Here is a 58,520-nt window from a genome sequence, read left to right as displayed (position 1 = left end):
GCAGTAAAATTTAACTTACACCTCAGCAGCCAAAAATAAATAGAATTTAATAAAACACACTTTCTATATGCCATTCACACACCACACGAAAGAAACAAAACAAGGAAAAGCAAAATCTGATAACTTATTCTTGAAAACTTTCCACAAGTTCGAGAATCCAAAGTCATTCTTTGTAACACATTTTCCGATTTAGTTAGTTTAGTTGGCTTTGTCAGTAGCTAGCCACAGTTTAGTGAGGCTAGCTTTAGCTTGACTCGACTCCGCAACTTTCAGTTTTCTGGCCTTTTTAGTAAATAAATCAAATAAAAACTGATATTTTATAAAATTAGAAAAATATTGCAAAATTTTAAGAAAACTTCCAGATTTCGCCATGAAAATGTTAAAAAATATTTTTTTCTCTCTGCATTCATGTCAAGTAACTCATCTGCATGACTTGAAAAGCTTCGTTGGACAGTAATGATCGTAAAAAGACAAAAATATTTAAAAAAAACTTTGAAAATCGAAAAACTAACAAAATCTTGCAGAAATTTAATATATTAAGATCTTCAAAACCATTTCATTGTCTCAAGAGACTATCCAGAATCCCTATTTCAGGCTTTAAATAGTTTCACCGGCTCAAAAAGATCCAGAAAATTGGAACATGGTAATTTTCCGAAAGTTTGACAAAAAAAATTAAATTTTATCAAAAAATTGCTAAATTTAAAATTTTGATAACCATTTCATTGAATCTAGAAACTATGCGACAATTTATCATCAAACCTTGCAGGAGGTCCCTAGCACCATGGTGCAGGAAAAAAAATGAAAAATTCAAAAAGATTTAAAAAACTGCAAAAAATAGCAAATAATTTTAATAACTGTTGATATTAAAATATTGAGAAAAGTTCAATTACATCTAGAAGCTATGCAGTACCTTATAACCAAACGCTCAAGGAGGTTCGCTGCCCCTTGAGGTTGGAGAAACCAAAAAATGACAAAAAGTTTCAAAAAAAGTCTGAAAAAAATAGCAAATTTATAAAAAAAATACTGCAAGAAATGTGATGTTAAAATGATGAAAACCCTCCTATTACCACTAGAAGCAATGCAGTAACTTTTCATCAAACACTGGAGGAGATTCGTTGGCCCTTGAGTTTGGAGAAACCTGAAAATGACAAAAAAGTTTCAAAAAACTTGAAATTGCAAATTCATCAAAATATTGTTAAATTTCGTAATGTTAAGATGTTGAAAAAATTTCTATTACCACTAGAAGCAATACAGTAGCTTATTGCGAAACCCATTAAGAGGTTCGTTGGCCCTTGAGGTTAGAGAAACCTAAAAAATGACTAAAAATTGGTGATAATAAAAAAATGAAAACCATTCCATGACCAATAAAAAATTTTTAGCACCCTTTTATCAAACGCTATAGAAGACTTCCTGGCTCCTGGGGATCGGAAAACTTAGATAATGACAACAAATTTTATGAATTTAAAAAATGCAAGTTTTAAAAAAATTGCAAAAATTCGTGATCTTAAAATGTTGAAAACCCTTCAATTACCGCTTGAAGCAATGCAGCAACTTATAATCAAAATCTCGCGGAGTTTCGCTGGCCCTTGAGGTTAGAGAAACATAAAAAATGACAAAATTTCAAAAAAAAATGAAAAAATTGCAGGTTTTGTAAAATTCGTGATGCTAAAACGTTGAAAAACCATTCCATTACAACTAGAAACTATGCAGTAACTTATTATCAAACCCTGGAGGAGTTTCGTTGTCTCTTGAGGCTGGTGAAACCTCAAAAAAGACAAAAAACAAAAAATGTCAAAAAACTTGAAAAAAATGCATGTTTTGTCAAAAAAATATGCTTAAATTTGTCATATTAAAAAATTGAAAGCTATTACATGGCAAGTTAAATTTTTTCAACAAATTAATATCAATCCTTTAAGGAAATTTTCTGGTTACTGCGTCCTGAAAGACGCGAATAAAGAAAATTGAATGCGGAAAAAATGTGTTCGGCAGCAGTGGCGTTGGGGGCAACAGCGGCGGTAGGGGCGTTGGGGGCAAAACTGACGGGGATCAACAGTGAGGGGTGGGGTGTCTTCAACGTCTAAAAACCACCCTTCACATCATACGTATAAGTCTCCAAAACATTTTAAGAAAGGCAGTCTGAAAGGCTCTAAGAGAATTTTATGCCCGCTGGGAGCTACCAGTTTATCCCATTTTTGAGGACAAAAAATCAAAAACGTCAGACAAAAAATCGGTCAAGCGAAAAATCACATAAAAAAGACCGAGAGTACTAATATAATTGCTACAAACTTCGTTGGAGAGCAATTTATAGCACTCCAAAAATCTCAAACTCTCAATAATTTTTCTCAACAACCCTTTGAAAAAATAAGTTTTGTTGAATCATTAAGTGGTCATATGACAAAAAAGAGCACTGCAAAAAAATTAAACCAACAAAAACTACAAAAAGCAGAATTGATTGATTTGAATAATAAAAGTTTGGCTTACCAAAATTGATACATTTTTTACTAAGTAACAATACATACCCCCAATGACAACTTAGGAGGACAATTTATTAAAAAGAAATTCTGAAAGTCAGAAATACGCTATATCTATGCAAAAGGATTTCAAAAACAGAAAAAGTAGACTGACATATGTGAAAAAAAAAATTAGAAGGGTTTTCGCATGAAATTTTTTTCAAGTTCGACTATTTTGATGTCATTTTGTATTTGGACATTCTCATGTTTCCAAATCAGAGGGTAAAATTACTAGTTCTAATGCCAATAAGTATAAGAAACGGTAATTAACACCTATTAGAACAAGATTCAAGTAGCGGGTTTCTCTCATTGGGCTTTATGGTTATATCCCGTTTCCAATTTTGGTTTTTTTTTCGATATTGACACTGATTTTAGGTTTTTTTCGCTGAATGACAGCTGGCTCAAAGGCACTTTGATCAGAATGAGCAAAGACAGTCAAAAAGATTTTACGAAAAATGTTGAACAAGCCATGAACTATGGTAAGGGGAATCAAGTTTTCATTCGACGAAATAAAGAACAGAGCAGGTCAGGTCCTTAAATACAATCGAAAAAATTGAGAGAAAACTTAGCGCAACAGTATCTGACCAGCTGATCAACTAAACAATGCCCGCCAAGAAGATTCCTCTGCTGCAACTTCTGTTTAAAAATACTTTCAGCAGCATGAGAAATAGCCTAGAGAAGTACAAATGCAGAATGCTGAACAATGTAAAAATGTAAATTTTTGCTCTTCGAAGTACCGAAAAATAGCAAAAAAAATCCTGAAAATTAACTCAAAAAATTGAAGACGGCATTTTTAGTCTTCTTAAAAGAACAAAATCTCATTGTGAGCAAATCATTAACCAAGATGTTCACAAAATAAACGAAACACTTTAAAAGTTTCAAAAAATATTTTATTTGTATTTGTAAAATGTTATCGACGTTACTATCTCCAACAACGTCGACTTCAAAAGGTCAAACATAGCTAGCAGATTGCTAGAAAACAGCCGCAATAGCTTCCTAGATCTGCAGTCTAAAAACAGTAAAAAACAGACTAAAAGTTATTCTTTTCATTAAAGCAAGATTTGATATTTATGAATCTGTACAAGTTATTGCTGCCTTCATTAGCTGCTCAAAAATAACTTTCATTCAGAGTGACACACATGTTCACTTGAAATGAAGTAAAAAAAAGCAATTTCAAAGAGAGGAAGTCATTTTTGAGAGTGAATTAAGTCACGTGTGGCCAAAACTGAATCACTATAATGAACAAAAAAATTGCTCGACTAAGAGTGAGCTCATGACGTCACGCACGCACTTCATTTGAAATTGCATGAACAAGTTACCAAAAAGATTTGAAGTGTTGTGACGTCATACGCTCGTAACAAAAATCTTGACGAAATAAAAAACAAGAGAAGTCTAATAATATCTCCAGCATTTGCTGTGCGGCTACTATTAAGCAATTGAAGTTAGGACAGCAAACACGTACACACCAACTTTGTAGAAAACCACAGTGACAAAATAACACGAAAAACAAACTTCAATTATTAAAAACTGATATTTGCGAATGTCCTTCAAATGAAGTGGCATCAAGTTCATTGGAAGACACAAGTATAAGTCGAATTTTTAAACATAACTTGCACGATTCATCATTAGAAAGCAAATCAAATTTATTGAAACCATTTCCGAATCCACCTAACAAGTAACAATAAATGCAGTCAACAAATCACAAAACTGACTGTCACAAAAATACTGCCAAGGCCAATAAAATCAAGTGCAAAAAAATCCATTTCTAAATAGACGAGGTTAATGTTAGTTCGAAAAAACTATCTCTTGCATTATTGAGACTAGCGATATGACAAAATTTCCTAAATGAGCGAATTGTGAAAAATCTGTTTTTTAAAGAGTTTTTCATATTTCAATAATCGTTGGCTTTAAGCAGAGAAACTAAATAGATTCAAACATTGTACAGTCAATGACACCTGTTGTTAAACAAAAACCACTACAAAAACTTGCAGTATCCAAAAATTCTAATAATTTTTGAATACAAGTGGTGTTAAAATGTTCAGTTTTGAATTGAGAATATGAACCGACTAAAGTCGGATGAATTACTCTTGAATGACAAATGGGGGTATTTCATTTAGAGGGAGTACTTGAGAACAGGTGTTCAAACACCAACTTGCTGAATGGCTGGCATCTTCACGACTAAGCTATAACAGCTTACACATTAACTCGCTCACAATTTTTTTTTATATTAACAAATTTTATCTGTGAATGAAAACAATTGAAATCACGCAAAACTTAAGAAGTCGAACGTTGAAGAGAAACTGGAAAGCGAAGAGTGTTCTCGAACCAAAAAGACAAATCTGAAAAAAGGGGCAAATTCCAAAAACTAACATAAATTTTTCGAAGTTCTGCCAAAAGCATGAAACCGTTAGATATGAATAAAACATTCAGCGCTAAATTAATGAAGCTTGTTAAAATTCATTCCGCGAAGTCTTTTTATTAGGGACCATTGTTACACATTCAAGTTCCTTCGACTTATAACTAATTCAAACGAAACTTAAAGGTCATTTTAAAAATTATTAAAAATGAAACCAAAATTCTCACTTTTGATTTGACTGTAAAAAGCCGTGAATACGTTTTTAAATCGTCTTAAACAAAACCAAAGCTTTCAAGAATTTATTCCCGTAACTACAGAAAATAATGTTCCTATCTAACTCTACATACGAAAACAACAGCAACTTCAATACCATCATAATTCCTTCGAATTCTCATCGCCGTGGATAGCATTCTGATCGCAACAAAAAATTGACAAATGTTGAAAACCTATAAGTTATGGTTATATTTAAAAGTTTTTATGTAATTAGAAGCTGCTTCCCCTCTTCTTTACAATTTGTTTCTGTCATTATGAGCTTATAAATATATACTGAGAAACGACTTCTTCCAGTTACTCATCCAGCAGTGCGTTATGCATCCCAGAAATAACATACGCATTATCGAAAGCGCATAAAGCAACACGCTTATGAAAGCAGGTAGAAACTTTGAGTACGGAGGGAGGGGGAGGGGAAGGAGCAACCTCTAATAGAAGTTAGCCCAGTCTTTTCTATGATTCTAAGCGACATTGGATGCCGCATTCTTATTGGCTGACGATTCGGGACAACTAATCGTGACGTCATAGGTGTACTCTGGCTCAGCTCTATTGTTAACGACATCTCCCGTGATCTTGACTCGTTTAATGTTTGAGCTCGGGACATCGAACATAGGATCCAAGAGCAGCTGTTCCACAATCGCTCTCAGACCTCTAGCACCAGTCTTCCGTTCTAGGGCTGACCGGGCTATTGCTTTTAAAGCTTCGTCAGTCACGGCCAGTTCACACTGAAAAAAAACATGTCAGAGATCTTCGGTTCCTTTTGACGCACTATCATTTTTGCTATCCAACATATACGATATGAAACTTGGTTTATGGTTTGCTACAGTTTCTTTTCAGCTTTAAGGCTTAGAATTGATACGGCACAACTTATCTTTAGGTCACTTATCTGAGGTGTCACTTATCTTTACGCGTTGAGGTCTATGCGACAAGTAACTACCTATCATGCTGAGTAGTTTTCATCCTGGTCCGTCTCAGCACGGACTAGGAGGAAAACTACTCAGCATGATAAGTAGTTACTTGTCGCATAGACTTCAACGCGTAAAGATAAGTGACACCTCATCTCCATACATTCCTGTCACCAGTGGTGTTCCACAAGGGTCTATACTGGGTCCCTGTTCTTTATCGCTTATGTGAACGACCTGTGCAATGTAGTTACCCTCACCATTCCTTATGCATATGCACACGACCTAAAATTAATTTCAAAATTAGCAGCACACATACAACCTGACATTAATCAAATCAGCAAATGGAGTATAGAAAATGACATGAATCTCAATGCCAAAAAATGTGCAAGCCTGAGCCTCTGAGGAAGTTTTGAAGGTAGTCGCAATGGAACAGCTCTTGCCTCAGCTAAAAACCAACGGGACCTTGGTGTTCTGATGAACAATATCTGTCGTGGAGCTCGAATTGTAACACTCGACTCAACAAAGCTTGGCGAGCATTCCATTTCTTAAAAAGTAATATCTCAAAAATCACAAGATGGAAAACTAAACTGAACACATATACTGGCTATGTTGTACCTGTCGTAGCCTACGCATCCAAGTTTGGTACGCCAGTAAGGGAGATATGAAAGCGCTAGAAAGGCTACAAAGAAAAGCAACATTGTGGATCATGAACTATACGTCAAATAAAACATACAAAGAGAGTCGTGAACGCCTCAAGCTACTACCGCTCTCCTTCTACTTTGAGTTACATGACCTTCTCTTCCTCCTGGATATACTCGCGAACCAATACGACGACGACTTTTCTGAACAAATACGAGGGATTGTAACAATGACTAGACAAGGCACAAAAAACGAGTTCGTAGTGAAAAAAAGAAGACTAGAGAAAGCAGATGCCAACTTCTTCGATCGCAGACTACAAATGTTTAACATCTGGTGGCGTTCTTTACTATCCAACAACAAGATCAACAGGAAAACTCTCACCGACATATATTGACGAATGTTTCTACAGTGTAATGAAAATCATTCCTGCTCATGGCGCATTTTATGTCTCTGTGGAACCTGCAGCCCAATGTCTAAACTCAAACTCTCATCAGCAGAACTCATGCTTAATTTAAACTTGTAGGGCGAATAACCCGTGGAATTGTACCCAGAATCCTGATCTACTACACAAAAAAAATACATGTCAGAGATCTTTGGTTCCTTCTGACGCACTATCATTTTTGCTATCCAACATATATGATACGAAACTTAGTTTATGGTTTGCTACAGTTTGTTTTCAGCTTCAAGGCTTAGAATTGATACGGCACAACGCTACTTTAAGAAAATAGGCTTGGAACTGTGCTTTTTACTTGATTAGATCAGAAAAGACGACAATTGTGTACAGCAGCAGAACCGTTTTCATTTTTATTATATCACTAAAATGAAAAGCCGTCAAAATCTACGGGCACATACATTTGCAAGATTAACCAAAAGGCAAATTTGAAATTGCAGAGAAAATTTGACTAAATGCGTAGTTTTTTAAACCTATTATTTTAACCTCAATAATTTAACCCCTATTAAAGCACTGCATTGCCTCGCACCTCTTTATTTCAACCTTTACATTATTTGACACCAATTTCAAATGTGCATCTTTTATCTTGATAGGGGATAAGTGCGTCTCAACTAAAAAAAAACATCTCAGCCATTTCAACAAGGTTTTAATGTCCAACCTAGTGATTCTTAATGTTTGATTTGTACGAAATTAAGATAAACCTTGTCAATTTGGAACAAGTGTTGATACTGTGGAATGAGGGCATTCTGGGGCTGGGTGAGAATCTGGACCAGAGCATCCTCGTCCAGACTGGCCAGAGACACTATGACAGGTAGCCGACCACAAAACTCCGGAATCATCCCGAACTCGATCAAATCTCTAAACCAAGAGAACACATACTTACATACATTAAAACAAAAATAGCCGGCAGATTGCCGGAATAGCTGCGAAAGAATAGACCTGCGTGCCATATAATAGAGATAGAAACAGATACAGATCTAAATTGAAAAAAAAAATCGACGCCGCTCAAATAACTAGGCTAAAAAACATTCAGCGATTAATTAATAAAGCTTGTTAAAATTCATTCCCTCTTATTAGGCCTCTTATTAGGGACCTTTATTGCACATATGAGTTCCTTTGACTTTAAATAAATTCAAATTAAACTTAAGTTTTTAAAGTACAAAAGTCATTTTATTGAGTGAGGTAAGTCACGTATGATCAAAATCTAATCACGCAAATAACCTAAAAACTTTTTCTAAAGCGAGTGAGAAATGACGTCACGCGCGCAAATTCCGTTAGTGAGAGGAAGAAGTAATTCAGAAAATTTGACTTTTTCAGCTTTGCTGTGTGAAAAAAATGTAAAACGAAAAAAGAGCGTCAGACGACGAAACAAAAAAACATAGCAGGACAAGTCCTGACGTACAATTCAAAGCATTTTCATTGACTAAACAAAAAACTAGACCCAGAACGGACTATGAATGGATTGGGAAAACAGTTTAGAAAAAAAATCCGATCCAAAAAATCGAAAAACAGTAAAAATCAAAGTGAAATTGCCGCATGTGAAAAAACCACTAGCGAGAAAGCGAATTTTTGTTCAAACACCGTTTTCTCACTCTACTTTAAAATTAGAGCGAAAAAATTTCACGCCGCAAAACCACTCGCTTTTTCGCTCCACTTCCTGTTTCGGCGTGACCAAAATCACTACTCCAGTTTGACTTCAAAAATCATGAAAATGTGTGAACAGATCTTAAAAACATAGCCGGAAGAATTCAGGAAACGACTCGAAGTTAAAATCCATTTAAACGCCAACAAACTACTCATCAAACAAAACCTGCTTTCACTAATTTATGACTATCTTGAAACAGTCATGAAACAAAAAGTAAAACAATAAAATCAAATCTTAAAATATGATAAAAAATCTGATCCAATTTTGTTACAAATTGAGATCCCAAAAAAACTATCTCTGCCAAAATAACTTCATCAAAAGAACTAGTACTTACAAAAACCACTTATGTGAATTTTGAAAAAACACTGTAGGCTAAAATTATGAAAAAAAGCTCTTGAAAACAATTTTTACTGAAAAACTGGAAAAACTTACTAAATTTTTTAATATTTCCAAAACATATAAATCCAAAGACAAATTCCCTTCAGCCAATAGGGTATCCAGATGCTCGCAAAACAATAGGCAAGTCATAATAGGCGAAGAAACTTAGCTAAAAACAGAAAAAGAAAGACTGCAAAAAATAAATAAAAATAGTTCCAATTTTCGCCATTTTTTTGTCATATTTCTCAACAAGAAAATGATTCTTACCCACAAAAATGTAAAAAATTGTTATCCTAAAATTGCTCAAGTAGAATGGCTTTCTTCAATACAAATTTGAGCCAGTAAAACAAAATAAACGTCAAAAAAGCGCAAAAATTAGCCCAAAAATCAGCCAAAATACATTAAAAACCTCCAAATTATCATAAAACTAATATTAATTTCCAGAAACCTTCAAACCACTACCAAAACCAGCCTAAAAATAAAACAAAATCATAACCAAACCTCTTAACCAAAATAAATGAACATACCCGGCAGATTGCCGGAAAATAGCCGCCGTTGATTCCAATAAGCATGATTGGGATTGAAATAACAGAAGATATTAAAAAAAAGATTTTTGTGCAAAAACATTTTTTGAAGTCCGATTTATTTTGATGGCATTTCGTGGTTGAACATACTTCTGTTTTAGAGAGAAGCTACAGGGGCTACCATCAATAACAATATGCATTAGAGATGGTAAATAAGACTTATAGGAACGACGTTCAAATAGCGGGCATCTAAAATTGGGCTTTATGGGTTTATCCCGTTTCTATTTCTGACATCCATTTTTGTACTAACTCTGTTCATTTTGAATTGCTTTGCTGAGCAACTGATGTTCAAAATCACTTTTAGCAGAATGAGAGAAGAGAGAAACTAGCCTAGAGAAGTCAAAAAGATTTTACGCAAAATGTTGAAAAGGCGGCAAAATGAGGTAAAGCGAAACATTTTTTTATTCGACGAAGTAAAAAAAAATAGGAGCGCTATAATAGCCGGCTGAGAAGATGAGGGCGGCTATTAAAAAAACTGCTTTAAATTGCCGCACGTGAACAAAAAAATTTAGCTCGCTTAGAGAAAATTTTTTCACACATCAATTTCTCGCTCTCTCAAAAACAGCGGTATGAACAGAAATCACTCTCTTTTCGCTCCGCTATTCACTTTTGTTCAGCGCCAAAATCACTCCAAATTTTTTCACGAGTTTCATTTCCCGCTTCAAAAATCACTCCAATAAAATTGATTAAAAAAAAGGACTTCTCCAATACTCCTCTTCGAGTCGTAAAAAAAGACAGCGCCCCAATACAATTCAAATTCTTTGAATTGTAAAAAATCAAGAGCACCGCAATATAGCTACGCTCAGCTTACAGCTTCGCAGCTATAATAAAGACCTGACTCGAACTTCATATCACTATTGGCAATATTTGCAACAAATAACGTAGAGGTTGTTAAGTACAGGTCAAAAACAAGTAACCATTTCTCAGTAAACAAAATCTTTGCCTGTCTTGCAAACTATTGCGTGTTTTTGAATTGATCTGATAATTATTCTGATAACCCAATAAGAGGTTGATTACCAGTTACAATTCATATTACCCTAATTAGAACTGCGTAAACAATCAAACAAAATATGGTTCAATTCTACCAAGGGAGAGGAAAACAGTTCCTTATACCTGGCTTCAGTTGCCGCTAAGAAGGCATCCTTCTCTTTTATATCTTTGATCGAATCATTATCACAGACATCAACAGTCGAAGAGTCGGGTGAAGAACTGAACCGGGGGGCTGAGAATCCAGTAGATGCTTCTGAGTTTACAGCTGCTAGAGGTTGAGGTGTTGGTTGAGGTCTAGGGGCTCCGAAACCCAAAAACTGAAACAAATCTTCATAAATACTCAAAGGGCAAGTCACAGCCTAAATGAAAAATTCTATTACTCGATTGCTTTAATATGAATTTGCCAATGTAAAACTATAGGGCAAAGTTTATTTAAGCGTATAAGGTTTAAGTAAATTTATGTAGAGCTCGACGGTTTCGAGCAGACATCCTCGGAACATACGGTAGAGGTAGTCGGCAAGAGATTTCGAAGTAGACAGGCTTAGGGGCAAATTGATACGAAAAGTTGACATTGGCGATACATGTTTCTGGTTATATAAAAGTTAGTCAACTCACCTTCTGATTTTTCCTCCTAGCAACAATCTTGTCCAGTCCATTGAAAGCACCACTCGCAATGAAGAGTATGTTACTAGTGTCAACCTGGTAGGAATCACCTCCATTTCGACTGCTCATCTTGCGACTACTTTTCTCCGGTACATTTACGAGTGTTCCCTGAAATTAAAGCAAGTACTCTAAAAGGTCAAAGCATCTAATACTCTATTGCAATCTAGAAAGCAAAAATTTGTCGGCTATATGATAATCCATACTCAATGTCCTCAATGCAAACCACTCCCACGGTGATAATTTTCCTCAAGAAACATCACTTCGCTATTGTTCTCTATGAACTAAAAACAACTTATATATCCGAGTCTAAGACTCATTTAATTTATTTAAATTTTTCATTACGTTGTGAACTGAATTCGAATTAAATTGTCTTAGAGCTAATAAAGATCAAGAATTATTGTGATAAAAAGTTTCCACGACTAATTAAAAAACATCCGGCAGATAGCCCGGAATAAGCCACTGTTGACCACACTGATGATCCACTGATGACCTACGTTGTGACCGACCAGGTAACGAAAAAACAGACAGATAAAGAATCACAGTCTAACTTACTCTGAGTGTCGCAATTTATTGCACAGTTTCATTAAAATACACAACAATGCTGAACTCATCCTCTAAAGTGGAGGACAAAAAAGTTATATAAAACCATTTAGGAACTACTATAAAAACCTTTGATAACTTAATGCACATAGTCTCAACCGGAAGTTATGCAGTTTTCTTGTGATTTCGTTTTTTGATTTCGGCCGTATTCATTATATTGCGTAAATTTGTTGATAAAACTTACATTGCCGTGAAATTCTGACAGTGAGTGAAGTATGTCAAAAGTCAAACGTAAAATTTTGACTAGTGTAAAACATAAACCAACTAACGTCGGAAAAACTCCTTTCGATCGATAGGCCGGACAATTGAATTCAAAGGGGGCTAGGACCTACATAAAACTTTTTGTGAGCAAAAAATTCCGAATGGGGGGGGGGGTTGAACCCGACACCAACACTACGTTAGACTCATTAACCACTTGGCTATGCGGTCCGTACAATGTCCTATTTTACAATTCCTTTTGTTTTTAGCAACAGACTTAATTTCCGAATAAGACCAATTTAGACCACAAAAAAATTAATAATTCAATCTTGAAAAGTCAGTCAAGAAGTGAAACTAAAAGAATGATCTAGAAGAAAAAGGACAGGCACAATTTTGCATAAAAACACACGTTTTCAATGATTGCTTTGAACATCGTTTCAGAGCAATTAAAAAAATACCTTAACGAAAACATTTAAACATAGCTGGCAGATTGCCAGAAAATAGCCGCAATAGATTTGTAGACCGGCAGTCTAAAAAAAACAGTAAAAAAGACAGACCAAAAAATTCGTCTTTTCATTGAAGGCTGATCTGTTAAATTTTGATTAAAAATCTGTATAAGTTTTTGCTGCCTCTATTAGCTGATCTCAAATAAACTTCATTTAGAGTGACACACACCCATTTGACCTTATCTCTTTGAATTAAAGTAAATAAAAGTCAATTTCAAAGTGAGGAAGTCATTTTTGAGAGTGAGGTAAGTCAAGTGTGACCAAAAATTTAATCACGCGCATGAACAAAAAAACTCGCTCCACTAAGAGCGAAAAATGACGTCACACATGCAATTCAGTTGAAATTGCATGAACGAATGAACAAAAAGTGGCTGTGACGTCATATGGTCGTAACAAAAATCATGACGACGAAATAAAAAACATAGCAGGACAAGTCCTGACGTACAATTCAAAGAATTTTCATTGACTAAACAGAAAATCTAGACCTAGAATGCGCTATGAGTGATTTCAGAAAACCATTTTAAAAAAATCAGAACAAAAAAATAAGAAAAAAAAACAGAAAATCAATATCAAAATGCCGCATGTGAGCAAAAAAAACCCTAGCGAGAAATGAAATTTTAAGTCAAACAAAAAACTAGGCCTAGAATGAGCTGTGAATGGATTGGGAAAACCATTTAGAAAAAAATCCGATCCAAAAAATCGAAAAAACAGTAAAAATCAGAGTGAAATTGCCGCATATGTGAACAAAAAACCACTACCGAGAAACCGAATTTTTGTTCTAACACCGTTTTCTCACTCTACTTTAAAATTAGAGCTAAAAAAATTCACGCCGCAAAACCACTCGCTTTTTCGCTCCACTTCCTGTTTCGGCGTGACCAAAATCACTACTCCAATTTGACTTCAAAAATCATGAAAATGTGTGAACAGATCTTAAAAACATAGCCGGAAGAATTCCGGAAGCGACTCGAAGCACCAAAACTTCACAAAAAGTTGAAGCCATTACCTTTTGTATTACACCATTAACTCATTACCTCCCCGGGTCTGATCTAAACATCGGTGAAATTTAAACCACTGTCACCAAGAGAAAGAAAATGCAGCCAAACTTTATTATTGAAAACGTTTGGTAACGTTATAAAAGTCTGAAATGTTTAGAATGGTAAAAAAACTGATAGCCTGACAAAACTGACAGGGCCATCAAATGCCCTCAGATAATTAATGATTCTAATCTCAAAAAGATCGCGAAAGCAAACGGCAGATAAAAACTTTTCAAGAAAGACAGGAAAGTCAAAATTATTCAAAAAAGAGTGCTCAATCTTAAGAATCAGAGAACCACTACAATTAGATTTCTAATCACGGCAAAAATAATACATGAGTCTTCCTTGTTGTATATATGCTAGACAACATGATTTCATACTAATTCAAAAATTAAATAAATCATATAAAAACAAAAGCAACAGAATAATATTCAAAGACAAAAAATCGTCTAAAACAAAACCAAGCCCGGAAGAAAATTGCAATGAATAGTAATAAGTAGAAATGTTGGAAAAGACTTTCTAGCAAACTCCCAGTACTGCCTTATTTTGAATTAAATCAATTGCAAACCGAAGAAACCAAGATCTAAGAAAAAGCTGATTTCATTCAATTTTTTAACAACTGAAAAAATCAATATAACGAATATAAAAGTAGGTGCCAGGACAAAACTAGAATGATACAAACGAGAATGTGAAGAATATGGACACAATGTTAGGAACACCGTAACAAAAAGACCAACTCTTGATTTTTGAAAGTTAAAAATCAAATTTAAAAAAAAAACAAGAAAAACGAGTACACTTCATTGATCAGCATTCGAGACATAGAAAAGACAACGAGTCATTCGAGACAAAAGTCCAACTTCCTGAACAGAATAAAACAAGAAAAAACAGAATTCAGACATACGAAACAATGAAACATTTTGCAAAAAAGTAGTAAAAAAATAAAAATATTTAAGACTGCATTTATGAAAAAAATTTATCTGTTTTTTCAAAAACTTAACACCAAAAAAGATTGAATTTTTCTTGAAACGAAATTAAAGTCCCTCATGTTCCCCAAAATACTATTTCTAGTAATTAAAAGCAAAATACAAGCAAAAAACTGAAAAAAATTGGCAAAAAACTACGAAAATCGGATTAGCAAATGTACAATTTTATGAAACAAAATTACATCGAGGTAGAAAGAGGCATTGAGTATATGATCTATCAAAGGGAAGTTGCCATATTAACCGATTTTTGACAAAAAACAGCTAAAAGATCCAAAAATGAAGAAATTAATAGAAAAAAAAGCCCAAAAATTAACTAAAAAATCAAGAAATATGTGCCAATTTCGCATTTGAAACGCAATTTCAGGCTATGCAAAATACTGTGCTATCAATTTCCGGGGTTTACATTTCAACATGGCATCGATTAAAAAATATTTCTACAAAAAACCAAATTACAAGCAAAAAAACTAGGCCACTTAGACGAAAAAACGGCTAAAAACGGTTATCTATATGTGCCATTCAGTCAAAAACTACTTTTCAATGTCAAAAAGTCATTCACTAAACGCCGCGCATGATCAAAAAACTTCTCTCGCTCAGAAAAAATTAGTTCACACTGCAATTTTACTCGCTTTCGCTTTTAGGTCAAAACATCGTCTGAACGAATAGTACTTCCGGTAAAAAAAAAAACCTTAAGAAAACCAATACTCCTCTTCGAGTCGTAAAAAAAAAGACAGCGCCCCAATACAATTCAAATTCTTTGAATTGTAAAAAACCAAGAGAAGGCCAATAATAGCCCCAGCTATCGCTGTGCGGCTATTAAAAACAATAGGAAAGTTCTGGCATACAATACAAAGAACTGAATAGGCGTTCCGAAAAAAATTCCCTGACCTGGCTACTAAACGAAGCATGAAGTCTCAATTGACAGAGAAAAAATGAAAACAGGGGTCAATTATAGCCTACTTCATTGTTACCGCAAGGTAGAGATACGTTGGGGGCTTAAAATGATTGTCTTAGCGTTTTCCAAATTTTGAGGCGAGTACTAAGAACTAAAGTCAGATGACAATTTGGAATATTTTTTATTTGACATTTAAAAAAATCTCCGCGAATCATACTGTCAGCTTGAATTCTGAATGAGAGCCATTTAGATCACGCAATACTAAGAAGTCAAGCGTAAGAAGTCACTGAAAACGCCAAATCGAATGTCGGAAAAAACCAATCGAGCAAACCATTACATGAAAAGATCGCAAAATCCCAAGTAATTGTTTCTAACATTGTGTGAGCAATTAGAAATGCAAATTATAAAATATCACCACCTGGATGACACCTGAAAGATACTTATGTCTCGTCAAGTGACAAGCCCGCGAGTTAATCAGAGGAGACCTAACTTACACTACTAAAAACTGTTCATTAAAAGTTATAAATAGAAAAATTACATTCCACTGTTCATTTTACTTAACATTGGCAGGCACAAGATCATTATCATTCACCAAGATTAATAGCTAAATTGCACGTGAGAATTTTTTTCCTGTTGGCTCAAGGGACTGAAAAATAACTTTCATTCAGTTTCGAGTTGCTCCTTGAAGAAATTCTTCGAATTGGAATTCTTAAGAAACTCATGATTCGCTTTTCCCCCATCATAGAAAGAATTCACCAACATCTTCTGTCTTCTCAGACAATTGTAAATACATTTTCTGTATTGTAAAATTTTCCTTGGGAACAGTTCCATTCGCACAACCAAAAAAGACCATAAAATAATCCAGATCTTATGTAGGTTCTGGAATGGTAAGAATGGTTCCTCTTGCATAAAAAGACAGCAAAATCTGCTCAACCTCCAACAAATTAATTCAATGCGAAACCTGACATCTGACGTAGCCCCTGGATAGATAATTTCTGACATTTTTTTCAAAAACAACTCAATGTTTGAGTTTCTCGTGCATTCCCAAATTTGTTGTGCATTCCCAAAATTTTTTGTTGAAAGTCAGTTTTTAATTTGATTTGTTTTTATCAATCAGAGAGCAAAAAAAAGTACAAAATCTTCTTTCCAAACAATTTTGTAAACACTTTTTAAAGGTAAAACCCTTAGAAGCACGAAAAAAACTAATCCATAAATATAATCAAGCTACACCTCAAATACCCTTTTGTAAACGTAGCACTTCGCAAAAACTCCTTTAACTCCTTTGTTCTGTTCAAGCAGCAAATTAAAAACTTTTTATATCCACAAAAATTAGCAGAAAAACAACGAAGCGTCAGTCAGAAATTAAAAAAACACGCCTTGACGAAGTGTTTAGTAGACAATTATCCGGGCATCACAAGATTTTTGAACTGAAAAGAACTGAAAAAATAAAAAACGATATTAAAGAACTACTGCTTTGCAGGCACGTCGATTTTGCCGGTATATAGTCAAAATGGACCTCCTTGACCTCCGTTCGAATTGAAACCATAGCCAGCAAATTGCCGGAAAATAGCCGCCGTTGACGCGCTTGATGCACATCAGGATTGAAACAGAAAAAGAAAAGAAGAGGAATTGACCAAGTTTTTGGTTTTTTTTGTGTCTAAAAGTGTTCTATTTTGGCAGGTTAGATTCTAAAACTATACTTAATTCAGCTTCTAAACTGACAGCTGTTAAGCCTAAAACTAATGTCAGCTATCATTCACTAATGAGCTTTGATAACCAAATGCTCTATGACTCAATGACCGGGCTTTACCAGTTTATCCCCTTTCCTTCGATTTTGCTCTTTTGACATTGAAGGTATTCACATTGCGTAATTCAATTCGTGAAAGAATTTAAAATCTATTCAGTTGAAACAGTGAGAGAAGTAAGTCAGAAGTCAACTGTGAAAAGTGTGACTTATGTGAAACAAAAAAAAACAAACAGACAAATGTCGGAATAATTGCTCTTGAACGATAGGCGAGGCAATTTAAATCATGGCCTTCAGTCTAGATCAATTTTTCATTATGGGTGCAAAAAAACTTTGACCCCACCGGGATTCGAACCACTGCCCTCTCGATCCATGCGACCCCCACTAACCACTGCACTACGAGTCACTTAATTTTCATTTGCTGCAACCGATTTTATATTAGCAACTTCGGAGCACTAGACATCTTTCAGAAATGATGAACGAAAGCGTGAAAAAGTCACTTGAGAAGTCAAAGAATGTTCCAGAAGAAAAGCGCAAAATTGTCAAGCGAACAATTTGCATAAAAAAAGACACGCGTTTACAATAATTGCAATGAACTTCGTTCAAGAGCAATAAAAAACGTGATCAAAAGATAAAGCGAATTAAAAATAAAGAGAGCGCATAAATAATAATTGTTGAAAAGCTGACGGCGGCTATCAAACATGCCCATTGAAACAAAAAAATGATATAAAAACATTTGGATCTATTCCGTTCCCCCCCCCCACAGTGTTTTTTTATGACCCAGAGTTACGAAGTATATGTTGTTATATAGCACGTTACTATGTAAAAATAACGCACGTGCGGCTGGGGGTCCTTAAAACATATATTCCCACTAAACTTTGGGGGGGCTAAACAGAATAGATCCAAACATTTTTATGTGCGCGCTACTTTGATTGTATTTCGTTGTTAGAAACAATCCTAATTCTTAGTGAGAGGACACGGGGATTCTTCTCAATGCCAATTAGAAATAGAGAAGGTAACTAAGACTTATAAGAAGTTCAACTGGCTTGCATCTAATACTGGGCTTTCTGGGTCAATGACTATTCAATTCAGGTTGCTTTGATGGGAAACTGCTGTTTAAAAGCTCTTTGACCAGCAGAATCATAGAAAATAAACAGCCTAGCGAAGTCAAAATAAATTCATGCTGAATCTTGCACAAGCGGCAAACTAAAGTAAACAAAACAAAACAAATTTTGGTTCGACAAAGTAAAAAACACAGCCGGACAAATTCTCGAAACGAATTTAAGTTGAACTTGAAACAACAGAGAGCCAATAAACTACTTAATGGACTTGAACTGTCTACCTTATTATAGTATTCAATTCAAGATAACGAAGTAAAAACAAGAACATAGCAGGCAGATTGTCAAAAAACTGCCGCAATAGCTTCGTAGATCTGCCGTTTCAGAACTCTAAAAAAAACAGTAAAAAACAGACCAAAAAAATCGACGTTTCATTGAAGGCTGATATGTTATATTTTGATTAAAAATCTGTAAAAGTTTTTGCTGCCTCTATTAGCTGCTCTCAAATAACCTTCATTTAGAGTGACATACACTCACTTGCCCTTATCTCTTCGAATTAAATTTAAAGTCAAATTTAGAGCGAGAAAGTCATTTTTGAGAGTGAGGTAAGCCAAGTGTGACCAAAATTTAATCACGGAAATGAACAAAAAACTCGCTCATCTAGTAGCGAAAAATAACGTCACGCACGCATTTCAGTTGAAATTGCATGAACGAATGAAGAAAAAGCAGATTTGAAGTGGTTGTGACGTCATATGGTTGTAACAAAAATCTTGACGACCCAATAAAAAAAACATAGCAGGACAAGTGCTGACGTACAATTCAAGGAATTTTCATTGACTAAATAAAAAGCGAGACCAAGAATGGTTTATGAGTGAATTGGGAAAGCCACTTCTAAAAAAAATTAGATAAATTTAAAAAAAAAACAGAAAATCAGTGTCAAAATGCCTCATGTAAACACAAAACCTTTAACTAGAAATGGAAATTTAGCTCAAACAAAAAACTAGGCCTAGAAGGAACTATGAATGGATTGGGAAAACAGTTTATAAAAAAATTTGATCCGAAAAAATAAAAGACAGCAAAAGTCAAAGTAAAACTGCCGCATATGAACAAAAAACCACCAACGAGAAAGCGAATTTTTGATCAAACACCGTTTTCTCACTCTACTTTAGAATTAAGGCAAAAACCACTCACTTTTTTTGCTCTACTTCCTGTTTCGGTGTGACCAAAATCACTACTCCAATTTGACTTCAAAAATCATAAAAAGACAGCGCCCCAATACAATTCAAATTCTTTGAATTGTAAAAAACCGAGGTAAAGGCCAATAATAGCCCCCACTATCGTTGTTCGACTATTAATCAACGAAACCAAAGTGTAAGGTGCCAAAGTCAACAAAACCAAAACTTAAGGTAAAGCTAAACGAACTTTTATTTGATGAAGTAAAAAACATAGCAGGACAAAACCTATACGCAAGATTGAAAAAACCATGAAAACCAAGAAAAATTATTTCCAAGAATTAGTGTTTTAAGAATCGCTAAAAACCACACTTTATGAAAAGATCGACTCGCAGATTAAGAATGATTACAAACTACAAAAACCTTGTGTGAATCAATGACAAAAAAGCACAACAGCGGCAAAAATAATGGAAATTGGTCAAAATCAAAATATATTTCAAAGTCAGTGTCGTCAAAGTAAGATGATCTTATAACTACATGCCAAAATCCTTAAACCTTAGCTAAAAATTAGAGCCCAAACTACGCCGCAGTAGAAGGTGACCTCAAGAAAAACAACAAAACCTGGGACTAAAAAATAAATTTCTAAATTTTGAAAAGAAATTTCACAATCATAAAAACGACTGTATGAAATCCAGCAACTAATTACAATCACTTATCCCTTCTTTTTAACAAAAGAGTGAAATCTGTCACAATAAAGGCTAAAAGTGATAAAACCAAAAAGTAACTTTCGAGAAAAGTCAAAAACACTACTTTTTGGGAAAAAAATACTGAAAAACTCAAAGAAAGCCATAAATCCGGACTGAAATGATTTCTCTCTAATAAATCCCCATTTGCAACCGATGAGACCTTTCATTGAGATACTGGCAAAAACTCACTAACATTTTCAAAACCGCTCACCGTACAAGGCAAAGAAGACAATAGCTATGAACAGAAACAAATAATTCAAATGATTTAAGAATGCTTATCAACGTATGAGACCTGTCGTTAATGAGACTAAGTGATAAGACAAGGTGAACAAAAAAAAACTCGCGAAACTCAGTAATAGTTCTTGAACATATTCATAGTCAAAAAATAGAAAGAATTAGATTTGAACTAAAAACAAAATCCATTAAATTAATCCTTATTGGCAACTTATCCGACCCGTCATTGATGATATATAATGATAAGACAACAAAAAGAACAAATAATTGCGAAACTTTAAAACCAATTATATTAGTACCAAAGTCGAGAAAATTACAAGCCATGAAATCGAACCGCTATTTAGGTTCATTTATGCCTCATTCGCAACCGATTGAACCTGTCACTCAAGATACTAAATGAACATAGCCGCAAGATTGCCGGAAAATAGCCGCGATAAAAGCTTGTGGCCTTCCTTGAATTGAAAAAAACTAAAGAAATAAGGTCGACAGATTGACCATCAGTTCTTTAATAGACAACTAGACTTTCTGGGTTAGATTCGGACTGTCAATTTTATGAGACACATACGCTCTATGAGGAAAAATCCCTAATAGAGCTTTTTCAAGAATAATATTCGAAATCAAAAAGTCAAGACTCTGATACTCTAGAATTAGGGTATATACGTTTTGCACTACTTAGATGCACACTATTGACCTTTAACTAGTAAATGTACATAAAATTTTAAGTTCACTAAGTGATTTCTTAAGTTATTTTCATGATTGAGGTAAGTCACGCTATTGACCTAACTGCAGAACAAATGACGTCACGCACACAAATTTAAACGGCAAAGCGGAAGTCACAGAAATTGAAAAAGTGAAATTCAAGAAGTCAGGTTGCAAGAATCATCGATTAAGCAAATTAAAAAAAACATAGCAGGACAAGTCCTGACTTACAATTCAAACAATTTTCATTGACTTAACAAAAAACTGCACCCAGAACGGACTATGAGTGAATTGGGAAAACCATTTCTAAAAAATCAGATCAAAAAAGTAAAAAAAAACAGAAAATTAATGTCAATATGCGGCATATGAACAAAAAACCAAAAGCGAGAAAAGGAAATTTGGTTCAAACGAAAAACTAGGCTTAGAATGAACTATGAATGGATTGTGAAAACCATTTCGAAAAAAAAATCCGATCCAAAAAATTGAAAAAACTGTAAAAACCAAAGTGAAATTGCCACATGCGAACAAAAACCACAAGCGAGAAATAGAACTTTCGTTCAAACACCGTTTTCGCTTTCTATTATAAAATTAGAGCGAAAAAATTTCACGCCGCAAAAACCACTCGATTTTTCGCTCCACTTCCTGTTTCGGCGTGACCAAAATCATTACTCCAATTTGAGTTCATTAATCATGAAAACGTGTTAACATATCTTAAAAAAAGACAGCGTCCCAATACAATTCAAATTCTTTGAATTGTAAAAAAAAACACGATGTCCCCAATAATAGCCGCTATCGCTTCGCGGCTATTAATAAGAAAACACAAGTTATAATAAAAAAAGCAAAAAAGTGAAAAATCGTTCATGTGAAAAATTGCATGAAAATACCCAGGACTAGTATAATTGCAATGAAATTCTTTAGAAAGCACTTAACACTTCGAAATTTATCGGCCAGACGCAAAATAGCATAAAATCAACAGGACTATTTTAATTGCTGCAATCTGTGTTCGAGAAAAATTAATATTAACTTTTACACGTCTCCGTCTCGTGTATAAAGCAGTTACCTATTGCTAACTTTACTCAATACAATTGCGTTTCTGCTGCTTCTTATTGTAAAAAGTTGTATTCATTAAGAAACCTCTAGTATTTTTAGGAGACCCTGTTGCACACCCTCTCCACCCACATCCCTCACTTGATGTCCAGTGGGAACACAGCTGATCTTGTCCACCTCATCCAGAAACACTATTCCTACACATACAAAACCATGTCAACAAATAAAAAGGGTTGTGAGAGAACTATCGTTCTAGATCAATAAGTGCATAAGACAATAATAAACATACCCAGCAGATTGCCCAAATTCAAACGATTCCCATAACTCCGATTGGGACCGAAAAAACAGAAAAGATTAAATGTTGTAAAAAAAAACATTTTCAAGTGCAATTTTTTTTAAATTTCATTTTGTAGTTAGACAAAATCCTATTTCATATCGAGGAAACAGGGGCTACTATCGAATACCAAAACTCATTAGAGATGGTAACCAAAACTAATTAAAAAAGTTCAAGTAGCGGGCGTACAAACTCGGGCTTCACGGGTTCATCTAGTTTCTATCTTTGATGTCAATTTTGTTACTGACTCTGTTCGTTTTAGATAACTCTGCTGAGCAACCGCTGTTAAGAAACATTTTGAATAGAATTAGAGAAGAAAAAACTAGCCTAGAAATCCAACATATTTCAAGCAATAATAATGACCAAGCTGTGAACTAAGTTAAAGCGAAACAAATTTTTATTCGACGAGGTAAAAAACAGCAGGTTAAGTCCTGAATTACATGACCTGATATTTAATATTTTTACAGCATCATCAAACCAGGTTAACAAGTCCAGTCAACAGAGCCCATGTCCGTATATACGCAAAAATTGAACAAAAATCAAAAACTTAAAAATTTCCAAGCTACAGTGTTGTCAGAATCGCTAATAAGAACACTTCATGAAAAATTGGCTCTACGCATCGTTAGAATGAGTACGCAATACATCAACCATGTTGGACATTCGGAGACATATAAAGCAAAGGAGAGGCCAAAACAAAATCTGGCCAAAATTAAAACATTTTTGGAAGTCAGACATCAAAGTAAGAAACCCATACATCTGCATTCCAGAATCGCCAACCACAACATGCCATAAAACATTAGAAATCAATAAAAATTTTAAGCAGTTACAATGGCTGAAATGGACAACATGGCGTCAAGGCATCGAAGGCAAACAGTATCTTGATCAATGAAAACGTTGGCTAAAAGTTGGAGCCAAACAATTGACCAAAAATACACCGAAATAGAAGGCCATTATGAGCGGTTGTTGGCGAGACTAAGAGATAAGACAGCAAGAAAAACAACAAAACATGCATGACTAAGAAATCAAATTTCATTTTTGGGGACTCAAACATCTAAATAGATTCATTTATTCTTCATTGGTAACCGATAAAAAACCTGTCATTAATGAGACTAAATTAAAGGACAAAAACTAGCACTACTCAAAAATTCTTTGCAAATGAACTGCGCATAAGTCATATAAAGCAAGATTTGCGAACGGAAGAACTATTTCGATTTAATTCAGCATCCCTAGCGACATATCAAACCTGTCGAATTTGAGACAACAAAGTGAGCCAACGTCAAAGATATTAGTAGCTTGGAACTGGAAAAAATGAGCTGACTTATTTAATGACCCCTAGCAATCTATCTATCTTCCCCTAACGATATTGAACAACAAGTAAAAAAAGTACAACAAACACTCGCAAACTCAAAAACTCACTAATAATTTTTGAAAACATATAGTTTCCGCCTCAGGAAGACCACTAGCTATCAACCAGATTAATGAACGCCTCATTACCGACCAATGAAAATTGTCAATGATACTAAGTGATGAGACAAAACAAATACTTAAAAAAAGGTAGAAAAAAGAGCTCGCTGACATTTTATTTGACGTCCTAAAAAGCTTCAGCAACCTGTTGGGGAATTTAAGTAATTGAATATACGCACAACCTGCAAATTAAAAGACATATGTATGATGCTACCAGAACTCAAGAGAAAAAATAACATATCCGACTAACGTCGGGCGAATTGCTCTCAAACGACCGGCGAGCAGTTGATTTTGTCAGTAGCTAGCCCCCGGGGGGGGGGGGGTGCACAGGGGTTTGATTGGGGGGGGGGGGGCAACAGCGGGGTGGGGGGTGGAGGCAATAGTGGGGGTGGGGGTCAACAGGGGGGGGGGGTGTGTCTCAACCTCTAGGAACCGCCCTTCACACCATAAGTATAAGTCTCCAAAAAAGTTGGAGCTGAAACAGAGCTGAAAGACTCTAAGAGCACTTAATGCCCACTGGGCGCAACCTGTTTATCCCGTTTTTGAGGACGAAAAGTCAAAAGCGTCAGACGAAAAATCGGCCAAACGAAAAACCGCATAAAAAAGACCGACAGGACTAATATAATTGCTACAAACTTCGTTTGAGATCAATTCAACATAAGTCCAATTGACGCATGTGAAAAAATTCGCTCTCAAAAAGCGGAAATTTGTTCGCACTTTGTCACCACTTTAGATGGAGTCTGAAAAAATATCGCGCATCAAACCAACTACCATCTGACTAGAATAGCCACACTAATGTGACATCTCATTGACATGAAAAAGTCGAAAAAATTAACAGATCTATGAAAAGCGCACCAATACAATCCAAATACTTTGGATTGTAAAAAAATGGCCCGCTATAATAGCCGGCTGGGAAGATGAGAGCGCCTATTAACAAAAACATAGCTGGCAAATTGCCAGAAAATAGTCACAATAGCTTCATAGATCTGTAGTCTTAAAAAGAAGGTAAAAAGACAGACTAAAAAAAGAAACTTATTCTTTTCATTAAGGGCTGAAATGTTAAATTTTGATTAAGAAACTGTATAACTTACTGCTGTTTCTATTAGCCGCTCTTAAAAAACATTCAATTAGAGTGACAAGCACTTATTTCACCTTATTTCTTTGAATTAAAGCAAAGAAAGGTCAATATCAGAGTGAGGAAGTCATTTTTATGAGTGAGGTAAGTCACGTGTGACCAAAAATTTAATCACGCGAATGAACAACACAACTAGCTCCACTAAGAGTAAAAAAAACGCTACGCACGCAATTCAGTTGAAATTGCATGAACGAAGGAAAAAAGTGGTTATGACGTCATATGGTCGTAACAAAAATCTTTACGACGAAATAAAAAACTAAAAGAAGGCCAATAATAGCACCAGCTATCGCTGTGCGGCTATTAAAAAGGACCAATTTCGAAATTCATTTTATATGGCAAGCGGTTAACTGCATATTTGGGCACACAGAAGCACAAAATGGGAATATAAAAAACCGACTAACGTCGGACAATTCCTCTCGAACGACTGGCGAGGCAAGGAACCTAGAAGAAGTACAGGCTAGAGACATTTTATGGTGCAAAAAGTTCTGACTGGGAGGGTTTCTTACCCGTGGCCTCTCTGATGAGATTCAGGAACATTCACCTCTAGGATACAGCGGCTATGTACGATTATCACTCACAATCGGTTTTATTATAGCAACAGACTAAATTTCTGAATGCAAGCAATTCAAATCACTCAAACAAATCAAAAAGTCAAGCGTGAAAAAGTCACTCGAGCAGTGAAATCGAAAAAATGTTCTAGAAGAAATTGGTCAAGCAAAATTTTGCATAACAAAGGCACACGTTTTCAATAATTGCTTCAAACTTCGTCCGGGTGAACCAGCTTGCGAAACTATTTGCAATAATGCAAGGACAATTACCATTCCTTGCAATCTTACAAATAGAATTTCCCAAATTTTCAAGCAAATTTTGTACTCGGAAACACGTGCTGATTTGTAAATCTTGATATGACGTGTATTGTCCTCGTATAAGTACTAAGAATTGTCAACACGTGAAGGCGGGGAGGGGCTTCGAGTTGTAGCTTGCTTGAAGTGTATACCTTGTTGACACTTGTCCACATCATAATTGGCATCAACGAGGAGTCTCGCAATCACACTCTCAATGTCCTCTCCAACGTAGCCGGCCTGTGTCAGAGTTGTACAGTCACAAATGGCAAATGGAACATCCAGACATCGCGCAAGGGTCTGGGCCAAAAGAGTTTTACCTACGCACAAGAAATATGGTATTCATCGCCAATTATTATTGTATCGTTTGTTGACCCGTCTAAATTTCAGGGAGAATACCTTTTTTCTAATCAGCTTCTCATCAATGGATACTACATTTTTTGAGCCGAAACAAAAGACAAACAAACACATTAACCAAGCCTAGACAAAAATCCGTACCACAAAAACAACACTCCATAAATCCATTCATCGTAACAAAATTAGAGTTTTAGAGTTTCAGTTTAGGTTGAAGTTCATTGAGGTTCATTGACCTTCAGTTTGATTTCTCACTTTAACTGAGCAATCGGGAGTGAAAGTCGCTTTTTGAAAGATCAGTCACGTGTGATCAATAGACACTTGATTTTCTTAAAGTCAGACACCTTTATATACTTGCCAAAAACATTAAATGTCGAAAAAACTAAATGTTGCGTAACCGACTACCAAACAACATTTTACTCCTCTATGATGATTTCTCCCAACAACATAATACCCCTCTATGATGATTTTCCAAACATTCAACCGTTTCTACTTCTGATGGTTTTTTTCGATATTATCTCTGTTGATTCTATATTGCTTTGCTGAGCAACTCTGATTATAAACACTTTGAGCAGAATGAGAGAAGAGTGAAACTAGCCAAGAGTAGTCAGAAAGATTTCACGTAAAATGTTGATCAAGCTGTGAACTGAGGTAAAGCAAAACAAACTTTTGTTCATTTAAGTTTATATATATATTATTATTATTATATATAGCGGGAAAAAATCCCAAAACGATTCGAAGTTCAACTGGAATACAAAAAACAGGCGATAAATCACTTAAAGAAACTTGAATGGTGTAACTCATTATAGTATTCAATTCACGAGAACGAAATTAAAAACAAAATCATCAAAGCTAAAGTCCAATATTTCTTTATAAATCTCAATTTGTTGCGACCCCAAACAATAATTCACAACAGTTTCCGATACTTTTTCTAAAAAAAGAGTAGTTTTTGCCACAATAACTGCTGCATCAATGAACAGCTACCTACATAAGCCCCCTTAAAACTTTACAAAATACGGTCAAATAATTTTAAAAAATATATCCATTAAATTATTTCTTCTAAAAAAACATAGCCGGCAGATTGCCGGAAAATAGCCGCCGTTGACGCGCTCGATGCACATCGGGATTGAAACAGATTAAGAAAAAAGAAGAGACAAATTCACTGAATTAGTTTTCAGTGTCAAGTGTTCTAATTCGGGTGTTCATTTTCAGTTAATTTCTCAAACTATAATTAATTCAGCTTCTAAACTGAAAGCTGTTAAGCCTAAAACTAATGTCAGCTATCAATCACTAATGAGCTTTAATAACCAAATGCTCTATGATACCAATGTTACCATACCAATGTCAGCTAACAAACACTCTAATGAAATTTGATAACCTAAATCTCAATGACTTAATGACCGGTGAATTATCGGTTTATCCCGTCTCTTTTGATTTTGCTTTTTTGACTTAGACAGTATTCGCCACATTGCGTAATTCAATGCGTGCAACTATTTAAATTGAAAGAACAAGGAGAGGGAGTAAGTCAGAAGTCAACCGTGAAAATCGTGACTTATGTAAAACAAAAAACGTGATCAAAAGGTAAAGCGAACTAAAAAAAGGAGTGCGCATAAATAATACCCGTTGAGAGGCTGACGCCGGCTATTAATTAATTATTCCTATAATACAAATGCACCTTAAAAAACTTTCTTCTAAAAAATGAAAATCTCACAACAATGTGGGCCCGGAAACTTCTTTAACTTAGAAGCAATTTTGAGAAAAAACTGGCAGCAAAGATGATACAACGTTTCTCTATTTTCTGCAATACTTCTCAACAGTGATTTATACCACCAGAACTGAGGTACCTAAAATTCACTCTAGCAAAAGGCGCATTTTAATTCCCAATTAATGGAATAAAACAAATCAATAGGTAGATAATCGCTATGTTACCAAAAAACACTCCGAGCAGCAGAAAAACGTCCAAATTAGCGCAAAACATATTATTACGAAAATATGAGCGATTGTCACATCTTTTTCCAGAGGAAACGAAGAAAACTGATTTGTAAAAAAAAACAAAACTGGAACAACCTTCCTTTTTCTCGATTTTTGATAACTTTCTAAAAGCAACAAGTAAAAAAAAATTAAAAACTGAAAGCTTTGAGTAACGCTTTGAGCCAGCTCTCAAATTACTAGCATGGGGCTTGCTTTGATTATGCTTTGATTATGAATCTAAGCTAGATTATGCTTAGATACTAGACTCAAATGGCCATGGTATACCAAAATTTCTCTTTAAAACATTAAACTATAACTCATCAATCGTTTCTGTGAACAGTAAACGCAAAGCCCGGTGAAGCTCCATGAGAGCTGCAGCGTAAATTGACGCCATCGCGCTTCACAAGTTTGCCAGTGTTTCGTTCGAAAATTCTGTTCAGTTAGAAAAATTACAGAGCAAAATTCTTATAATAGCAATTGAAAGAGTAAAAACATAGGCGTCAATTTTCTGGAAAATAGCCGCGATAGACGCTTGTGGCCTTCCATGAACTAAAACAACTAAAGAAATAAGATAGACAGATTGACCACCAGTTCTTTAATAGACCACTAGACTTTCTGGGTTAGATTCGGACTGTCAATTTTATGAGACACATACGCTCTATGAGGAAAAAGCCCTAATAGAGCTTTTTCAAGAATAATATTCGAAATCAAAAAGTCAAGACTCTGATACTCAAGAATTAGGGTATATACGTTTGGCACTACTTAGATGCACATTATTGAACTTTAACTAGTAAATGTAAATAAAATTTTAAGTTCAATTTAAGTGATTTCATATGTCATTTTTTAAGTGAGGTAAGTCACGCAATTGATCTAAAAGCAGAACAAATGACGTCACGCTCAAAAATTTTAACTGCAAAGCCGTAAAAGCCACTGAAAATGAAAAAGTCAAGTTCAAGAAGTCAGGTTGCAAGAATCATCAATAGAGACGAATAGTCCTGAATTACAACCTAAAGAATTACAAAAAATAAGCCGTGTTAGAAGTCCAATGAGAACAATTCGTTTGACACCATAGGCGATTAACAATTTTTACAAGAAAAAAAAACAAACAAGACTATAAAAATCATCTATTTTTAAAGCCACGGTCAAAATCAAAAAACGACTTCTACGAAGACATGAAACTACCTGAATTCCATTGTTTCTCATTATCAATCGATGAAAACTGTCATTAATGAGGTTAACTTATAAGACAGCAATAAGTTCAATAAATACTTGCAAAAATTAAAAATTCGCTAATAGTTTTGAAAAAACGGGCAGTGTATAAGTAAAGAAAGCAATAGCTATGAATCGAAAAGATTTTAAACAAAAAGAAAAACTTTTTTAGCAACCAACGGTCAATAATGAGAAAAAGCTATAAAATAATAAAGTCAACAACAAAAACTCAAAAATTCTGCAATATTTCTTGAAAACAATTGATGTCGAAGTCATAGAAGGAATCAGCGTTGAACAGAAACAATTTAATCGACCAAAATAACCCCTACTAGCAACCTATGAGGCCTGTTAATAATGAGAATAAACGATAAGACAACATAAATTACAAAAGTACAAAAAATCAAATTTTTGAGAAAAAGTAGTGTCAAAGTCATGAAAACTAATAAGCTATTAACTCAGACCATTAGTTATCACCCAATGAGACCTGTCATTGATGATACTCAGTGATGAGACAAACAGAAACATTTTTTGAAAGTGGGCAAAATCAAATATTCTTTAATGTTATTTGACAAAAGTGTTCAGGTCAAAGTTTCAGCTAACCCTTGATGAAATCTAGCAATTTCAACTAGGCGCAATTAGAACACATATGTATCATACTAAAAGCACTCAAGGAAAAAACTGAAAACAGAAGTCAAATTGACGCACGTGAAAAAAAAACAACTCTCTCTCGAAAACCGAAAATTTGTTCAAAAACCAATTTCTGCCTCCAATTGAAAATCACGCCTTAAATCTACTTTATTTTCGTTCCCTTTGGTACTTCAGTGAGACTAAAATCTCAAAACTCTCATTTGACTTTTCACAGTTGTGACTAAGTCGAAAAAACGTGAACAGATCTTAAACGGAGCTGGCATAAAGCCAGAAAATAGCCGCAATAGCTTCGTAGATCTGCAATCTCAAAAAGATAGTAAAAGAGACGAAGCTAAAAGAAGCAGCAATAAGTTATGCAAATTCATAATCAAAATATAGCGTCTCAGCATTTAATAAAAATTTATAAATGCTGAGACGCTATATTTTGATTATGAATTTGCATAACTTATTGCTGCTTCTTTTAGCTGCTCGAAAATAACCTTCATTTAGAGTGACATACACTCACTTGCCCTTATCTCTTCGAATTAAATTTAAAAAAGTCAAATTTAGAGAGAGGAAGTCATTTTTGAGATATAGGTAAGCCAAAAGTGACCAAAAACTTAATCACGCGAATGAACAAAGAAACTCGCTCCACTGAGAGTGAAAAAGGACCTCACGCACGCAATTAAGTTGAAATTGAAGGAATGAATAAAAAAAAGTGGTTGTGACGTCATATGGTCGTAACAAAAATTTTGACGACAAAAGAAAAAAACATAGCAGGACACGTCCTGACGTACAATTCAAAGAATTTTCATTTGCGAAATAAAAACCGAGACCAAGAATGGTCTATGAGTGAATTGGAAAAACCCATTTCTAAAAATCAGATGAAAAAAACAGAAAACCAATGTCAAAATGCCGTATGTGAACAAAAAAACCAAAAGCGAGAAAAGGAAATTTGGTTCAAACGAAAAACTAGGCCTAGAATGAACTATGAATGGATTGCGAAAACCATTTCTAAAAAAAATATCCAAAAAAATGAAAAAACCGTAAAAACCAAAGTGAGATTGCCACATGCGAACAAAAACCACAAGCGAGAAAGAGAACTTTTGTTCAAACACCGTATTCGCTTTCTTTTATAAAATTAGAGCAAAAAAATTTCAGGCCGAAAAAAACCACTCGCTTTTTCAGTCGCTTTTCACTTCCTGTTTCGACGTGACCAAAATCACTTCTCCAGTTTGAGTTCAAAAATCATGAATATGTGTGAACAGATCTTTAAAAAAAGACAGCGCCCCAATACAATTCAAATTCTTTCAATTGTAACAACCCAAGAGAAGGCCAATAAAATCCCCAGCTATCGCTGTGCGGCTATTAATAAAAGACAGCACTCCAATACAATCCAAATCCTTTGGATTGTAATAAACCACGATGTCCCCAATAATAGCCGCTATCGCTTCGCGGCTATTAATAGAAAGATGTACATCAGCTCACAACTATTCCAAAACATGCCCGACAGATTGCCGGAAATTTGCCGCCGTTGATTCCAATAAGCATGATTGGGATTGAAAGAAGATATTAAAAAAAAGATTTTTGTACAAAAACTTTTTTTAAGTCCGATTTATTTTGATGGCATTTCGTAGTTGAACATACTCCTGTTTCTTAGAGAGAGGCTACAGGGGATATTATCAATACCAATAAGCATTAGAGAGAGGTAACTAATACTTATAGGAACGACGTTCAAATAGCGGGCATCTAAAATTGGGCTTTATGGGTTTATCCCGTTTCTATTTCTGACTTCAATTTTTTACTCTGACTCTGTTCATTTTGAATTGCTTTGATAAGCAACTGATGTTCAAATTCACTTTTAGCAGAATGAGGGAAGAGAGAAACTAGCCTAGAGAAGTCAAAAAGATTTCACGCAAAATGTTGAAAAAGCGGCAAAATGAGGTAAAGCGAAACATTTTTTTGTTCGACGAAGTAGAAAAAACAGCAGGACAAGTCCTGAAGTACAATTCAAAGAATTTTCATTGACTAATCAGAAAAACTAGACCAAGAATGGACTATGAGTGAATTGAGAAAACCATTTAAAAAAATCAGATCAAAAAATAAGAAAAAAAACAAAAAAATCAATGTCAAAATGCCGCATGTGAACAAAAAAAACCACTAGCGAGAAATGAAAATTCAATTCAAACAAAAAACTAGGCCTAGAATGAGCTGTGAATGGATTGGGAAAACCATTAAGAAAAAAATCCGATCCAAAAAATCGAAAAACAGTAAAAATCAGAGTGAAATTGCCGCATGTGAACAAAAAACCACTACCGAAAAACCGAATTTTTGTTCAAACACCATTTTCTCACTCTACTTTAAAATTAGAGCGAAAAAAATTCACGCCGCAAAACCACTCGCTTTTTCGCTCCATTTCCTGTTTCGGCGTGACCAAAATCACCACTCCAATTTTACTTCAAAAATCATGAAAATGTGTGAACAGATCTTAAAAAAAAAGACAGCGCCCCAATACAATTCAAATTCTTTGAATTGTAATAAAAAATAGGAGCGCTATAATAGCCGGCTGAGAAGATGAGGGCGGCTACTAAAAATCACTATTAGACTAATAAGAGTCCTCGCTAAAGCCACGTAGCTAGTGAACGCAAAAAAAACAACAGCTGTCTATAATTAACAATGAGAGCAAATCAACGCGAAAATCAAGAATTCAGGTGTGATAAAGGTCAAAACGGACAAGTAAAACGTTTGCATAAAAACACAGGACCAAATGATTGCATTATTCCAAATATTTACTTGAGGTCAATCACTAACGTCTTAAGAGGTTCTTATAAATGGTGATTGAGATATATTTTTAACTAGCATTTCATAGAGAAAACACCAAACTCAACATTCATGAGTGTTCGAGCAATCTAGGCAATTTATTTATGTTATAGTAAAATGTGATCATATTATAGCTGGTCGGAACTCACCCGATCCGGTAGGCCCGAGCAACAAAATATTGCTCTTTTCCAGATTAATATTCTCTCCCGTGTTCTTCGCCGCTCCACTGGTCAATACCGCCGAGCCTCTCTGATTGGCTGATTTCTTTTTGCTGTTGTTGCTCGCAGAATTGCTGTTAGTGGGAGATGAGGTCGGGATAAAATTCAGTTGCAGCAATCCACCTGTGATTGGCCGACCAGTTGCGGAGTGAAAACCAGTTATGTCTAAAAATAGATTCTTCAGGTCAAATCGCAAATCTTTAGCTGGTTGTCGTTTTCTGTTTGAACAGATTGCAACCAAATACGTCAGCTGCGCTACAACTTCCTTCAATTTCTATTAAAAGTTACAAATTATTTGTACTCAGATGCAAATTGCCCAGAAAAAACTAAAAACCCTGAGATGACGCTGAAGGAAAAACAAAAACATACCCGACAAACTTCAGGCAAATTGCTCCCAAGTGACTGGCGAGCGGAGGAGAAGTGGTCTTCACACCATTAATTTATGTCTCCAAAACAGTATATGAATTGTATACTTAGAGAGTAGTAAGCCGAAAGACTCTAAGAGGTCTTAATGCCCTGTGGGCTTAAAATGTTATCACATTTTTGAGGACGTACAATTAAAAGGGTCAGACGAAATAATTGGGCAAATTCCGTTAAGGACGCGTTCATAATGCCCACGGAATCTAGTCCTGAGGATTAGTGGGTGTGTAAAACTTTTACACCCCCGGGGTTAAACACACTAAATCCAATACCCCAAAGCAACATAACTATAGTTAAAATTTCAATCGAGTCAGAAAAAACCCGATGAGAGGAAAATAGTGCCCAAGGGTTGTACCATTTTCAACCGTTTTTAAGGTAAAACAGCGCTAAGCGTGGAACATATTAGATCCAATGCCTCAAAGTATTATACATAATTTCAATATTCCGTCAGAAAAAAATGAATAAGAACCGTATACACAAAAGCCAAGGCAGAATTGAGTTGCGCCGATTCAGTTTTAATGAAGCTTGTGACAGAATTAAATAATGACCTTTGGGTGCAAATATGTACTGTCCAGTAGCATTAGGCTGATTGGGCATAGTATGGAACTCTACCGCGTGCTGGAGGGACGAATGCTGTTGACTGGAATTCCTCAAATCCACACTTGGTTCAGGCAGAGAGTCGCCAGTACCACTGTTGCTAAAATAAAAATTTTGACAGACTTATTCAATCTAGAAAAAATTCACATATGGAAATGATAATTGTATATTTCTTTTATTTTTTTGTTTGTAACAAAAACAAACATACAGAACCCTTAAGCTTTGGTAAACAAAAACTATTTTAGGTACCGTTCGAAAGTTTTACCGCTCGATCATCCTTTTTCACTCAGATGTCCAAAAAATAAATAAAATAGCTGGCAGATTGACAGAAAATAGCCTCGATAGCTTCGTAGATCTGGAGTATTACAAAAAACACACTGAAAAAGGGAAAATTTAAAAACAGGGTAAACGGAAAATATCCTAAGAATCTTAACCTTATATCAAGTTGACAAAAACTCAGTTGACGTTTTCTTCTCGAATTGAAGTAAGGAAAGTCATTCATCACAATTAAAGAATCAAACAAAAACATCAGTCCAACAATTCCCCATTAAGTCATGTCGCATAAACTTCTTAAAACATTAATCTTTATTGAACATGTCTTCATCGATTTACATTCTAGACGAAGCAAGATTGACACTATTGTCACACGTTAAACGACAATAACATTGAGGAAGTCTTGCAAATAAAAAAAATTTGCTGCAAAATATCACACAGGCGTAATCCAAAATGTTTCAATGGTTCGTACTTAAACAATGGTTCGTACGGTTAGAACAAAATTTTGTACAAGAAGAACCAAAATACCAGCAATTACTTGAAAATTAAGATTATCAACATCCGGGCACATTAAAACACCAACACAGTGCAATGATAATTTTCGCATTCATTAGCCGACGAAACTAATCAGCTTTCTTCATTAGCCACGAAACCACTCAGCATACAGTTTCCCTCAGTCAAGACATTTACGCGAAAAAATGGTCAGAGGATACATCGCAATAAACAGATCAGCAGACATAAATAAACATACCCGCCCGGCAGCTTGCCGGAAAATTGCCTCTGTTGATTCCCATAACCAAGATTGGCATTGAAAGAAGAGAAAAACTAGTGAAAAAAATGATTTTTGTACAAATAATTTCAAAGTGCGAACCATTTTGATGTCATTTTGGAGGTGAACATACTCCTGTTTCGTAATGAGACCAAACAGGGGCTAGTATCAATACCAATAAGCATTAGAGATGGTAACTAAGAACAAATTTCGAGGAACATGCATATAAAATCGGGCTTTATAGGTTTATCCCGTTTCTATTTCTGATTTCGTTTTTTGATACTGGCTCTGTTCATTTTGAATTGCTTTGCTGAGTAACTGCTGCCTAAAAACACTTTCAGCTGAGTGAGAAAAGAGTGAAGCTAGCCTAGAGAAGTCAAAAAGATTTCACGCAAAATGTTGAACAAGCTGTGAACTAAGGTCAAGCGAAAAATTTTTATTCGAAGAAGTAAAAAATATAGCAGGACAAGTCCTGAAGTACGATTCTAAGAATTTTCAATTACTAAACAAAAAACTAGACCTAGAACGGACTATGAGTGAATTGGGAACACCATTTTAAAAAAAATAGATCAAAAAACAGAAAATCAATGTCAAAATGGCGTATGTGAACAAAACCACTAGCGAGAAATGGAAATTTTGTTCAAACAAAAAACTACGCCTAGAATGAACTTGGAATCGATTGTGAAAACCATTTAGAAAATCCGATCCGCAAAATCGGAAAAAAAAACAGAAAACAAAGTGAAATTGCCGCATGTGAACAAAAAACCACTAGCGAGAAAACGAATTTTTGTTCAAACACCGTTTTCTCACTCTACTTTGGAATTAGAGCGAAAAAATTTCACGCCGCAAAACCACTCGCTTTTTCTCTCCACTTCCTGTTTCGGCGTGACCAAAAACACTGCTCCAATTTCACTTCAAAAATCATGAAAATGTGTGAACAGATCTTAAAAAAAGACAGTGCCCCAATACAATTCAAATTCTTTGAATTGTAAAAATTAGGAACGCTATAATAGCTGGCTGAGAAGATGAGGGCGGCTACTAAAAACCACTATTAGACTAATAAGCTGAGGCGGCTATTAAACACAACGAAGATTGTTGGAGAGCAATTCAAAATCGACAATATCAAATTCTAAAAACAAATATAAGCGGCTAGCACTAGTGGAATTGCTCTCACTGTTTATCCTGTTTTTGAGGACGTAAAATTGAAAGGGTCGGACAAAAATCGGTCGAACGAAGAATCGCATAAAAATAACACCGCACTAATATAATTGCTACAAACTTCGCTGGAGAGTTATTTACCAACTATTGTCGAAAGAATGGTTCTCGAAGGACAGGCGAGGGATTTCTTTACCCCTGCTTGTAGCTAGCTAAAACTCTCCGTGTAACAGAGGCAAAGGGGGGGGGGGTAGCAAAGCGCGGTCCCAACACCTACAAAAAATTCGAAATTGTCATTCACACCATGAAGCTTCCTCAGCAGTTTCGGTATACCATACACTTACAGCTCACCAGGAGTCTACGAGAGCTACATAGCGAATTAATGCCCCACAGCTTTAACAGCTTATCCCGTTTCTTTTAACGATAAGTCAAATTGCTCAAGCGAGCAATTCTAGAAAACGGTAAACAATTGCTTCAAACTTCGTTTGAACGCGAATGCAATTTATCTACACTCAGCTTCCAGATTCATAGGCACGAAATACTAAAGAAACGCTTTCCTAATTTCTCTATGACTTGAAAAAAACTGCATACAATAACGTAAAACATCCAATACGCTCAAGCTTGTAGCCGATATCAATAAACTCGAAACTGTTCATTCAAATTACAGACTTATTGCCCAGTGAATCCCATCATTTAGACTTATTATCCATTGAATTTCCATTCATTTAGCCTTAAGAATTTTTTGAAGACACTTTTTGACATGTCGTTATTAATGGGTTTTACTTTGCCCTTTATCGGCTTCGGTTCGATCCATCACAACTCGACAAATCAAAAAGAAATAGTTTAATAGGCATTTAACCATCCAAATGCTCGACCAACAACGCTATGTAAAAAAGTACAAAGAATGTAAAAATCGCAGAATCAGATCTGAGATTTTGAAGTGTTTACTTTGCAGTTGTGGAGTCCTCGTTATTCTGAGTGACGAGACTGAGATTATGTCTTAGTCTCTTGTAGTGGTTGTACGTGGCCACCGACAGCACCTTCTTGGCGAAGTCCTGTCCAATCACAAACCTCTCCAAAAATGAATAGATCTAAACATATATTTCTCTCACCAATATAGCCACCCTATATAGACATGCTCAGACTTTTTTACGATAATTAAGTCGTAGGCACACCCACAGACACCTTTCAGATACTTAAATGTACCCGAAAATGTTAATTCATATCATTAAGACTTATCATTGAATTGCCCATTCATTCAGAACTCTAATACTTTTTAAGACACTTTTAGTCACTTTTTGCAAGTCGTAACCTATGCTACAGGCCAGATCTACACTACCAATAAGATTTGCTGATTAAAGTGCTATGAAAATTTATTTATATCAAACCTGTAAAATTTCAGTTCTGCGTATTAAATTTACCACGATAAAGAAAACAAAGATATGGAGAGACTAATTTTAGGCATCTAATAGTTCCAACTCCATATCAAAGGAGACGAACAGGAACTATATACTCAGAGGGTTTGTATTGTGATTATTAATTCTATTTCCTATAATTCAACATAGTTGTCCTAAACATTAAAATCACTATACTATACTTACAACTAAAATATTTCGAATGCTCAGTTTAGTATTGAATTTATAAAAGGAAAGAGTTTGAAATCGACATTGAGAGTTTGATTACAGAATGAGTACCAATATTCCCGAAATTTGATCAATTCACCTCTTTTGGAGGTGGAATTAACTTTGGTATCCATATTTCAAAACCGTCTTTCTCTGCCACATCCCACGCACTGTCCACTGGACATTCACTGCTTTCTTTCTTGGTGTTAATTTTTTGCTTTTGCTTATTCTTCTCTTTCTTAGTTCCACTCTTCATTACATTTACGAGAAAGCTGTCGTTCAAATCTTTGCTTTTATCATCTTTGATGACAAAATATGACAAATTGTCAACATGAATGTTATTTCTGATAAACGAAACGCTGATTGAAATCAAAATTTTGACGCTCTGGATACTACATTGATACATTAATTTGTACATCATTAAAACTATTACAAAAAGACAGCGATATATAAAAGTCTGAATTTTCGGAGAAAAACGCCATATTACCGCAATAGACTTCTATTGTGATTGCCACTAAAAGACCACAAATTTGACCTTCAAATCATATTTGACCTTTTGATTTTTTGAGTACCGTTTCAGAGATGTTCGAAATCAACCACTAGTTTAAGTTAGCCACATGCTTGAACACATTTTTGACGGAATTTTTCACCTAAAAACAAATAGCCAAAATTATCCCATTCAAGAAGTAGGAAATGCTTATCTAGATAAACCAATACCGTTCGGTAACTAAAAACGCGAGTAAAGAAGCTACTTTTGGAAATTGATAAGGAAAAGTCCACGAAAAATGAAAAGTGTTTGTGCTTTATGTATCCAAGTCTACCAGAATACGTTTTCAAATAAGACAGAATCAATAAAAAAAATTATCAAAAAAAGAATAACATAATTAACTAACGTCGGGCGAACTGCGCTCAAACGACCGGCTGGCTTCGTCAGTAGCTAGCCGCGGCATAGTGAGCCTAGCTTTAGCTTAATTGAAGGGCCGTGAGGTGAGCGCAGCGGGGGGGCAACAAGGGTGGGCGCAAATGTGGGAAGGATGTTTTTGGGTGAACGTGGCCCTTACGGCCTGAACTATGTGCAGGGGTGGGGCTGGGGTGAGGGGTGAAGTGAGAGGGGCTGTGAATCGCGTACTTGGAGACTAGTGAGCTGAAAGGCTCTAAGAGCACTTAATGCCGGCTGGGCGCTACCTGTATATCCCGTTTTGAGGACAAAAAGTCAAATGGGTCAGACGAAAAATCGGTCAAGCGAAAAATTGCATAAAAAAAGACCAACAGGACTAATATAATTGCTACAAACTGATTGATGCAACAATCCCTCATAAGTTTAATTCTGACAAATTTCGTGAGAGAGTTGTAGAGCATTCAAATTCGAACATATAAGCGTTTATTTTCTAGTTCCTGTCAACTTCTATATAAAGGGAATAGTTTTTATTCGTCTTTCGTTATCAAACGCTCTCATTATTTCTCCATCTGTTAATAGGGCGATGGTTTTTTTGCAAGCGTTTTCATTTCTCAACTTTAGAAAATAATTTTATAACCTCAAAAGTAAGTTTTTCAAAAATAGCAACATTTTTATCTATCTACAAAATCACTTATTTTTGTTTCTAGTTTGCGAGGCCTCGGATCAGGAGGGACAGAAAAATAGCTCGTCATACAATGAATGTTTCGTTGCTGCAGTTCCCGTGCACGGTTTACTGTTTAGATTGGTAAAGCTCCAAGAGCATTCCACAGATATTTGATGCCTCAGGCATAAAGTTTGTCCAGTTCCTTGAGAACATACAAAGGTAACGGCCACACGAGACTAAAATAGTTGCGGTTTACTTTATTTCAGAGCAACACTAAAAACCAATCGCTATTGGCTCGTAAAAACATGTAGAAAATCCAGGCTTTTCTTCGAGCCATAGAAGGACATATACGACTATAAAAAGTACTTCAGACTTCCTTCGATAGAGTTTTCGAAAAATTCAAAACCAAAAATGAACACCGAGTTCAGCAACGGAAGTGAACGCATAAACGATTTTCATTGGAAGCTAACAATTTGCCGTACAATTTAACTTGCTGCCTCGATCGTGCAAATGTAGCAGGATATAAGCTATTTCTTCTGAACTCAGTTCGGGATAACGCATGGTCCATTTTCCCTCTCAAACAACCAAATCAAGTCCTGCCAAATCCGTCTACCAGTTTCCATCCTTTTTTCGTCTCTCATATGTCAACATTTCCTCTTAAAAAACAGTAATTTGTGATTTAAGTTCCGAGACCAAGCACGAGTACCTCAAAATTCTACAGAAAATTTTCCATATGAATTATATAAAGATTTCCTTGATATTATTGAACAAGACTTGATTTGATACTTTGGTCATGCCAAGATTGACCTTTCACTGACTTTCCTTTCCGGTTAAACTTAGTTTCTTCTTTGTTCTCTTTGTTACTGCTATTTTTGGATTTAATAGATTGATTACTCTCCATCTCAAGCATTCTACCTTTCTTCTCGAAATAATCAAGATAGTGTCGTAAGTTTAGTCTTCCGTCTTTGCTAGTAGCTTTGGCAATAAGTTGCATGTTGGATAACGATGACAGCGACTTCTGCACAGATCAGAGTATTATAAAAGATTTAAATGCCGCTTTCGGTTTAATAGGACACAGTCAGTGTAAAACACACTATATATTAACGCTTTTAAATCGACAAAAGTATAAATTACAAAAAAATTCCCCCAGACCCCGTCATCAGTAACCTTAGCAATATCGAAGTTTTCTTAGACACTTGTCGCAAATCACTTGACACTAATCGTTCTGATTATATCGTTCCCTCCCCCGCGCATTTAAGGCATAAAATGTATTTAACATTTCTATTTAACAAAATTTACATTTAATCAACTCACCTGCTTAGGTGGTGGAGGCGGACTTTCTTCAGTATGTTTATATTGTTGTTGACTAGTGTTGGCGTTGTTATTTACTCCAGTGACTGTGTTGCTCGCATTCTTAATTTCCTGTTGTTTCATTTTGTCCTCTTCAGACAGAACTGCGAAGAAGTAGCTGCAGTTATCACACTTCACAAACCGAGTAGAAGCTGAAGCAAAAATTGAATGGGTTGCGAACAAAGTACCAAATTTTCTCTACCATTCTCAAAAAAAAATTCCGGAAGTTCTGAAACATTTAATTGACAAACGAGACACCATAAGCTCTGAAGTACAAGCAATAGAACTTCAAAATTTTTTCGAAAGTTTTCATCTTTTCTTTTACGAAAGAACCTATTGCATTTTTTGCAATTTGAAGGATCAATATAATTGAAGTTTACACTGTGAGAGTTGTTATCAGGCATCGCGGAAAAAATCCTCAATGAAAATACCCGCCAGTTTACCTAGATTTAAACTTTTGCAGAAGTTCGACAAATTTTGCAATATTAGTTTTGAAATAGTACGCCTGGGGGTTACAATTAAACTAGGGGTGGGCGGGGGATGTGGCATTAACGAAAAAGCTGCCAAATCTTCTTACAGACGAATGTTTCAACAACGCTGCAATTGCTGCCACAGTGGGTACAGGTGTGACTACTTTTCCCACCGCCGCCACTACCTCCTCCCGACGCTTTTTTCGACCCAGGGGTCTTGCCAGTCCCCTTTGATAATCCATGGGTTACTCCAGGTTCACCTCCTTGTGAAGTTGAGTCTTTGTCACTACATGCTTCTCTGCTATTGTTACTGTTTGATGCAGTAGTTGCGGCCGATTTCTGAATCATGTCTGACAGACTGTGGGTATCTTCAAATAGAGCTTCAACTAAACAGCAGAGGTAGTTAATTCAACCATATTACTGTTGGCTGCTTCCTATCTCAGTTAAACCCATATCCCAGTCCAAACTAGGTCCAGCTCCCAATTAGCCATAAACATGTATTAAATCGATCCTCAATCTTGACATTGTAGATTAGTTTTTAAGGAATTAAACTGAAACTTTTTAACGCCACACAAACAGAGTTAAGAACTGGTGATTGCAAAAAAAGACTGAAAAAGCTAAACCGCAACAAAGCTGTCCACATTCAGACACTTGACGTGAACCTGAGATTGAGGTTGACAGTAAATGAAGGTTACCATTGTAAAATTTCTTAACGGTACGCTTCAGTGGCGTCTTAGAAAACATGTTTAAACAGACTGAACAGGTTTAGAGAGTTGTTTGAGAAACAGATTGTGCGTTAAACTCCTTACATCTCTCTCAGTGGAATAAGTAGCTTTCCATGACTTAGTTATTATTATCACTTTTATAGATTAATCAATTTACGTCTTTTCTGTCTGTACTACTTACGCAAGCTGCGATGAAACTTAATTTATTAAATTAACTTGATGATTAACATTTTTTTAAACTTTTCTCTTTTCTCAAAAATGTTAATTGTAGAATTAGCATTTTTTAAAAATTTTTCTCAAAATTATAATTCATATCTCTTAATTTGTCGATATTTTAACATTGTAAATTTAATACAATTTTAAACCTTCACAATATGTGACGTTTGTTTCATTTATACTTCTTAACATTACATTGACTTTAAACTATGTTCTGTTTTTTGTTCCGACCCCTCTTGAGGGGGGGGGGGGGGGGGGGGGGGGAGGAACTATATACTCAAATGGTTTTTTTTTGTTCAGTCAATTTTGGCTGATCGATATATTCATCATAGAGAGTTGAGACTGGTATCATTAGAAAGCTTGTCCAGCGTAGAATATGGAATAAAAAAAATTTTTTTGATTTTCGTTTTTGACAGGGAGATATCGAGGTTTAAACTTTTGAGAAAATAGTGTGAATTCCGTTGACTTTATTCACCTTGTATCGGAATTTTTGACTAAAATTTCGCCAATTTTGAAATTTAACAAAATTTTTCAAGAAAATGTTGTTGATTTTACATTTAAATACAAAAAATATTGTCGGCTATTTTCATTGATTTTTTTGGTCACAAATTCCGGCTAAATATTTCACAAAATTCAGACTTTTTCATCAAAAACAGCACGAAATAAGTTTCTTTAGTCCACTCTGATTAAATTTGCAGGAAGTGCACACCCAAACACCACTAACACAATCTTTGTAGATTGGAAAGGGGGCTAATTCCACTTCAACTTCTGTTGAGAGTGCTCTGTAAATAAAACGCAGCATTTATTTTTGATTTTTTAACTAACATAATATCTATATCAGTGACATTCCAAAAATTAAATATTCCTAATGGACAATCAGTATTAGCAGGACTAGTTCTGTACCAATCTTGGACCGTTACAATCCAAAAATAATTCGGATTGTCGTCAGTCGGTGTTTTATAAAAAAAAATTCGATCTTTTTTATATTAAATAAGTAACAGAACATTTCAAATCAAAGCTCACTAGTGATAGGTCCTATTGGCTTCCCAATTAGCTCGCAATTAATTTATTTAGTTGATTGCTTGAAAGCTTATGGTCGTTTTGACTTTCAAAATAATTGATTTTTAAATAAAAAATGGCTTATTGAACTTTGCCTCCATTTTTCTCTTAATTTGGTCAACTTGTAGCTTAGTGTCAGCAATCAACGAGTGCTCCTTCTTTCTGCTGAATTCAAAGTTAGTCTTTATTGCGGTTTTACGCCTTAAGTTATGGTGTTCTGGCTTTGATACTACTAGATTTCACAATTTTTTTTAATTTTTAGTATTTAGCCATTTTTCATGTTTTTTAGTTTTGTCAAATTATCACGTTATTGTCAGTTCATATATCACATTTTTCGTGTTCAAAATAACGCACAATTGATATTATTCAAATTTTTAACGATATAGATTGTGGTTCTTTACCGCTTCGATAGCACTTTCTCGAAGAATTTAAGTGAATTTTTTAATTTTTGTCTTTAACTGTCGTTTTTACTTTGTCTTTTTAGTCGTATTTAATTTCCTGTACAATGACCCGGTTTGCTTGATTGGCTTTTTTGGAAGAGTAGATGAGCCGATGTTCTGATATTAGAAGATAGATAATGGCTTTCATGACTTTGAAAACAATTGTTTTCCAAAATGAAAAAAAAAACATTTCAACTTCGCAATTTTGTTCCTTTTATTGTCTGTTTGTTACCTGGTCTCGTTAATTACAGGCCAATTATGACATTATTTTTGTCAAAAAATGTTTCAAAAGGGATTGGTGTCACAAAATCTAATGTTTTAAGAGAACTCGTTATGACTTTTGGCTTCCACACGGGTTTTTCACAAAATAAATGAATTTTTGATTTGTCATATTTGACGTTCTTATTCTGGATAATTGCAGGTCTCAAGGGCTTCCTTTAGAAGAATGGACGAACCTATTCAAATTTTTCATTTTGCAATTAATGGCTTTTATGTCTTTGGAAAAAAATTTTTTTCGAAAAACAAGAATTATATAATTTTGCATTTTCTTTTTTGTCTAATTGTTGCTTATTTTCATTAATGAGCGGCCACATAATACATTATGGGTGTTCGACGAATGTGCAGTCGAACATATTTTGGTCCACAGTATGGCTTTACGGCTTCCGAAGCATTTTCTGGCAAGTTTTAATTGATTTTTAGTTTGTCTATTTGTTGTTCTTTTTGTAACTGCATAAAAAATTGAATACCAAGAGTTCTTAATTCCCTTCTATAGAAGCATTGGTAATTGTAAACCTATGGGATATTTTAGTTGATTCCTAATGGTTTTCATTACTTTGAAATTAATTGTTTTTTTAAAAAAAAAATTCAGCGAATTTTCTAACTTTAAAGTTTCTGTTCCTTTTTGTCTAATTGTTACCAAGCTTTATTATGAACTGGTGAATCACCATTTTTTCTCGTGAATTACAAGTTATTTTGTTTATTTTCAGTTTTATCTAACGCTATTTTGACTTTGTTATTAAGTTTTGTTTTTTTAAAACGGACATAAATTTTTTGATGTAATTAATGTTTGTTGTTGTTTGATTTTGCCGTTCCTCTTCGCTCGCTTTCTTAATATATCTTATCAATCTAATGCATCATTTTTTACTTCACTGAGTTATTTGCTTTGGAGGCTATCTTTTCGTTCATACACCAGTTTTTTTTGTGTTTTTCCATCTGTTCTTCATTTGGTAGACAATTATGCCAAAATTGTGGATGAGCGGGGTCGGAACCTTATGTGCGATCGCACATTACCGAGCCGCCTCGTTATAGTTCATACTCAAAAGAATTAACAATGTTTTTCTTTTTTTACAATCCAGCGTAAAAAGTGAGTGGGGTGTGGTGAGCACCAGTAAACGGAGCCAAGATTCCGGCACAAAAACCAACAAGCGCAAACGAAACTGCAACGAGCCCCGTTGTAACTGAGCTACTCTCAAAGTCTACAACAGTAAACTATACGAAGAACTTCAAAGCCCTATTCCCGACAATGCCCCAGCAAAGAACATAAACCGGCTGACGTTGGATGAATTAATCTCAAACGACAGGCAGCGCAATTGAAATAAGAGGGGGTCTACCTTAGAAAAATTTAATGGGTGCAAAAAAACTCCTACCCCACAGGATCGACCCCACTCGGACACTCACTTCACCTTATCTCTTTGAACTAAAGTGAAGAAAAATCAATTTCAGAGTGAGGAAATCATTTTTGACGGGGAGTTTAGTCACGTGTGACCACAAACTTGTGACCACCACTAAAACAACATGGCAAAGACAAGTCCTTACTTACAATTCAAAGAACTTTAATTGACGAAAAAAACCAGAGCTCGAATGGACAATAAATAGATTGGGAAAACCACTTAGAACAAGGTGATCAAAAAATGATAACAGTAAAAACCAAAATAAAATTGCCGCATTTGAACAAAAACAAACAATCGAGAAAGCAAATTTTTGTCCGAACACCGATGACTCACTCTACGTTGAAACTGAAGGGAAAAAATTTCACGCCGCAAAACCACTCGCTTTTTCGATCAACTTCCTATTTCGGTGTGCCCAAAATCATCACTTCATTTTGATTTCAAAAATCATGAAAAATTGTGAAAATTTTTAGGACAGCGCCCCAATACAATTTAAATTCTTTAAATTGTAAAAAAAACTTAGTAGGACAAGTGCTCATATAATTCAAAGAATATTTATTGACTAAACAAAGACCAGATCTTGAGTGTACACTAAATGGATTGGGAAAACCACTAAGAAAAACATCCGATCAAAAATTGAAATAAGCAAAAATCACAAGTCAAGATGCAGCATGTGAAGCATGTGAACAAAATCGAGAAAGTAATTTTTAGTTCAAACACCGTTGTCTCACTCTAGTTTGAAGTTGGAGTGCCAAAATTTAACGCCGCAAATTCACCCGCTTTTTTGCACCACTTACTTCTGTTTCGGCGTGACCAAAATCATCACTTCAAAAATCAAGAAATTTTTTGAACAGATCTTAAAAAAGACAGCTTCACACTACAATCCAAATTCTTTGAATTATAAAAACCAAAAGAAGGCCAATAATAGCCCCATCTATCGCGTTGCGGCTATTAAAAACTGAAAGAGCTGAAACCGCATAGGTTTGTTCCCCCAAAATAGAATAGGGGGGGGGGGGGGGACGAAAATAGCACCGACATTATTATAATTTACGGTTAATAGGGGTGCATGCTCCAGTCCTACTAAGCACGATGGATCCCAAGAGTTAACCAAAACTTTCGGCAACTAACATTCAGCATTCAAATGCAGCTGCAAGTCATCTTCAATTTGCACGTCAATTGCTTCCAAGTCACTCTGACTCAGCAGTTGCCCTTCATTCTCACTGTTCCCTGAGTTTGCACTGCTTATATTCTGAGTGGCATCCTGTTGATTATGCGCAGTTGTTGAACAAGGACTATGATTTGCATCTCCCCCGTCACTGTTACCTGAGCTCGAACACATTCTCACAGCTGGCAGCCGAGTCAAACAAAACCCATGAGCTAAAATAAAAACCGAATGGTTTCTATTCCTGATAAATTTACACACTAATATTGTGGTCAAAGTGCGTCTCAATATACATTTGTCACAAATTCAAAAACTCGCGAAATGTTCAATTAACTGCTACAAATTTTGTTTGAAAGCAATGAATAAAAAAACCATACCCGTAACTCTGCTCTCCGACAAACATCCACATCTTCGTAAATTTGCATTTGGTCGTCTCGATCTGTCAGCATTCGCGATGTTTGTTGTCGAAGTCAGTCGATGCTGTCGGTTGCCAATCAGAAATCGACACGAGCCAATAGACGAGGACGCACGAAGAGATCTGTTCATCATGCTCTTTTCACCGCTTCAAGCAATTAAAGTTTTCACACGCAAAGATTTTGATTATCGCAGCACCCATATACTTCTACTAATACCTACGTCCTTTTAGCTGTCAATTATTTCCATACAATATTTATCACTTCTCGCCTAACTATTCATAACTTTCCTGGAAAAAAAATATTACTAAAACCAAGCGCACCTCAAATCATTCAAGGCAGTAACAAATATAAAACATCAGACAATTAATTCAGCAATTATTGAAAATAAACCGCCAAACAAGGACGTGAATGGAGGAAATAAAACTTACGTCAAGACTTTTGAAAATGCTTCGCAGGATGAAACAGCAGATGAATCAGAGAAAACGTCTAAAATCATCGCCTTTAAAACTAATAGGCGAAAAGCTTAAGCACTGATTAAATATATATGAACAGAAGTCGTTACAGCGTAAATAGCCTTCTCGTGATAGCGAGCGGGGTGAGATACATCGGTGAGCGCGCGAGGTGCCGTTGTTTCATTACTGATAGTTTAAACTTTAAGCAGAATTCAGAGCGGCAGTTGATGCACGGAGAAAACTAACGTTTAATTTTTGGAATGGTGTTGTGTTGGAAAGGTAGTCTGTTTTATGTTCCAACGTCCTGCTTCGCTATTTGTATAGTTAGCATGTAAATCAAATTTGATTCAAGCCAGAAGTTCTCTGGCTTGTCTTGCAATTGATATGATGTCTGTGATGATGTATGCTCCTCTCAGCGATTCTTCTTTGCTGGTTACCCATGGGAGCAAAGTTGTTCCACCGATAGGATCTGAAGCTAATTCTAATGGTATTGCAGAGTTAGGCGTCAAGTTCTCGGCGGAAACGAGACCTTAAAAACATACTTGAATTACCCTTGTAATCATGTGTAAAGTTTAATCAGTGTGTTTTATCTAATACGCCATGTTCTTGAATCATATCTAATGAGTTCCGGTGATGTCTGTCATTCAAAATGGTCTGTGTGGTGATCGTGTTACTCCCCCCGTCGACGGAATTAAAACGGTTCGGTTACAATTGGTTCCAAGGTTTGGCAAATCCGGCCGTGTCTCGGTTCGATTTGATTTTTGTCGGTTGCCCTGGTCCCCGTCATTTGCAGTTGCCGGATTACTCTCAATTACCCACTGATTAATTCCGGAGAGACGTTTTGGATGCAGATCTGGATAGTTGCTGCAATTGTCGTTTATCAATAGTTATAACCACTATTTGATTACTATATTAGCAATTCTTATTCGAATGGATCTGCAAATTGAGTTGCAGAGCTCTCTTGGTGCCATTAGTAGTTTCGGATCTGTTTGATTTCCTGAATATCTAGTCCCTAGTAGTATCTAGATTATTGTTATTCAAGAGGGTATTGAATAGTTTTTAATCAAAGGTGTTAATTTACTTGTGTCCAATACACCAAATATTAGATTCTACGTGTTTCCTGTAAAATCAATTTAAATTTTACCCCCGTCTTTAAATGTAGCAATTTTTATCACCCGTCGTCAGCTTGGTTTTGTTTTTTTTTTTGTTACAACCCTACTTATGGGGGGAGGAACAATACACATAAATGGACTTTTTTGTTCAGTCAATTTGGCCGATCGATATATTCATCTGGAGAAATGTGAGTGGTATCATTAAAAAGCTCGTCCAGCGTAGAATTCGAAAAGAAAAAGATTTTTTGAATTTCGTTTTTTGAGGAGTTATCGAGGATTGAAGTTTAGTGTGAACACGGGATATTTGGCATAATTTGTGTAACTTTTGTTCAAATTAAGATTTTTTTTCTATAAAAATTATTCAAAAAAAAAATTAGAATTCACGCTACAACTGAATCAATTTTGTGTTCCCAATAAACGAAAGACGATTAAAAAAAAAGGCTAGTTCTGGTCTCATAAGGAAGTTTACTATTAAAAAAATTCAATTTGAGAGCTGTTTTTTTAAGGAAAATTCTCATATGTTTTTGTTTTTTAAAACAAATAGAGACTAGTCACTTTTCGTATCAAAGTTCCGTTAAACACAAACTTCGTTTACAGATAAATGATGCCCATAAAACAAAAAATTTGTTTTCAAGGAATCGCTTACATTTTTGGCCACGACTCAGTTTTCGTAATCTTTAATGAATTTTTGATTTTCTTTTTAATTTTAACAAAGTTTTGGAGTCCTATGGCATAGACCCGTTGACTACAAGTGGTAGGTTTCCTAATGAGCCTTAAGTGAGTCTATCTAGTGCTTTGAGTGGACAGCTAATGGCTGTTACGAATTTATAATTTTTCGAAAAACTTTTGAACATTAACTTATTTTCTCGAACTTTACGTCAGTCCCAGGGAAGATAGGACCCCCATCTTTCCTAGTGCAACCAAAAATAATCTGGTTAGCGGCTATATCTTCTAACTATTGGTTTTATGACTTCGCTGCCACAAGATTTGAAATTAATTTTTTTTTTAATTTTTGAATTTTGTTTTGGTTCCTTTTGAAATGTCATCTCATTATCCTAAACTGATGGTTTCCATTCGCTCAGAGAAAAGAGGAGACGTTCACAGATAAAGTTCACAGATAAAGTTTTTAAAGAAAAGTTTATGGTGTAAATGGCTTCGACACTTTTTTCTCAATTTTCAACTGAATATTTGGTGTTTGCCTGATTTTTTGTTGTTTTCATAATCAGAAGATCTATAGTGATGTCTTACCGATGATTTATGAATTACAAACACCCTCCTCTTCCCATCGAGGCATAACTTAGCATTTACTGACTTCGGTTGAAAACTACTGAAAACAATTGAAGCAGACGCAAAAGAAAAGTGGCTATAGTCACTAAAAAAGAGCAATTCTGCTCATAAAAAAAGATCAGTCTGAAATGTGGTGAATAATAAGAAAAAGGACAGCTGAGAGCATGCCACTGTGGCCTAATGCTGTTCCGTTGCGATTACGCAGGAACCACAATCCTTATTGATATTATTTAATGGCTGTTAAGACTTTCTAATTTTTCTTATTTTGTTTGAACATTAACAGCTCTTAAACATAGTCTCGTGCACTGTAAGATAGTCTCATGAATGACTGGATCCCCTACCTTTCTATTTCAAGCAAAAATATTCTAGTTATCGGTTTTACTTTTAACTAATGGTTTTATGACTTCGATGCCACAAGTTTTCCAAATTTTTCAAAAAAAATTGATTTTTTCGTGTTTTTGGTTTCTTCTGAAATCTTATCACATTATCATAATATTGATAGTTCCCATTGGCTTAGGGAAGACATTCAATTGGTCATAGATAAAGTTTTCATAGAAAAACGGCTTCGACACATTCTTCTCGCACATTTCTACTGAACTTTTGGGTTTTGCCTGTATTTGCTATTGTTTTCATAGTCAAACACTTATTGTGATGTCTTATTGATGACCTATGATTAAAAAAATCCTTGTCTTCCAAACAAAGCAAAACTTAGCGTTCGTATTGTCTCAAAATTTTGTGGTTTTAATATATGTGTTCATATTTGATGATTTTTTGAAGTCATGTTGTTGAAATGGCTTGTTTCTATGGCTTACTATAACCAAAGACAGGTCCTAATGATTTCGTAATGACTTTTTAGTAAATTTATCAAGAATTGTTTTGTTAAAAGCTACTGATTTCTAAGACTTAAAACTATTTGGTTAAAAAAATGTTGATTGATTTTTGAATTTCGCCTCATTATTTATTTTTCAACTTGTTACCGATTCTCATTAAGGAAGATTCCCATCTGCGGTGTAGTTAAGAATAGGTAAATTTGTGTAGTTAGGGTTTAATCCGATTGCATTTTGACGTTGTTACTAGGTAATGAGATTTAGAAATCAACTTTGTAATTAAGAAGAAAATTTGTGTAGTTAGGGTTTTGTCTGATTGTAACTTGACGTTGTTACTAGGTGCTTTTAACTTAAGATTTTGAGTTTTCGCCGTAAAAAAAGTCTTTGCATTTTTGCTTGCTTTGTTGTTTGTTTTTTCTTCTCGTAGTCTTTTTAATGGTAGATCTCGTGAGCGCCCAAATGAGGCATATTTAATTCAATTAGTAGTTTGGGTGTGTAACGATTTCTTTAAACTCAAACATCTATTTTTGATTATCTCTTCATTTGGTTGACAATTAAGTCAAAAATCTAGATGAGCTCGGGTCGGAACATCATGTGCGAACGCACATTAACGAGCATCTCTCTTTTCATTGTTTTGGTCTTCTGGGTTAATGTTACCTGATCTACGTGGGCCTTACTCCATATCTTTATTTTTAGTTGTTTTTGTTTTGGAATTCGTTTTGTCAGTTCTAATTTCATTGCCTTTTGCTCGCTTTCTCGGTTTTCGTAATACACTTGTTCTTTACTTGTCCGAACTCTTTCATGAGCTGTTAAGTGATTGGAGTGAATGTTGAAGTTTGATAGTGTTTGTAGTTGTTGGTTAGTCCGAGGTTTCGGAATTTTGGTAGGATTGTTATCTGAATGTGGCGGCGGTTGAAAGGATGCCGAACTTCTTCCAGGTCTTTTAGGCTTACGCCTTGTTATCCCAGATTTCTTTTCTGTTCTCCGTCGATTTTTCGGCAAAGGTTTTAATTAGTCTCGTTGTTTTGTAGAAATCCGAGTTCGTTATTGTGGGTGAAGATAGTTTTTTTGTTGGTTCTTTTCTCGTTATCACTGTTTTTTTATTAAATATGAATCTAAGAGCTTCGACTACATTCCAAAAGGGATCTTGTAGGTCAACCTTGCCCAAAAAAGAAATGTCTACGGTTCTGATAGTTCTATCTAGTGTACCATTTACTGTGTGCACTTGAAGTGTTACATATTCTGCGGTTCTGGTTTTCAGATAAAGGTTTTATAATTTTTGCTTATGACAATCTAGTGTGGTCGATTTTATCTCTTCTGGGACGCCTAAATCTCTTTCTGTCGTCAACAAAAATGGATTCGGTCTGAGAGGAGGGGTTAGAAAATTGTATAAAGCGGTGAATTTGATTAGCCCCGCAGTTGTACTCTCCTTGTATTGATTGAATCTGTCAAGTTTGTGCTGCTATCTAATCGAAGTTGATGTTTCCCTATTGCCAAAGTAGGGTGGCGACAACAATCCATGTCAATTGTCTGGCTTATACTTCCATACATTAAATGCCGAGAAAATGCTCAAAATACACAACGCCGTTCACGATGGCTTGCATTTCCAATTCTTTTATAGCATACTTTCTTCGGCTTCGTTGAATCGACTCTGTATGCGATTTACGGATATTGCAATTTACTTTGCCACAGTGTTTCGCCGACCCAACGTACTGTCGAAGGTTGTTTTCACTGCGTGTCATAATGGCCTAAATATTTTATTCCTCGGGTTCCAATTTCATTCTGTCAAGTGCGCGGTCGTTTTTCTCCTTCGCCGTCTTGTTGTGGACTTAACATTAACCAGGCAGATTATTTGGGTGGTTAATTAGGCTTTGTATAGGTTTCACCAATTTATTGGACGAACTGCGTTTCACTAATTCCTTGAATCCGACTGCTTCCGTTTTCGCTTTATGGCCGGATATCAATTTTGGTCAATGTCATATCATAGACAAACAACGTTGGACATGAATAACTTTGTCTCGTCAGCCGATTGTCTATAACCTGATATCTCTAGTTTTGTCCTAATCTTAACGTCTCAGCTGTTTTATTCGTGTCCCCACGTGACTATTACAATGCTATCTTGCCAACCTGAGGTCTCCAGGTTTAGAGTAGTCATTTCTTGCTTGCAAGATTACCGGAAATTCCTCAAGCCCTAAAAAACGAATTCCAATGAAAAGATGAATATAGCGGTACTTCTTTGTTTTCTGAAATGTTGAATAAAATATAAGCTATACCGTCGTTTATGTTTGCAATCTGTCTCTTAATTTCTATGATTTTGTCCTATAAATAGGTAGCAGCCTTTACCACTACTTTGACTCATATGTCATTTTTAGGCTCTCTATAACAACTGGGCTGAGGAGTTGGTCTTCTCCTATTTCTATTCCCGGACTAAATATTGCTCGAGCATTAGCTTGTCCAGTTCTGTTTTTACTTTATTTTGCAGCTGTATCGGTTCTAATCCCCCTTTTCATTATATTAAAACGTTTATAAGGGTTATTAAATAGCCTTTTTCGGCAAACATTCTACATTTTCTGTAGTTGAATATTTACTGGCTTAAAATTAAAATTAGCAAGTTCTCAATCTTGCGATGTGGCCACAAAATGGTTTCATAGTTAACTAGAAAATACGTTTTTTTTTGCAACAAAATGGTTTCATAGTTAACTAGAAAATACGTTTTGATGTAAAAATACGTTTTTGATGTAAAATGTTTGATAGGGGTTCTTGTTTATTTCCAGTCCTTTTTTTCTTTTCAGTTGCTTCTTTCTGTACAAGATTTTTATAATTCTCCAAATGTCTTGTTGATATTTCGTTGAGTGTTGGCTTGCAGTTGATTTGGAGTTCATTATTGAACCAGGTTTGTGTCAGCTGTTGTCATTGCCTTACTTTGCATTCGCTGAGACTGCTTTATAAACAAACTTACAACCATTATTCTTCATATCGTTTTGATTTGATTTCAAAATTGACTGCCCTGACAAAAGAATTGAACGTCTCGTCTTCGTCAAGATATCAAGAACTTGAGTTCTTCTACCTTTCGTCATTTTTAAGGATTTTGTGATGCTACGGCCTACGTCTCGCTCTTTTATATGTAGTTACCGCGATCAATTCAATATTATACTTTAAATTAATAAGTTTGATTCTAACATATTCGCCAATTAGAAAAAAATTAAGCCTTTAATAACGACAGTTATTTAATAAATTTTCTTTTCCCGACGGCATGAATTTATTTTTTCAAAAACGTCCCAATTCTCGTTACTTTTTCTGAAGCTTGATGAGAAAAGTCACAAGATAATTTTTTTTTCGAATTTGTACATTTTTCCTATTCTCATTGTTATAACATGATGGCGAGCTATATTTTAAGACGATCTATCTACAACGGGAAAGAGTCGTTTTTATCTAAGTCAATTAGGATTGGCATCGCCCAGCAGATTTGAAAAGTTCGCATCCATTACTACTCTACTCTATCCGAGACACGCTAGCCAAAACAGTTCTGCAAACCAGAAAGAATAATTCTTTCATCAAGAGCACGTCTGCAGATTTTGCTCAAATATTTTCTTTAAAAAAGTGTTTATCTTGGATATGTTACATTAAATTAGAGGACTTCAACACCCGGAATTACTACGTAACAGCACACTAAATAAACAGATTACCCATTGTGAATAAATTGCCAGTTTAAAATGTACTAGACAACAATACTGATCGAGTTGAAAACGACAATAAACCAATTTATAAAAGATATATGCGCAAAGAATTTTCAATTTGTACAATGGAGAATCGCTCATTCAATGCAATTAATGCCAATTTGCAGCACAAATTAAGACTGAGCGTCTAAAACTTCGAAATCGTTTTCCTCGGCTGAAATGTTGGACGAATTAGATTGTTCAACTTTTTCATCTTCTAGAGAATCGACCTTTTCGACTTCTTGACCTTCGTTTTCATCATCTGAAGAAAGTTCCTCCTCGTTCTTAATATCGTCCTTTTGACCTTGATCTTCGTTTTCTTCTTCGTCGTTTTCAACGTGAAGACTTTCTTCATCGTCGTCGCGTTCTTCATCCGAAGAGTCTTTGGCCTTTTTGTTCTTAGACTTCTTCTCATCACCTGGTTCGATCCACTTGCTCTCGTAATAAGGAACGAATGATTCGAAGAAACCAACCTCTGCAAACAGGTTTGGGAATATCCAGAAGCGACATTTGCTTTTCGTGAACACAAATACAATTCCATATATCATTAGCCGGATAATAGCCAGCCCGAATAATAGCCCTAATAAGCCCATGGCAACAGAACTGGTTGCGTACCACGCTGAGTACCGCAGCCATTCTGGCCAGAGAGGGAAGAGACAGATTGCAATGGATCCGATGATAAGGCCACCGCCCACTAGACTCTTCCAGATGGACTGGGACTCGTACACCCACACGTAATAGCACTTTGGGTCATCGTAGAATGTCTGGTTCTGTAATACACAAAGCAATGTAAAAAGTTGAAGCAGTATAAAAGAGGTCACCTTTACAAAGCTCTCTAACAATATTGATTCCAAATACACGCGGATGCCAGAGTAAACAAATTCAGACAAATCATGGTTCGAATTGAACCTACTTTTACAGCAGCGATTAATTTTTAATTCAACCGATAAATCATGGTTCAAATTAAAACAGCGGGTTATTAAATTGACACTCAATGATATATTACTCGGGGTTCTGGAAGTAAAGTCGCAAAAAAACAGGAGCCCTTTTTTGCTCCTAACCTACGTCATTTTAAGCATGTTTTTACGGCGCGTATATTTGGGAATGATTTTTTTTTTGTTTTTGAAAGAATCTCCGAATCTTTTGCATTTCTTAGTTCCTTTTCTAAGTTGTTGAGTCAGAAGTGTGGTTATCCTGCGCGTGAATATTTTTTACATGATATCATGCAGTGAATAAAAGAAATAAACGACTTGAAGACGGCCGCAGGTGTATTGTGTTCTTGAGGAAGGGGTGGGGTTAAGAAGTAGGGGGTTAAGAATTTCTGCCAACTGCCCAGAAATTAGTGGGGGAAAACCTGATAAGAACTGCTCGATACGTGAATGTTAAAATCAACAAAACGTTTTCGGAACTGCCCCCTACCCCCCCCCCCCCCCAAGAAATTGCTTTCATCGTACAGTGAGAACAAACAAAAAAATATCCTTTTTACACTGGCAATGATTTATGTAGCCTTATGAAAGGCGGGACTAATAACCATTACAATTTATAAAGGTGTAAAATTACCAATTAAACACGATCATACTATCTATTTTTGAAAGGAAATAGTTCAGCCGCATTTTCATTTAACGTCACATTACGGCACATCTAGATTGTTTTTGGATTAACGTTACGTTGGGAGAACGAAGGATTAAACTCGACAGAGTGGTTTTTCTTTAACAAAAACAACTTACTGGGTTGAGTTCAAGAAGCACCTTTCCTTTCACTTTCTTTTTGGCAGGTTGACCTTCCGGTGACTGTGAATCTCCTTCTCCGCCGCCCACTTTTGTACCTGATTTATTGCTACCCTTGCTCTCCTTGTTATTAGCATCTTCAGCAACGGCTTTGGTAGACTCTTTTTCTTTCCTCTCTGCGGATTCCGACTTTTCTTGCGATCCGTCCTTTTTGCTTTTCCTTTTGCGAAGCCCTGATGAGGTATCTAAATCCCCAGCAGCGCCAGTTGGCGCTTCAGCACTCTTTTCATCTTTGTTTTCAGAAGATTTTAGGTCTGAAGTTGATTTTGTGGCACTCTTTTTGGAATTTTTGCTCTTGTCAGAGGTGTCCGACTTGTCTTTCGACTTTGCACTTTTCGAAGCTTCGTCCTTACTGCTCTCTTTCGTTCTCGGCTTTTGTTTCTTAACAATTTTAAATACGTGATGGAAGGCGTTCTTCATTAGCAACTTTTGGCAAAACTCGATCGCCATTTTTCGGTTGTTGAATAAACTTTCAGAGGCACTGCCAGTTGCAAACTTAGATTCCATAAGACACGCGATCGCTTTAGATCCCGCGAAATACAATTTATTGTTTCCATACATTGACGCTTTCTTGCTCTCTACATTATTAAAGAGGTATTTCACCACCGCTTTCTCTTCCTTCGTGAACTTTTCGGCTTTGCCATCCTTCGAATTACCGCCCGCTTTGCCCCTACCAGGCCGCAGAGACTTGGCCGGCTTCGCCTTAGGCATTGGCCGGATCTGAAAAAAGAACTGCGACACTTGGATTGAGTTGATTAACTCCACAGTGGGGTATCGAGTGAAATATAATTATTAAACGGCTAAACCGCCCTTCGCACCATACGTATAAGTCTCCAAAACAAATTCTGTGAATCGCATACTTGAAGACTAGTGAGATGAAAGGCTCTAAGAGCACTTAAGCCCGCTGGGCGCTACCTGTTCATCCCGTTTTTGAGGACGAAAAGTCAAATGCGTCAGACGAAAAATTGGTCAAGCGAAAAATTGCATCAAAAAAGACCGAAAGGACTAATATAATTGCTACAAACGTCGTTTGAGAGCAATTAATTATTTCAACTTCACAGCTAGGCATGACAACTAATGTAGGGCTTTTCGCGTGTATCAAAATTTTATCACAAGTTGGTGTATTAATTCGGTCGGAAACTAATTTACTTTTGACGTTCAGCAGAGAACATGATTTGCATATAATATTACTGAAGATTTCACGCAAACTCGTTTAATAAAACTTCTCTTCTTTCAAGTCTACGTGTCTCATAAAGATACCGGTGTTTTATTCGAGACTAAAGAGAGTATTCTCAAACATCTTGAACTGCTCACATTCATTGTCAGTTCCAGAACGAAAAGTAAATTGGCCAGACAAAAAATTTCTGAGGACGAAAAGTAAATTTGGTCAGCGAAAATCAATCAAGCAAAGAGTGCGTAAGAAGACCAAACGTAGACCCATTTAATAGATACAAACTTTGAGAGCAAATAATTTTTAAGTTCAATTCATTCTCTGAAAATAGAAAACATACCCGGCAGATTGCCGGAAAATAGCCACCGTTGATTCCAATAAGCATGATCGGGATTGAAAGAATGAAGATATTGTACAAAAACATTTCGTAGTTGAACATAACGTACTTCTGTTTCTTAGAGAGAGAGGCTACAGGGGCTCCTATCAATACCAATAAGCATTAGAGAGAGGTAACTAACATTTATAGGAACGACGTTCAAATAGCGGGCATCTAAAATTGGGCTTTATGGGTTTATCCCGTTTCTATTTCTGACTTCAGTTTTTTATTCTGACTCTGTTCATTTTGAATTGCTTTGCTGAGCAACTGATGTTCAAACTGACTTTTAGCAGAATGAGAGAAGAGAGAAACTAGCCTAGAGAAGTCAAAAGATTTCACTCAAAATGTCGAAAAAGCGGCAAAATCGTAAAGCGAAAAAAATTTCGACGAAGTAAATCAAAACATAGCCGGTAGAATACCGGAAACGACTCGAATCGTCGTGCAAAATAATCCTTACCCTAACTTGGACAAAATCAGAATATCGAAAAAAAAACACGAGAAATAACAAAAATAGTAGACCAATATAACATAAAAAGCGTTAACATTTTTTCAGTTCAGGGTTACGGGTAGGTGCTGGTGGTGGGGGGGGGGGTTGGAAGGTGGGGGCAGGT

The 58,520-nt window shown here is 35.5% G+C and overlaps 2 protein-coding genes across 4 annotated transcripts; both read right to left on the bottom strand.

The window, feature by feature from the left end:
- Positions 1–5,520: 5,520 nt before the first annotated feature.
- On the bottom strand, positions 5,521–47,501 carry LOC142339171 (ATP-dependent clpX-like chaperone, mitochondrial). 3 transcript variants are annotated; one of them, XM_075388966.1, is made up of 16 exons: positions 47,143–47,501; positions 46,732–46,980; positions 41,604–41,882; positions 40,991–41,178; positions 40,463–40,694; positions 40,159–40,251; positions 38,215–38,414; positions 37,441–37,583; positions 34,247–34,395; positions 33,210–33,443; positions 26,235–26,399; positions 22,392–22,501; positions 11,344–11,499; positions 10,852–11,045; positions 7,833–7,989; positions 5,521–5,861 (listed from the first exon to the last, which is right to left on the bottom strand). In XM_075388966.1, exons 1-16 carry the CDS (start codon positions 47,312–47,314, stop codon positions 5,598–5,600), a joined length of 2,985 nt encoding a protein of 994 aa, XP_075245081.1. In that variant the 5' UTR covers positions 47,315–47,501; the 3' UTR covers positions 5,521–5,597. The 3 variants fall into 3 exon arrangements, with proteins under 3 accessions (XP_075245081.1, XP_075245082.1, XP_075245083.1); XM_075388967.1 differs by lacking the exon at positions 40,159–40,251 and having other exon boundaries at positions 47,143–47,500; XM_075388968.1 differs by lacking the exons at positions 38,215–38,414; positions 40,159–40,251; positions 40,463–40,694 and having other exon boundaries at positions 47,143–47,499.
- A 6,961-nt stretch (positions 47,502–54,462) lies between these two features.
- Positions 54,463–57,113, bottom strand: LOC142339170 (translocation protein SEC62-like). The gene is made up of 2 exons (XM_075388964.1): positions 56,303–57,113; positions 54,463–55,345 (listed from the first exon to the last, which is right to left on the bottom strand). The coding sequence occupies exons 1-2, from the start codon at positions 57,071–57,073 to the stop codon at positions 54,710–54,712; spliced, it is 1,407 nt and encodes a 468-aa protein (XP_075245079.1). The 5' UTR covers positions 57,074–57,113; the 3' UTR covers positions 54,463–54,709.
- Between the last annotated feature and the right edge of the window lie 1,407 nt (positions 57,114–58,520).

This window comes from Convolutriloba macropyga, chromosome 5 (genome assembly GCF_964194025.1).
Source record: "Convolutriloba macropyga chromosome 5, txConMacr16.3, whole genome shotgun sequence".
Classification (NCBI taxonomy): domain Eukaryota; kingdom Metazoa; phylum Xenacoelomorpha; order Acoela; family Convolutidae; genus Convolutriloba; species Convolutriloba macropyga.
The sequence above is the reverse complement of the archived record's forward strand: the minus strand, read 5'-3'. Positions and strand labels throughout refer to the sequence as shown.

Bases quoted from the DNA above. Each gene is read 5' to 3' on its own strand.
- LOC142339171 (XM_075388966.1), bottom strand. From the start codon at position 47,314: ATGATGAACAGATCTCTTCGTGCGTCCTCGTCTATTGGCTCGTGTCGA. The intron at 41,883-46,731 runs GTTAGTTGCCGA...TCTGCTGTTTAG, and splicing joins GCTGCATTTGAATGCTGAAT to TTGAAGCTCTATTTGAAGAT. The intron at 11,500-22,391 runs GTTTCTTAATGA...CTTTAATTTCAG, and splicing joins GTCTCCTAAAAATACTAGAG to GGAACACTCGTAAATGTACC.
- LOC142339170 (XM_075388964.1), bottom strand. From the start codon at position 57,073: ATGCCTAAGGCGAAGCCGGCCAAGTCTCTGCGGCCTGGTAGGGGCAAA. The intron at 55,346-56,302 runs GTAAGTTGTTTT...TGTGTATTACAG, and splicing joins TGCTTCTTGAACTCAACCCA to AACCAGACATTCTACGATGA.